The sequence below is a fragment of the Dipodomys merriami genome, unplaced genomic scaffold, assembly GCF_024711535.1.
Source record: "Dipodomys merriami isolate MVZ:Mamm:240054 unplaced genomic scaffold, mDipMer1.0.p SCAF_25, whole genome shotgun sequence".
NCBI lineage: Eukaryota > Metazoa > Chordata > Mammalia > Rodentia > Heteromyidae > Dipodomys > Dipodomys merriami.
In genome coordinates, this window is record NW_027203937.1 from 16,395,040 (window position 1) to 16,462,670 (window position 67,631).

General features: G+C 42.9%; 2 protein-coding genes and 1 pseudogene across 2 annotated transcripts; all 3 read left to right on the top strand.

Moving 5' to 3' along the window:
- Nucleotides 1-4,492: 4,492 nt before the first annotated feature.
- Lipt2 (lipoyl(octanoyl) transferase 2) lies at nucleotides 4,493-7,242 on the top strand. The gene is made up of 2 exons (XM_070034669.1): nucleotides 4,493-4,958; nucleotides 5,434-7,242. The coding sequence occupies exons 1-2, from the start codon at nucleotides 4,493-4,495 to the stop codon at nucleotides 5,658-5,660; spliced, it is 693 nt and encodes a 230-aa protein (XP_069890770.1). The 3' UTR covers nucleotides 5,661-7,242.
- Nucleotides 7,243-21,825: 14,583 nt separating this feature from the next.
- On the top strand, nucleotides 21,826-49,061 carry LOC138836405 (MICOS complex subunit MIC27 pseudogene; annotated as a pseudogene).
- On the top strand, nucleotides 21,827-32,857 carry Kcne3 (potassium voltage-gated channel subfamily E regulatory subunit 3). The gene is made up of 2 exons (XM_070035019.1): nucleotides 21,827-21,906; nucleotides 30,955-32,857. The coding sequence occupies exon 2, from the start codon at nucleotides 30,992-30,994 to the stop codon at nucleotides 31,313-31,315; it is 324 nt and encodes a 107-aa protein (XP_069891120.1). The 5' UTR covers nucleotides 21,827-21,906; nucleotides 30,955-30,991; the 3' UTR covers nucleotides 31,316-32,857.
- Nucleotides 49,062-67,631: the final 18,570 nt, after the last annotated feature.

Consider the following 67,631-nt stretch of genomic DNA (forward strand, 5'->3'; position numbering starts at 1 on the left):
AGGTGGGAGATAGAAGGCCAAAGCCAGCCTAAGCAAAAATGAGACCCTATCAAAACAAAACAAAAAACCTAAACCTCTAAGGGCCAGGGTTCTGGCTTAAGTGTGAAGCAAGTGGGTTCAATCAGTGCCACCAAAACAAAAGAATCAATACCATGTTTCAGACATGCTATACTTAGATCTCCATATAAACAAATGAGTTGCCGTGTGCTCATGCCTGTAATCCTTAGCTACTCAGGAGGCTGAGATCGGAAGATTATGGTTCAAAGCCAGCTGGGGCAGAAAAGTCTTTGAGACTCTTATCTCCAATTAACCACCAGAAAATGGAAAGTGATGCTGTAGCTCAAGTGGTAGAGTGCTCACCTTGAGCTGAAATGCTCAGGGACAGTGCCCAGGCCCAAGAGTTCAAGCCCTATGACCTATCCAAAAAAAAAAAAAAGTCATATGATATTATGTTGTTTAATATTGCAAAATATTTATTTGTTACCTTTGCAATTGATGTAAATATTGGGCAATTTTTAGGCTGTTTCTAGATCACAAATTGAAACACAAAAAGAAGGAAGAAAACAGATTCTTTGCTCTTCTTTTCTTTCTTTTTTCTTTTCTTTCTTTCTTTTTTTGTTTGTTTTGTCTTGTCAGTTGTAGGGCTTGAACTCTGGGCCTGGGCACTGTCTCTGAGCTCTTCAGCTCAAGGCAAGCACTCAACCCCTTGAGCCACAGCATCACTTCTGGTTTTCTGGTGGGTTTATTGGAGATAAGAGTCTCACAGATTTTCCTGCCCGGGCTGGCTTTAAACCATGATCCTCAGATCTCAGCCTCTTGAGTAGCTAGGGTTACAGGTGTAAGCCACCAGTGCCCGGCTTCTTTCTTTTCTTTTTGTGCTAGTCCTGGGGCTTGAATGCAAGGCCTCGGAACTGTCCTGAAGCTTTTTTTACTCAAAGCTAGAGCTCTATACTTGAACCACAGCTCTACTTCCAGCTTTTGTAGTGCTTAATTGGAGATAAGTCTTACAGACTTTTCTGCCTGGACTGACTTTGAATCAAGATCCTTAGATCTCAATTTCCTGAGTAGCTAGGATTATAGGCATGAGCCACAGATGCCTGGCTGATTCTCTGCTCTTCTGGGAGACAGCATCCTATTATGTATTCATGCTATCTGAGAGAAAAGATTTCCTGGTGCCCATTAATTAATGTGTCACTCTCCTTATCCAAGATCTGTTGCCACTGCACACTTACCACACTTTAGGTGGGCAGCAGAAAATCAACCCACAGGATATGGAAATAGTCTGTACCCATGAATGAGAGGGTGGTAATTGAACAGGTTAAATACATTTGTCCCAGCTGTTGGAATGAGGCACTACCTGGGGATTTACCTGTATTTATTTATTGTGTTTTAAGGACAACAAAGCAAGACATGGGAGAAGCATAAGCCCAAGGCCTGAGTGAAGGTAAGGCAGGAGGAGCTACGGGTCATGCACTGCCAGTGTTCAGGTTGTTGAAGCAAAAACTAATTACTTATTAAAATTTATGTGTAGGGGAAGGGGGTGTGGGTGTTGACAGACAGGCTTCTAAAGTACAGGGCCCAAGTAGTATGGTACCTTCTTCATGGCTAAGAAGGTAGTAAATACAGTGGTTGTTTTAAAGCTTTTAGAGTGGATTACTCTGTGTTCTCAGACTATAGGACTGAGGGGAGAAGGCAGGTGATGGCTACTGCTCAAAATAACCAAGACAGAATACTGCATTGGCACAGACAATGTGTTGCAGAAAGGGGTGGGGAGACATAGTAAAGGCATATTCTCATGACCTTTAGACTTAATTCAGCCTTCTATAGTATGAAGACTTCTTAGGGTGATAAGAGCCAAATAACGGTTTTCACATCCTGCAAATTTATAATTACTATGAACCTCTTCTAGTCACTCTGACTCCATGTTTATATGCTGTTTTTTTTAAATCATTGAAACCCCTGGTTCTAGACACACAAGAAATTATTTAACAAAGCATTCATTCATTCATTCTGCAAGCATTTACTAAGAACTTTCTGGGTGTCAGGCTCAAGGCTAGGTGAAATGCTGGAATAAAACTATGCATTTCTCATTCTGAAGTAGCTCACATTCTCAGATAAATAGTGAAGACACAGCACATGAACCCATATCTCTGGTATTCCTGCTTAAGACCTCCAGTTTATGTCAGGACATATCTTAAGTCAGGAACACTTGAGTTCATCTTCTAAGAAACAAATTATTTGAGTTATTTCCCACACCTTACACACATCTATTTATAAACTCTAGGTGCTCTGGATAGGGCCTTACATAATTCTATCTCTTTTACTTTCCCCTCAGAGCCTAGGGCTATTTAAATAATGTGTTTATTTTTTTTTTAACTAAAGCACTGCCATTGATGACTAACAATGACTTTTCTGATCTGCTCTCAAACCTGCCATTGTATATGTTTGCCCATACCACTTTATGTCCTTTTCTAATTTCTTGGCCCTGAGCCTGAGTTTGATTATTCTTTCATTCCCACTCTTCCCTACTTCCTGTCTCACCCCACTCTGGGACTGTTCCCTAACTATATGAGGATTAGTTAATACTTGTGCTGGAGGGATTACACCCTTAGCCCCACAAATTACAAACTGAATCACTCTAGGCACAGTGACTACCTCCCAGTCTAAAAGGGAAAGTAGGAGAGGAAAATTGCATTTATCCTCATTCCCTCTCTCCGATAGTGTCCTTTTCACCCAAGAAATCTTATATCCATTAGGCACAGCACCTGGTGGTGATAAGCTTTCCAAGGGCCTAGAAAAATGTATAAGAACAACCCCCCCTTGCCCCACCTTTAAAAATATCTTCGGAAACAACACTGACACCACAAACTGTTGTTAACTGCAACCTGAGGTATCGTGATGGGATACTGGGCTGAAGAAAAATAGAAAAATACAGAGATGTGGCAGATAGAAAAAGGGGAAGACCAGAGGTCCCAAGGCTTTCCTTCACTTGGGTGCTGAATCCCCACAAGCAAGCATATTTGAGTTCACACAGGGAAGGTTACCATGGATACATGCAAAACATAAAGCATCCATTTTAATATTGCAATCAGAGCTAAAACAGAGTTTGTGAGTGACACTGGTTCCCTTATTGAGACAGGAGACTGCTGCCCTGGGAAAGTCCAGAAATTATGTCTGCTTATCTAGTCCAAAGTTAAGCTGTAAAGGTCTTTTGTAAAGGTCCCCAATACAGCTGCCAGACAAAAGAAAGTGTGTGTGTGTGTGTGTGTGTGTGTGTGTGTGTGTGTGTGTGTGTGTGTGTGTGTGTGTGTGTGTGTGTAGAAACCCAGTCTCTTCACCCTCTCCAGAGTTATATGCTTTAACCCTTCCATGGCCAGCTCTCAGCGTTCTGAGTGCTGTGAAGGGAGCATTCCAACCTCTCAAGCTTTTCCCAGGTTTCACCGCTCAGCTTCAGAGTTCCATACAACAAACAGAATATGTTGTGGTAGACATCCCATCTGAGGATCTAGTCATCCCCCCAGCTTTTGGGAATGGATAGCTGTTAACTCACAACTGAGTTCCTCTTAGGGACGGGGCTTCACTAAAACTTATACAAGTGCCTTCATAGATTGTCTACAACTGATCCTATATATAAATTTTTGTCCCCTTGCTTTAATTTGGAATAACTCTAATGGGTCACACCACGCTCAGAGAATTCCTTGGGACTGGCTAAGGTCTCTGATGTTGGTCCCCCCCACCCCCACCCCCACCCCCCCGTTCAACTTCTCCCTTTGCCTAATCCTGCTTCTATTACTCTCTTATAGGTGCTGGTCTGCCCCATCCTACCCTACAGTAAATTTCTTGCACACTAATCTCCCTTCCAGTCTTCAAAAAACTAAACCCCACATATATTGCTATGTTTTACTTTACTTTTGCTAGCACTTATCACTGAGAAATTGCTTTAATACTTTTTTGATAATACTGAGGGTTTAACTCAGAGCCTGCTAGGCAGGTGTTCTATCACCTGGGCCCTTGTGGCTTTATTGATTTGGGGGCTAGGGTTTCTAATTTATGCCCAGGCCCACCTATGTCAAGCTTCCTACTGTAGCTGGGATGGCAGACTCCTGCCACCATACCACCACACACCACCATTCTATCCATTGAGATGAGGTCCGGAGAACTGGCTAGCCATAAACCGAAATTCTTCAGATCTCTGCTCTCTGGGTAGCAAAGACTGCAGGAGAAACCACCGTGCCCAGCTATTTAGTATTTCGATGCTTGCTTACTGCCTGCTCTAAGCACGTTAACTTAACAAGGTCAGATTTTTGTTTCTGGTCTTACTCTGCTGCATCACGAGCTTAACACTGAGGCCACAAACACACCACGTGCTACACAAGAGGACTGGGTCAGGCCCGTCCTGCTGGGACGGAGATTCCTGAACTCAGGCTCAGGGCGTGGCCTCAGTCCCTGCCCCGCGCGGAGGGCGGAGCCTGCAGACCGCGCAGCACGCGCGATGCCGCCGCCCGCCGTCAGGGTGGTGTGGCTGGGTCGGGCGCGCTACGCCGAGCTGCTGGCGCTGCAGGAGTCCTGGCTGCGGAGGCTACAGGCCGAGCCCGGCCCCGATGCCGGGTCGAGTCTCGAGGCGGGCGCGCTCCTGCTCTGCGAGCCAGCGGGGCCCGTGTATACATCCGGGCTACGCGGCGGCCTGACTCCCGAGGAAACGGCGCAGCTGAGGGCTCTGGGCGCCGAGGTGCGCACGACAGGCCGCGGCGGCCTGGCCACCTTCCATGGCCCGGGACAGCTGCTCTGCCACCCGGTGCTAGACCTGCGGCGCCTCGGCCTGCGCCTGCGCACCCACGTGGCGGCGCTGGAGAAGTGTGCGGTGCGCCTGTGCGAGCTCCGGGGCCTGCGGGACGCCCGCGCGCGGCCCCCGCCCTACACTGGAGTCTGGCTGGGTGAGCGCAAAATCTGCGCGATCGGTGAGCATCATAGGGCGGGGCCAGGCCTGGGTGGGCGGGGCCAGGCCTGAGGGGTGAAGGGAGAGCTCTAGCGGGAGAAGGTGTTTTTGGAGTCAGTTTTGAATTGCACCGGCGCCCCGCGTTATTGTTTTGTAGACTCATCGCAGCAATTTTATATTTGGAAACATAGGGGTCCCCAGAAGTCTTCTGATTCAATACTCATTATGACAGATGGAAGGACTAGAAGTGAATTGCTAGGTTGCTTCCTGTGTGTCAATTTTTAAAGTTTTAAAGCATCAGATTCTCAGTGTTTAAAGCAATTCCCTGTTATGAGGGCAGCGGATGTGGAACAACATTACTACCCCCTCCCGTCTCATTTGGCTGGAAACCCTCAGTCTGTGTACAGTACACGTGCCAGAAACAAAATGTGAAATCCAGCAATCAGCCCTAGAACGGGGAGGCTGTGGATTTTAAGACCATTTGCCTTGCTTTTCAGGTGTCCGCTGTGGAAGGCACATCACATCCCACGGCCTGGCGCTGAATTGCTCCACGGACCTTACATGGTTTGAACACATCGTGCCCTGTGGACTGGTTGGGACAGGTGTCACTTCCCTGAGTAAGGAGCTCCAGCGGCACGTCTCCGTGGATGAAGTAATGCCGCCTTTCCTTGAGGTCTTTAAGGAGACCTTTAAGTGCACTTTGGTCTCAGAGGACCCCAACTAAAAGGGATTCATACCGTCAGGGTAGTCTTGTCCTGGAAAGCAACCCAATCCAACTCCGGGTGTCAGAGTCCAGATTAAAGAACTGCTTGTCATTCTCTGACTATAAGACCAAAAGCAAGATTATGAGCCATGAGCTATTGTTTCCTTATGTGTACCCTGATTTATTTATATCATCTCCACCTACCTCAGAGACATTAGATATGGAAACACCATGAAAAGCAACATGCTATATAAAGCATTGGTATGACTATCAGCACTCATTTTTCAGCTTAGAGGAACTCAAATGTCACTTTCATTCTCCAGTTGCTTTTCTTTTTTGTCCAAGACCAGGACTCAAACTCAGTATCTAACACTTTTGCTCACTGGCCATTGTTCTACCATCCGAGCCATGCCTCCAACCTCTTACTTTTTCAGTGTTGTGTCTAATTGAGCAATTCTGGTCTCTAGTTCCTTTGACTTTGTGGGAATCAAATCTCTGAACTACCCAGTGAATGTGATATGATATGGTTTTTCATTATCAGGAGACCTGGGTGCATTTTGCAATAAAGGGAAAAGCCACTTCAAAGGTAGAATCTCTAAACTTGGTAATTTACCTAAATTTTCTTAGCATTACCAGGTAGATCAGAAGCTACAAGAAAAACAGGAATGATTTCTCACACTGGCCAAGCACTGAGGTTTTCTTAGATGAGATGTCTAAGGTTGTGTATAATCATTTGCTATTTAACAAAACCAAAGCTTATTGACAACAATAAACATTTATTGTTTGTATGGGTTGTGTAGCTTGGAATAATCTTCACTAGCTGTTTATAGATTGTGGTGTTGCCTGAGCTTACAATAAAAATATCAACTATCAATTGAAGGCTTGACTGAGGCTGGAGGACAGCTTCCAAAGTGCTTCACTGAATTGTCTGGTTGTTCTTTGTTATTGACAGGAGGGAAGCCTCAGTACCATATTGACCCCTCCAGACAGCTGCTCTAATGTTCTCTGGATTCCCAGAGGAAATTATGCCAGAGAGAGAAGGACAGGTCAGGAGTTACCATGGCTTTTATGATCCAGCCTTAGAAGTCACTATTCTTTCTGTAGTCCTCTAATGGATGAATCTAATTTCATGAAGAGGAGGTGATGATCTTTAGCGGTCATCTTGGAGACTGGTTCCAATAGCCCACTAAGAGTGAAGAGTATTGACTGAGAAGTGAGGGGATGCTGGTTCTAGTCTTGGCTCTGTAGAAAAGTTGTTTCCTGCTGGACACCAGTGGCTCACGCCTATAATGGGCTACTCAGGAGGCTGAGATCTGAGGATCACAGTTCAAAGCCAGCCTGGGCAGGAAAGACCATGAGACTCTTATCTCTAATAAACCACTAGAAAACTGGAAATGGCGCTGTAGCTCAAGTGGTAGAGTGCTCGCCTTGAGCTGAAGTGCTGAGGGACAGTGTCCAGGCCCAGAGTTCTCTCTAGGCTTCAATGTCCCCTTAGACCAGTGCTGGTCACTAGAATTATAATGGGAATCACATTATAAAATCACATTTCCTAGGAGCCTCATTAAGAAAAGAAAAATAAAAATGAGTGATGTTAAGTTTTAATATGTTTAACCCTATTTACTATTCATCTGTATAAAGTAATATAAGCATATTAATGAGATATTTTACAGTTCTTCATTCTAAGTCTAATACTTAATGTGAACTTCATTTGACCAGCCACATTTATAAGTGTCCTCACATTGGAGATCTGACTTGAATACAAATAATTTATGTGAGTTATTCAACACAAAATGGTGTGTAGGGGGGCGGGGGGTAGTGTGTGTGTGTGTGTGTGTGTGTGTGTGTGTGTGTGTGTGTGCGCGCGCGCGCACGCGTTTGAGAGAGAGCGAGAGCTGATATCTGGGCTTGAACTCAAAATCTTGTTCTCTCACTTAGCTTTTACACTTAAGGCCAGAGCTCTACCACTTGAGCCACACTTCCATTTCTGGCTTTTTGATCATTAAGTGGATGGAGCCTCATGCCTGAGCTTTGAACCACAATCTGAAGATCTCAGCCTTCTGAATAGCTAGGCTTATAGGCATGAGCCATGAGCCCCCAGCAAGCTGAAATGATTTTAGAGGTATATTCCCAACCTTTTGTCATACAGAAATGAAATTGAGGCTTAGGATAAAACACACAGTCACACGGTGAATTGATGACAGAGCTAACACTAGGTATCAGGTACAAGCCCTTTCCCATGCTTTTTTTTTTTTTTTTTTTCCTGGTGTACCCTTGAACAATATGTCTTTGGTCAGTCAATATTAGTTAATTAATGGTTTAGCTACCCATAATTTGGCCCTTATCCTAGGATTCTAGGTCTTTGTTTCCTATTCCTGTGTGCCAAATGCTGCATTTTAGGGGTCTAAGGGGAAGTGGTTGATAATTACCTTTCAGTATCACTGCCAAGATGGGAAATAATTATTCTGGGAAGAACTGTTCTGTTCTCATTTTTGGAATTCTTGTTTTGCCCATCTGATGATCAGCCTCCCTCTCTAGTTTCCCTAGTGTGTGACTATACAGCTTGTTCTTGAACTATTGCAGAGATGAGGAAAGAAACAAGTTATTCAGCACATATTCACAGTGCCAGATACTAGATTAATCTTCCTTAGTACTTTCTACAATAGTCTATTCTGTTCTTCTGGATCATAGCAGATCACTGCATGGGTAGTGACTGGTTTTACTTGGCCTTCCTGAGCAGTTTCTTTAGATGAAACAAGCATTGTTACAGCATCTGCCTCAGGGTATGAGAAAAATTAAGTGGCCTAATGACAGACTGGTAAAACATTGAAGTGTTGGCACAGAGTAAATGCTCAGATATTCTCATCATTGTTAGAATCTGTCCTCTATGAGGCTTTTGGGGGAAATGATCTCCAGATCCCTTCATTTCTCCCTCAAGTTGTTAAGGTCCTCAAGAGCAGAGCTGAGCCTTTCTTGTTACCTCACCTCTGCCATGTAACACTGGACCTGATGTAGGAGAGACTAGTTGCAAATAATGATTAAGTAAAATTGAACTGTTTAAAGTCTATCTTGCTTACCTGCCTATGTACTAGCTTTATCCATGCATGTCCCATTATGTATAGTGTCCATGGCTCAGCACCACACCCTTGGTGTGGACAGATCAGCACAGAACATGGCAATATGTCATTCTCTGACCTGGACTGGGGGTGGGAGAGACAAGACAGGATGCTGCTGGACTATAGGTGTGTTCATTGGCTTATGGGATTTATGACTATATGTATAGCTTTTTAAGTTAATAGTTAGAAGTATTTAAAAATGGGCCTTCTGCCTGACTGTTGGTGAGATGAGAAGTAGGTATATTAGATAGTGTGTTCTCTAGTTAGCTGTAGCAATACCCCCCTCTCTCCCAACCCCTGGAAGCATTTCAGTTGATGATCCATAATCTAGACATTCCCTAGTTTTGACATGCAGCAGTGTGGACTCATGTTAGCACCAGATGTGTACTGTAGTGAGAGGGAGGCCATAGCTTCTACTGGCTCTCTGAAAAACACTTAATATTACAAGTCACCAGGGAAATGCAAATCCAGATTATGAGAAACTGCATTACTCCCACCAAATAATTATTGAAAAGACAAAAGAGAACAAATGTTGGTTAGGAAGTGAAGAAAGGGGTGCCTGTTTATAGAAATATAGATTAGTACAGCCATTTTAGAAGACATTCAAAAAAATTAAAACAAGCCGGGCGCTGGTGGCTCACGCCTGTAATCCTAGCTTCTCAGGAGGCTGAGATCTGAGGATCGCGGTTCAAAGCCAGCCCGGGCAGGAGAGACCGTGAGACTCCTATCTCCAATAAACCACCAGAAAACCGGAAGTGGCGCTGTAGCTCAAGTGGTAGAGCGCTCGCCTTGAGCTGAAGAGCTGAGGGACAGCGCTCAGGCCCAGAGTTCAAGCCCCACGACCGACAAAAAAAAAAAAAAAAAAAAAAAAAAACAAAAACAAAAACAAAATTAAAACAGCATATAACCAAATAATCCTTCTACTGTTTATTAAAGAAAATTAGATTCGTAGGCTGAAGCGACATCTGTACTACCAGGTTCTCTGTACACTATTCACAATAGCCAAGAAATGGAAACAAGGTTAAGTGTTCATTCATTGATGAATTGATAAAAATGTGGTATGTATATGCAATATGGAATGTTATTCAGCCTTATAAAAAGAAATCCTAGATGGGGACTAGTGGCACATGCCTGTAATATGCAATATGGAATGTTATTACCTTATAAAAAGAAATCCTAGACTTTTTGCCCATGCCTGTAATCAAGGGGCTGAGATCTGAGGATTGCAGTTCAAAGCCAGCCTGGACAAAAAAGCCCATGAGATTCTTTTTTTTTTTTTTGGGGGTCCGGTCATGGGGTCTGAACTCTGGGCCTGGGCGCTGTCCCTCAGCTCTTCAGCTCAAGGCTAGCACTCTACCACTTGAGTCATAGCACCACTTCTGGCTTTTTTTTTTTCTGCTTGTGTGGTGCTGAGGAATCGAACCCAGGGCCTCATGCATGCAAGGCAAGTGCTCCACCACTGAGCTACCTTCTCAGCCCCCCATGAGATTCTTATTGCCAACAAACTACTCAGGAAAAGCCAGAAGTGTCACTATAGCTCAAGTGGTAGAGCATAGCCTTGAACAAAAGAACTTCTGGGACAGTGCTCAGGCCCACAGGTCAAGCCCAAGGACCAGGAAAAAAAAACACATAAAGAACATTCTGTTATTTGCAACAATATGAATGAACCTATTCAACCTTAAAAGAACAGGAAATTCTATCATTTTGCAACTGTATTAATGAACCTAAGTGCAATAATTCATACAGAACAGCATAGAATCTACAAGTTGATACTAAAATAATTATAAGAGGTTAGAGAGGATAGGATGAGGGAGGGTAAAGGACTGGTCAACAGGTACAATGCTATACTTAGATATTAATAGTAAGTTCCGAGGTTAATCTATTGCATAGTAGGGTAACATAGTTAATAATGTAGGATAGGGGCTGGGAAGGTGGCTCAGTGGTAGAGCGCTTGCCTTGCATGCCTGAGGCCCTGGGTTAGATTCCTCAGCACCACATAAGAAAAAAGCCGGAAGTGGCGCTGTGGCTCAAGTGGTAGAGCGCTAGCCTTGAGCTGAAGAGCTGAGGGACAGCACCCAGGCCCAGAGTTCAGGCCCCACGACTGGACCCAAAAAAAAAAAAAAATAATAATGTAGGATATATTTCAAAAATAGCCAACAGGTAAGATTTTAATGTTTTCACTAAAGGGAAATGATTAACAAAGTGATGAATATGTTTATTATCCTGATTTGATCAGTGCATAATGTGTACACACACTGAACTATCATACTGTATCCCATAAAGATGTACAGTTATTGTCAATCAAAAACAAATAAAGCTGCAGTGGGGTTGGCAGCTTACACTTGTAATCCTAACTACTCAGGAGGCTGAGATCTGAGGATCATGATTTGAAGCCAACCTGGGCAGGAAACTCCCATGAGACACTTAACTCCAATAAGCTACCAAAAAGCTGGAAGTAGAGCTGTGGCTCAAGTGTTAAGAGTGCTAGCCTTGAGCACAAAAAGCTCGAGGACAGTGCCTGGAACCTGAGTTCAAACCCTAGAACTGGCATAAAATAAATAACAAAGTAAATAAAGCTTAATTTTTTATAGATATTTATTTTTAAGTCATAAACACCTTTTAATCTTCACAATGATAGTTGTCATTATCTTAATCTACATTGCTTATGAACTCTATGACCTGTAGCAATAAAATATTTTTTTACAAATAAGGTGATATGTACGTTTCTTTCCTTTTGCTTAGTAGCAGCTGTTCCCTCTTTCTCTCTCTTTCTCTCCCTCTCATTCCCACCCTTGAGTTGCTCAGTTCACTTCCATCAATGTCCAGTATAGCTGATGGGCCCCTCAGCTGTATTTTTTCATCCGCTTTTCCTTGATTCTGTGCTCTGCCCCCCACCTCCCCTCAGATGTACACGTGTATGCACAATATATGAGGTAAAGAATACACCATCTAAAAATGATAGGAAAGATTAAGAAGTCCTTTGTTTCCTTATCTTTGAGGTTCTTATCAATATGCATAGGTTTTTATTTTTAAAATAAAAATAAAAAGGGAGCAATGACTCACTTGTTTTGGTGCCCCTGTCCTCTGACCGAGGGGTAGGCACAGAATGGACAGCCTGAAATGTTTGATGTGTTCACCAAAAACTTCTGGCCCTCTGCCTTCTAGACACAGGACAGGATTGTACTTCATGTTCTCTTCATGGTTGGGAGGGTCAGATGGCATGTTCTGGTTAATGAGTTAGGAATGGAGGCGGCACAAAACTTCTCAGCTGGGGCATGGCATAATTAGTGCCAGATCCTCCAGAGGTTCCCTTTTCTTCCTTAACCAATTAAAGACAGCGGCTGCTTCCAGAAGGACTGCAACAAGCAAAACTTCCTGCTGCTTGACACAGGCAAGAGTTAACTCACTAAAATGGGAAATTGTCAATCCACAGCATAACCTAGCCTGATTGCTACAATATATTTATATTAATCAGGACACTTGCATTTGGAAATGAGGAAACCCAACTCTGAGATAAGCAAAGCAAAAAGCAAAAACAAAAGACAAGGGTGAAGTTTATTGGAAGAGGTTCTGAAGTCTCATTGGGGTCCAATGGTAAGACAGCAGCTGACTCAAGAACAAGACAAGAAGCTGGGCACCAGTGGCTCACACCTGTAATCTTAGCTACTAAGGTGGCTGAGATCTGAAGATCTTGGTTTGAAGCCAACATGGGCAGGAAAGTCCGTGAGACTTTTTTTTTTTTTTTTTGGTCGGTGGTGGGGCTTGAACTCTGGGCCCCGACACTGTCCCTTATCTCTTCAGCTCAAGGCTAGAGCTCTGCCACTTGAGCCACAGTGCCATTTCTGGTTTTCTGGTGGTTAATTTGAGATAAGAGTCTCACAGACTTTATTGCCCGGCTGGCTTTGAACCACAATCCTCAGATCTCAGCCACCTGAGTAGCTAGGATTATAGGCATGAACCACTGGTGCCTGGCAATGAAACTCTTATCTCCAATTAACCACCAAAAAAAAAAAAGCCAGAAGTAGAGCTATGGTTCAAGTGGTAGAGTGGCAGTTTTGAGTGATAAAGGCAAAGAGATAGCACCCAGGCTCTAAGTTCAAATCTCAATACTAGCGCACGCGTGCGCACACACACACACACACACACACCTTAAAAACAAAAATAACAGGACTGGACACTGAAGTCCTGTAGTGACCCCCCCCCCTTGTTCTCTCTCTCTGTTTCTGTCTCTGTCTCTCTGTCTCTCTCTCTGTATCTCTCTCTCTCCCTCTCTTGCCATTCTTCATGGTGCATGTTGCCTTCATTCTGCTGTACTTCAGTCTAGCTTTCTGTTTCCCATGCCATACAGTAGGGAATGCTGCCATCATGAATATTGGGGCAGAGTTAAAGAAAACCCCAGGTTTCTGACCTGAGTGAGTAGGTAGATAGATGCCAAAGATATTGCTGAGATGGAGAACACTGGATGAAGACCAAGTCTGGAAAAGAAGATGATGAGGTTCATTTTTGACAAATCAAGTTTGAGACACTTGTAGGAGATCCAAACAGAAAAAGCCAACAAACAGCTGAATGAAGCATGGGGGGCGGGGGTAGGGCAGTGATGGCTTAGAAATGGAGCAGGAGGAGAGATGAGGGCTGAGAACTGACAAATGTGACACTTAGGGTAAGGAGGAGGAGCAGGTGGTACAAAAGTGGCACAGAGACCCAGAAAGAGATAAAATAGCTATCTCATTCATTAACCCAGCAAGACAGGTAGGGGTATTTGATGAATGAAAAACACCAAGACTTCTAGAGAAGTCATGTGGTTGGTAAGGGACAAAATCAGCCCCAGATTCCCAGCCTGGGGTTGACAGAGGCTGGCATCCTGGAGAAGAGCCTCTAACATCAGGTGGACAGAGCCAGAGAGGATGCAGAGCTTGAAGGCTACAGTCTGACAGGGGTTGGGCCTACGGCATTAGGTCAGGCCACTATGGTGGATTCCTGACTCTCCTTCCTGCCAGTCTGCTTTCTACCTCCCTTTCCCACCCCCAGGGCCCTTGCTCAAGGAAGGAAACTGAGCATACAAAGGAGGATATTCAATACCCTGGCTCTCCCTTCCCTGCCCCCCAACAACAACAACAAAAAAGCAAACCTTCTTGTTTGCTCAGAGTGTTTTCCTCAGAAACAGATTGTCCATGGTCCAGGGAAAGAGTGCTGAGAGTGAGGATGTGACCAGGGACAGTTGCTTGTCCCACATGGAGTTCCTTCAGGGAGGCTGGCAGGAAACTACACAGGTATTAGAACCAGCTCCTACAGGATGACTAAGTAGCCCTTGCTTTGAACCAAAAGCCTTTCTCTCTGGACACTCCTATGAAAACCTTATTTCTTGCAATTTAAATCAAAATCTATATCTGATTTTGTAACTTGACAATCACTACATCATACTATAATACCTAAAGTAATAATCAAACTTTTGCACACATAATCTAGTAATCCTTTTCATTTTTGTTTCCTTTTAGGGGGGAGTAGTACTTATGATGTAGATAACAAGTATATATGTATTCTCCCACCTGCTAGGCTTCTGAGCCATGCCTTCAGCCACACTTTTCATTAGTTACTTTTTAAGATAAGGCCTTGCTTTCCAGGTGCAAACCTAAGCCTCCGTTCACCTACTGTGTAGGCTTTCCATTGCCCCTGGGATCACAGGCATGTGCTGCTGCAGCCAGCTTCCCTTCCATGGAGATGAAATCTTGAGGATTTTTCTGCCCAAGCTGATCTGTCCTCACCTTCCTCCCAATCTCAGCCTCCCAATGTAGCTTGGTACATCATCACAAAGACCACTAAAATCAGGGGCTGGGAAGGTGGCTCAATGGTAGAGTGTTTGCCTAGCATGCATGAGGCCCTGGGTTCAATTCCTCAACATCACATAAACAGAAAAGTCCAGAAGTGGCACTGTGGCTCAAGTGATAGAGTGCTAGCCTTGAGCTGAAGAACTCAGGGACAGCGCCCAGGCCTAGAGTTCAAGCCCCATGACTGGCAATAAAAACTAACAAAGACCACTAAAATGGTTTTAAAAGGATGGAGAGGTGCTAGTGACACACGCCTGTAACCCTATCTACTCAGGAGGCTGAGATCTGAGGATCACAATTCAATGCCAGTTTAAAGTGCTAGCCTTGTGCACAAAAGCTTAGGGGTAGCACCTGAGCCTGGGGCTCAAGCTCCAGGACTGGCATAGATACACACAAAAATAGTTTCTGGATCCACATCATAGACTTCTTTTTAATGGACTTCCATTGACTAATGTGTCTCCAAGCTGTGTTGCTTAGGATTGAAGACAGTATTCCTGGTATTATCTAGTATAAGGTATGTCAATATGTCTTGGGCTTGAAGACAGTTATGGGTCAGAACAGGTCCATGTTTTACAAAGATCACACAGCCTGGGGAAGGAGATATACTGGTAAACAGGTGTGTATAATAAAATACACATGGACTGAGAGCAGTGTTCATCGGGAACAAAAAGATGCAATAAACTTAAAGGGGAGGAAGAGGCAGTCATGGCTGAAGGTGGCACTGAGTTGGGTAGAACTCTAGATTGTAAGCAACAGAAAACTCAGCCCACACTAACTTAAATGAAAAAAAGAATATTTCAGAGTGGAGGATGTAGTTCAGTGGTAAAGCATTTGCCTAGCATGTACAAGGACATGGTTTCAATCTCAGCACTATGAAAAGAAGGACAAGAATCTTTAGATCTTATAACTGAAAAATCTTGGGATAAGTCTTGAGACAGGAATAATTCTTGAGTCTCAAACATGACTTCAAGACTTAGTCTTTCTTTTTCTTTTTTTGTGTGTCAGTCATGAGGCTTGAACTCTGGGCCTGGACACTGTCCCTCAGCTCTCCAGCTCAAGGCTAGTGTTCTACCACTTGAGCCACGGCGCTACTTCCAGCTTTTTCTGTTTATGTGGTGCTAAGGACTCAAACCCAGAGCCTCACGCATGCAAATCAACCACAGAGCCACATTCCCAGCCCAGTCTTTCTTGCTCTATCAGTTAACTCTGCTTACCTTAGAATTGACTTTATTCTGTCCTGTGTGGTAACAGAGAAAACTTCTGGTACTACCATAGCTAGATTCTGCAGCTTAGCCACACCTACTTTTATATACATTCAGCCTAAGGCCCTAGAAGGAACTGGACAAATTCCTATGCTAAGAAGGGCTGGTCACAACCCCTTGGGAACAAGCATTTAGGGCTCAGCCTCACCTGAACCACATGGGCTAGAAAAAGGGAGATAGGAAAGGGTAACTCCCCACAAAGAAGAGAGAGATTCTATTCTCTAGAGAAGGCCAAGATATTCCAGGTCCACTAATGGCCTCAGAAGAGAGGTCAGGAGGGGCTGGGAAGGTGGCCCAGTGGTAGAGTGCTTGCCTTGCATGCATGAGGCCCTGGGTTTGATTCCTCAGCACCACATAAGCAAAAAGCCGGAAGTGGCACTGTGGCTCAAGTGGTAGAGCGCTAGCCTTGAGCTGAAGAGCTGAGGGACAGCGCCCAGGCCCAGAGTTCAGGCCCCACAACCGGACCCAAAAAAAAAAAAAAAAAAAGAAGAGAGGTCAGGAGAAACATGCAAATCTCTGTGGTGAGAAGTGGCTGGGCAGCTTGAGTGCATGTCCTGCTCCAGATGATAGCAGGTGCTCTGACTTTTCCATTTCTGTTCCACAAATCGACTTCTAAACTGCCTGTCTTTTGTCTGAGGATTTTTGGATGGGCAACAGATATCAACCCATGTACCAGTCTGTATAAACTGGACACTTAACATGCCCCCCCCCAGAGTTCAATCCCCAAGACAGACAAAAACAAAACACAAATAAAATAAAATAAAATGTGCTCCCCCTCCCCCTGTAGAAGCAGTTCTCAGCCAATGACCAACTCTGCTAGCCTCTCCCCCAGGGGTCTCCTCCCCTAGCCTCTCCTCTAGGGGTCTCTAGAAGACCCTAAAAGAACTAAACTTGCTTAAAGGACACAATTTTTGTCAGTCATGAGGCTTGAACTCGGGGCCTGAGTGCTGTCCTTGAGCTCTTTTTGCTCAAGGCTAGTGCTGTGCCAGTTTGAGCTACAGTGCCACTTCTGGTTTTCTGGTGGTTAATTGGAGATAAGAGTCTCTTGTACTTTCTCCTGAGTAGTAAGATTATAGATATGAGCCATAGGCATACAGCTAAGGGACATTTTATTGTAAGTCCCACACCTCTACCTCACTACCTAATTTCCTAATGGTAGTTTCTGGGATCCCTTCAGATCTGAACCACTTGTGCTTAGATCCTGGTCTACAGCCTGCTAAAATCCATTCTTCTAAAAGGGAAAACCTAAGTCAATGCCAATAATTTTTTGTTATTGTTCTGCTGCCACATAATCCTTTGACTCCTGTGAGTTTACAAGTATCTAAAACCTTTGAAACATTGTCCTTCCTTCCAGAAGCTGGTAGGAAAGCCAATAATAATTCCTCCATAGCTTTCAAAATGCTTCCTCTGAACACTATGAGGTTTGCATGACCTAGATTCCTGTTTAACGGCAAGGAACTTGAGACTGAACATGGGTACAGTGATATGGTCCAGGACTCAGAGATGTGCTCAGCTGACTACTCCCTCAACTTGTGTGGCTTGAGGAGCTATAGGAACACCAAAAATGAGTCTCTTTATCAATCAAGTTCCTTCAGGAAGCAGTTTGAGAAGACTTTACTCAGAGATGTGCAGGGAGTGGGTACCCTGGAGCTTGAAACATTGGCATCATTGCCACTCCTTGGCCTAAAGGGAAAGAGGAAAGAAGGACCCACAAGTCAGGGAAAGCTCTGAGAGGGCTGATGGGCAGATGGAGATCAACTGAGGGCACAGCAAGGATACCACCAACAGACCAAAAAAGAATAGTGAATGACTGGGCACTGGTAGCCATTCCTGTAATCCTAGCTACTCAACAGGCTGAGATGAGGATTGCTGTCTAGGTAGAAAAGTCTATATATAGACTCTTATCTCCAATTTAAAAAAAAGGCAGCAGTGGAAGTGTGGCTCAAGTGACAGAGTGTCGTCTCTGAATGAAAAAGCTAAAGGATATCACTCTGGTCCTGAGTGCAAGCCCCAGTATAGGCAGACAGAGAGACAGAGAAAGACATGGGGTGGGGGAGAAATAGTAAGTGAAATATATCACAACCACCTGGATGAGAATAAGGCAGGGGAGGGGATAAAGAAGGAGAGAAGGGCATGAGAATTTGGACATATGATGGTAAAAGAAGGCCTCCCTTTTTAAACAGACTCAAAGGAGGTGTATCTCTAATGTTTCCCTCCTCCCTTCAGTCAGCTTACCCTGCCTCAGCCTCCCCCCACTTCCTTTGCCTTCCTCTGCCCCTATGTCAGGACCTTGTGTCCCTCTGCATGAAGGAGTTCCTCCTGTGGGCTACTCAGGGAAAGAACTGGGTTTCTTCCCTTTCTCATCCAATACCAATTCAGCACAGGCCTCATGCTAAGCCCAGCTCTGTGCGTATTATATACTGTATTTCATCTAAGTCTCATTGCAAGCCTGCAAGCCATAATTGGGGAAAATGAGGGGAGCTCAGACCATTTTCCAACAGTACAATGGCCAACTTCCTTTCCTAATAGATGGAGGAGAGAACTTAAAGAGTGTGTGTGTGTGTGTGTGTGTGTGTGTGTGTGTGTGTGTGTGTGTGTGTGTATGTGTGTGTGTGTGTGTGTGTGTCTGTGTGTGTGTACCTGCCAGTACTGGGGCTTGAACTCAGGTCCTGGATCCTGACTCTTAGCTTTTTTGCTCAAGGATGGTACTCTACTACTTGAGCCATGCCTCCACTTACAGCCTTTTGTGGGTTATTTGAAGATAGAGTCACATGCACCTTTCTGCTCAAACTGGCTTTGAACCATGGTCCTCAGATTTCAGCTTCCTGAGTAGATAGGATTACAGGTGTGAGCCACCAGTGCCCAGAAGACCTTAAATCTTGAAGGACTGAAAAAGGCAACAAAGATCAGGCTTTTACTTTATATCTCCAACAGATCAAGTACCAAAGGGTAGAAGTAAAAGGTAGTAGGTTTTTTTGTGGGGTTATTTTGTGAATTTTTTGTTTTGTTTCAGGGTTTTGGGTGTGTGTGGGGGGATTTTTTTTTTTTTTTTGTCAACCATGGGGCTTGAACTCAGAGCCTGGGCACAGTTCCCGGGCTTTTTTTTTTTATTTTTGCCAGTCCTGAGGCTTGAACTCAGGGCCTGGGTGCTGTCTCTCAAGATTAGCAGCCTACCACCTGAGCCACAATGCAACTTCCAGCTTTTTCTATTTATGTGGTACTGAGGCACTAAACCCAGGGCTTTATGCATGCTAGGCAAGCACTCTACCACAAAGCCACATTCCCAGCCCTCCCTGGGCTCTTCTGCTCAAGGCTAGCACTCTACCACGTTGAGCCATAGCACCACTTCTGGTTTTCTGGTGGTTAATTGGAGATAAGAGTCTCATGGACTTTCCTGCCAAGGCTGGTTTTGAACCGAGATCCTCAGGTCTTAGCCTCCTGAGTAGCTAGGATTACAGGTGTAAGCCACCAATGCCCAGCTGGTGGTAGTTTTTTTTTTAATTGTTATTATAAAGGTGATGTACAAAGTGGTTACAGTTTTATAAGTCAGGTGAAGAGTACGTTTCTTTCCAAAGATAGTAGATTGTTTGGTTTTGCTTTTGGTTTTCAAAATGTGAGAATACTGTTATAATCCAAGCTGCCCACTGCAATGAAAGCAATGAGCTCTCTGTCTCTATAAGTGTGCAATTCATGAAGATAGAAACTGCACTGGGTAAGGGAGTTAACTAGAAAACCAAGTCCTCTGAACTTATTTTCTCTCGTTTAATGATGCTAGATCTCTAAGATGGCATGGTTCCACATGCCATTAGAATTGGAGATAATCTCTGTCTTCCAAGAATGAATAGCTATTAGCTGAAGTGGGCAGATAGCTACTTTTGTCATGGATACTTGTCATTGTAATGGAGTGAAAGCAAGGCCTGGCAGGATCTGGGAGGAAACCCTGATGGAGCCAAGGCTGTTTCCTTTAGCACCATTTCCATCTGAACATTTACAAATCAGAAATGCTGATTTCTGGGCACTGTTCCAGATCTCCTGAATGAAGACCTTTGGAATAGAGCCTGAAAGTCTACTTTGTTAAATCATGCTTCCCCAACAGTTTGTAGGAAGGCTGAAAACTGAGACTATATGGCTCAGGATGACTTCTGAGAGCAGTGAGCCCCAGTCCCACAAAGAAGAACAGGTGGACCACAGGAACAACACAGAAATAATGTTTTTGATGGAGATTAGCAATATTGTACAAACTGCTTAAGCCAGCCACCAGTGGCTCACTGTAATCCTAGCTACTCAGGAGGCTGAACTATAAAGACCACAAAACCAAACTCTAATTAACTATCAAAAAAGCTGGAATGGGGCTGGGAATGTGGCTTACTGTAGAGTGCTTGCCTAGCATGCATGAAGCCCTGGGTTTGATTCCTCAGTACCACAGAAACAGAAAAAGCCAGAAGTGGTACTGTGACTGAAGTGATAGAGTGCTAGCCTTGAGCAAAAAAGAAGCTCAAGGACAGTGCCCAGGCCCTGTGTTCAAGCCCTAGGACTGGCCAAACAAACAAACAAACAAAAAAGCTGGACTGGCGGTGAGGCTCAAGTGTTAGCACACCAACCATGAGCCAAAATATCAAAGGAGAGCTCAAGCCTGATTATCTGCGCGCGCGCACGCGCGCGCGTGCACACACACACACACACACACACACACACAGAGCAACAACAAACAAAATCTGCCTACCATGTGGTAGATCTTTTTATTTTAATGATGGCACTTCTTAGATACTGCATCCTGAAACTCTGTGATTAAAATTATATCTCAGACATCTCAGAGGACCCTTTTGTTTGCAAGAGGATGGGGTAATTGGCCTGAGTATACTAATTATTATGTGGTTGGGCAAAGGGCTCCCCAAGGAGGTTGCCAAGTTTCTCTAATTTCAGGACTGCTAGCCTCCTCATTTTCACTTCAGAAGCTCCCTGGAACCTGCAATGTCACCGGCAATCATCTGTGTGAGGCCCAGGCTGCTGGAAAATGGAGTACTCTGGGACAGAGACCAGTTAGGATGTGAGCCAGGTTAAGTTGATCAGGCAGGAGAGGGAGGCCAAAGGAGACACCTGTTCCCTACATAGAGAGAGGGATGTGCCAGATTCTGAGTCTCAACTCGGCCACTGACTTGCTTGGGATGGGCAAGCCCCCTCCCCAATTTGAGCATCTACATCTGGTCTTGATAACAGAGTTTATGTTTGATTTTTCTCTGGTATCCTTTCTGTTTTTGTTTGTTTGGTTTTGTGCTGGTCCTGGAGCTTGAACTCAGGGCCTGGGTGCTTTCCCTGAGGCCCTATTGCTCAAGGCTAGCACTCTACCATTTGAGCCACAGTTCCACGTGTGTGTTTGTGTGTGTGTGTGTGTGAGATTTATTGGAGGAAAAAAAAAAGCCTCACAGATTTTCCTGCCAGAGCTGGCTTCTAACCTTGATGCTCAGATCTCAACCTCCTGAATAACTAGGACTACAGGGGTGAGCTAAGGGTGGCAGGCCGTCTTCCAGTTTTAAGATTTCGGATTCTGATAACTCAATCGATACCACCATAAGCTTGTGAAGAATGCACACAGGAAAGACACCCATTTTGCTGCGAGGAAGTCAAGGCCCAGGGAGGAGCAATGCCCTGCCCGCCACCACCACACCGTCATTTCGGAGCCAGGCCTGATTGCGGCAGCACCCGAGCTTTGCTTGCTTTCCCAATCAGGATCAGCCTCAGGCTAGGCTGAGCCGAAGCCACGTGGAGCAAGAAAGAGGTCCCGGAAGCCGTCGGTCCTGGGACCCGAAAGCCAGTGCGCACAGGCGGCCGGGCCGAGGATCTGGACTGGGGTGCCTGAAACCTGCGTGGGGAGGAGAGGGCGTGCAGGGGCGGGGCGGGAGGAGGGGCCGGGGGAAGACCAGAGGAGGGCGCCGCGCGCGAGGGGAGCGCGCAGAGCCCCGAGGGCGCAGGGCGGTGCGGGACGTCCGTTCGGAACCCGGGCCAGCTCGGAGCACAGGGCGCGGCATCCACGTGCGGACGGTCGTCCTGGAGCCTGCGGGAGCGGCGGGTAAGGCGCACGGCGGGGGCCGGGCACGCGACGCCGCAGGCGGGCTGGCACCGTGGGTGTGCGCGCCGGAGAGCCACGGCCCTTCTCCAGGGGAACGCGGATCCGACGTGGGGGGCAGTTCAACCCCCGAGGGGTCCCGCGGCTGCACGCGGGAAGCGGCGCTTGGGTGCTCCGCCTAGAGGCCGCGCGGGGTTGCACAGTGCTCCCGCGCGCCCGCCGGCCGCCGACACTCCTCCATCGCCAGAAACGCGCGCGCCGGCCCGGTCCGCGCCCGCCCGCGGGAAGCGACGGCAGGGACTCGCGGTCAGCTGCGGGCTGGGTAGGGCCCGGGTCCACGGGCTCGCCGAGGCTCATCCACTCTCACCCCACCCGACCCCCTCCGACGCCGGCACTCCGCGGCGGCTTCTGATTCTTCCTTTTGCTGGTCCCAGGGCTTGAAGCCTGTCCTGGGCCATGCCCCTGCTGCTGCTGCTGCTGCTGCTGCTGCTTTTCTCCTCCTCCCCCTCCTCCCTCCTTCTCCTCCCCCACCTCCCCCTCCTCCTCCCCCTCCTCCTCCCCCTCCCCCTCCCCCTCCTCCTCCTCCTCCATTTCTTCCTTTTCTTTTTCACTGGTCTTGGGGCTTGAACTCAAGACCTGGGTGTTGTCCCTGAGCTTTTTCACTCCAGGGTGGTGCTCTACCAGGAAAATCATGCTTGAGGCATAAAAACTGCTTTCAGATTCTTTGAACTCCTTAGGATTAAAACCAACAAGATTCTCCATCCCTTTCACTTCACACTTGCCAAAGCACATTCTATGCAAAGTGTGTTCTTGCTTATGATACTTTCTAAGAGGGTGATGAGACAAGAAACTCCATCTTATTGATGGGAAAAGAAGCTTGGAGTGGGGAAGGGACTTAACTAAGACAAAGGCTACACCTGGGGGCTGGGAAGGTGGCTCAGTGGTAGAGCACTTGCCTTGCATGCCTGAGGCCCTGGGTTCGATTCCTCAGCACCACATAAGCAAAAAGAAAAAAGCTGGAAGTGGTGCTGTGTCTCAAGTAGTAGAGCGCTAGTCTTTTTTTTTTTTTTTTTTTTTGGGTCCGGTCGTGGGGCCTGAACTCTGGGCCTGGACACTGTCCCTCAGCTCTTCAGCTCAAGGCTAGCGTTCTACCAACTGAGCCACAGCGCCACTTCCGGCTTTTTGCTTATGTGGTGCTGAGGAATCGAACCCAGGGCCTCATGCATGCAAGGCAAGCGCTCTACCACTGAGCCACCTTCCCAGCCCTTTTTTTTTTTTAATTCTTTTTTTTTTTGTCTTTTCTTTTTTGGTACTGGGGATCGAACCCAGGACGTTGCACTTGCTAGGCAAGCGCTTTGCCACTGAGCTACATCCCAGCCCTAGAGCGCTAGTCTTGAGCTGAGGGACAGCGCCCAGGCCCAGAGTTCAGGCCCCATGACTGGACCCCCCCAAAAAAAAAACAAACAAAGGCTACACCTGCTGGTCAAAGTGGGCAGAAACCCAGGTCTCTTGATAACCAGGACACAACTGATATTTATGAATGATAAGGACTCCAGAGATCATCAGAGAAGGTGAGGAACAAGGAAGGGTTTTGAAGAAGGAAAGCATTTATGAGAACAAGATGTGAGCACTAAGAACCCCCCTGGGTTCTGCTGAGCCAATAGGTAGAGGGGGTATCTGATCTTGGCAATATCTCTAGAGAGATATAGAGACAGAAATAAGAACAGTGTGGCCAGGCTGTGCAATCATTTTCTCTGGTGTTTGCAGTCTCTACAACACTTTCCCACCTATTGTCTCCTTCATTCCTTGTGTGAGGTAAGCAGGTCAGGGATAATTGCCTCCATCCTGCAGATGTGGTTCAGAGGAAACAAATACAGCACTCAAGGTCACACAGGGCAACATATAGAAAAGAATGGAGTCATGAAAAGTACTCTTGCAAAGCAAGATCACAGGCCAAGACTGGGACTTGGACTGTGTGTCTGTGCGCAGTGTGTGGGTGTGGATGGCCACACCCTACCTGAGTACATAGGGAAGAGACTTGCAAAGCCGGTGCCTTGTTTGGGGGCCAAGAATGTTTGCCCTTTGGATTAAGTGGGGTTCAAGTGCAAGGAGTGTCTTGGTTTCCAGAAGAGGCTCAGAATTCATCTTCCCCTAACTCATGCCAGCTGATCCGGTGGCTTCTTTGCTTTCAGCCTTTCTTTCCCAGTCTAGAGGGAACCTTTTGTCCTGCCCTTGAAGTTGCTTTTTTTTTTTTTTAAGTACAGAAAACTGTCTTCATAATTCAGTGGGAGTGTGTATTAAAGAGAGAGGGATGCTCTCATAGAAGACATTCCACACACAATTACAACATCATGTTCTAATAAAGCTTTGTGCAGTACACATTGGGCATAGACAAAAGGGAGAGCACTAATAGGCTAGAGAATAGGGAAAGTGTTGTCTCTGGGAAGATTTAAACAAGTGACACTAGAGATGGGTCTTGAAGGATGAGTAGAAGTTTGCTGAACAGATAGAAAGGAAAAAGGAGCAGAGTGCTATTGGCTCAGGGCTGTAACCCTAGCTACTCAGGAGACTGAGATCTGAGGATCATAGTGCAAAGCCAGCCTGGGCAGGACAGTCCATGAGACTCTTATTTCCAGTGAACCAGCAGAAAGCTGGAAGTAGAGATGTGGCTCAAATGATAGAGTGCTAGCCTTAAGCAAGATAATTAAATAAATAATAACCCTCAAGGATCGTGCCCAGGACATGAGTTCAAGCCCGTGAACTGGTACCAAAAACACAGAAAGGAGAAGGTAATTCTTGGCTAAGGAAACAGAGTAAGCAAGTGCAAAAGTTATCTAAAGGCAGAGATGTTTGGAGAATGGCATGTGGCTCAGCGTCAGCCATGGGCACTGTGGAGAACCATAAGGAGATGGGGCCATTGGCAGGGTTACATCCTAAGGAGTTTGAATGACAGAAGACTTTCAGTTCCACCTGGCAGGAAGCAGGGAACTTAGAGTGGAAAGATCTGTGGAAGGAGAGTCAGGACATCTGGTTTCTGGTGCCAGCTCCAGCTCAACTAGGTTGTAAGACCTTGAGCAAGTGATTTCCTTTGGGGGCTGTTTTTTCTGCTGGTTGAATACAGGGGTTATACACCAATAGTGTGATCCTCAAGATCCCTTCCCTAGTCTGTTCCTGTGTCTCCTTCCAATGACATATTAAAGCCTATACCTTCAGCTCCTCTCCCACACTACGGCCCTCCAGTTCATAGTAGTGACAAAGATCACCCTGAGGACAGTGGCAACACTCAACATCCCGCGACTTGCTTTTGGACCCCTTCCTTGCTTTCTGTGGCTTTCTACCTGCCTGTTTCTTCCTTAACTCCAGACTCTTAAGATACTCATCCAGAAAGAATAGCTGAACACAGCAATGAGGAACTAAAAACAGCCAATGATGGAGTTTCACTTTTTCCCTAGAGAGAAACTTCAAGAAAAATTGCACCAAGATATTCAGTTCATCCATCACATCACATGACAAGTTTTAGACTGATAGAGACTGGCTGAGTTTGAAGTGTAGTACATTTAATGAGAACTTGTTTATGTGAGGGAAATAGGAGTTTGGCATTCAATGAGCATAGAAGAGCCTTGGGAAACAAGACAATAGAGGAACATTAACTTCCCTTCCAAACTTCCCAATATCTCCCCTATTGGATCCTGGACTAAGATTGGCAGGGCCTGTAGGGCAGGAAAAGAGTGTCTGGAGAAGAAAGGATGCCCCATAACGTGAGGAGGCTGCATTTGGTATGATACGTAGCTCAGTGAGGGGAACACTGCTGTTAGTTGTGGAAAAACATCTAGACAGAGCACAACAAACCAGGTTCTCATTCAAGCTCTGCCATTTACTGACTGGGCTATTTTAGACTAGTTACTTCTCCTACTGGAGCATCAGTTTCCCCAACTACAGAACAGAGGTGGGGCCTAGAATCCAAACTGCAGATGATTTTTTGGTGTGTGTGTGTATGTGTGTATGTGTGTACCAGTCTTGGGGTTTGAGCTCATGGCCTGAGTGCTATTCCTAAGCATTTTGCTTAAGGCTAGGGCTCTACCAATTGATCCACAGCTCCATTTCTGGCTTTTTGGGGAGTCTATTGGTGATAAGAGTCTGATGGACTTTCCTGTCTGGGTTAGCTTCAAACTAAGATCCTCAAATCTCATTCTCCTGAGCAGCTATGATTATAGGCGTAAGCCACTGGCATTCAGCAATGATCTTTAAAGTTCTTTTCAGCTTGCTCAGTAACTGTTCACAATTTCAAAGAAAGAACTTGTCTCTTTTGTATTTCAAATAGAAGCCTTGCCAGAAAGGGAGCTCTGTCTTCTCTTTCAAGGTCATCAGTGACTATCCCGAAGAAGGAAGCCAAAAAACTCAAGAGGAGCAGCATTGCCACTGTTATTGATTATCAGTCCCCAGCCAGGGTCCCAGAGGCAAGGTAGAGAGAACCAACCAGTCCTTTCATCAGCTCTCTTGCTTCTATCAACCCAAACAGAATGTCCTCTTACCCAGCTCCATCCCTATCCAAACTTAGCACCAAAAGATGGGTAACTATAGCTTCCTCCATTTAAAACCACAAACATCCAGAAAGGCATTGGCAGAAGAGTCCGATGGATGAAAGGTTTTGTGATTCTTTACTCCCCTTAGTGAACCCCACCTCAGAACTCCACCTGTCTTCCACACTGTCTCCTACTTCTACTTCATCACAATCTGTTTTCTCCTTCCTCAAAATAGAGCACCTTGGCAGGAATTGCAAAGAGGGAAAACTGGCAAGTCAACCACCTTGGGCCTTGGTGTATCATTTGAGCCACATCGGCAGCCTCAATCCTTCAGTTTATCAAAGCTGGTATATGTAGCATAAATCAGCCCCAGGGTTCAGGAATGTCTAAATATCTACAGAAATATCTAAATACCTCAACAATACCCAAATATCTGAGGAAAAACTCTTCAGCTTTCTCTGTCTTGGGATTTGAGGAGATCTACATGTCCCCAGAATATTCCTCCCACCATTCTATCCACCCAAGATCTCACAGCACTGTATTGTGATTCAGACTGTCATAGGACCTAAGAACTGACCATGACTCCTTCCTTTTTTGGGTGTAGATAGAGAGAAGCTGCGGGCCAGAAAAGGGAAGTCACTTATGCCCCCCAGCAGAAGTTTCCCCAAGATAGCTGCCTGTATTTCAATTTCTCATGGTAAAACGAGAGCACTCAGACTCAATGAATTCTGAAGACCCTTTATGACCTCTGTTCTACAAAAGTAAAGCTGCCTCCACCATCTGGATTGTCTAGCATCAAGCACTGCCTGTGTTCCTTTGATTTTTACAGCAAAGTTACACTATAGTGTTAATGGTGGGAAGTGTGTTTATTTTTTTTTTGTCTGTCCAAACACATTGATTGGTAATACAGCAATTTGCTCCTACATAACTACTGACTTCCATTCTACCACTCCCATCTCTCCCTTGGGATTCTACAAGTCTCCTACTAAGGTATCAGTACCCTTGGGTAGGGGAAGATTTTTAACTGCCTCCTGGGCTGCTCCCTGGGCATATGTTAAACAGAGGTTACTCACCCAGTGAAGACATGGGGAGACAGTAATCAGATGTTTCTTGGCCTCTGAATAGTTCCTATAACTTCAGCGCTGGTCTGGTCTGACCAAGCTGCTACAGGAAAGAGAAAGCCTTATTACACAACCCTTAGGCACAGACCTTGAGTGAGCCATTGTGTTTCTGAAGTTTGTTCTGTGTATCTAGGTTTTTTTTTTTCTCTCTTTCTTCTTCTGCCTCTTCCTCATTTTGCAGCTCTGAGCAGGCCATTGTCTCTTAGATTTTTTTTTTCTCAGGGTTGGTGCTGTACCATTTGAGTCGCAGCTTTACTTCCAGTTTTTTAATTTGTGGTTAGTTGGAGATAAGATTCTCACAGAGAGCAGGGTACCGGTGGCTCGTGTCTGTCATCCTAGCCACTCAGGAGGCTGATATCTGAGGATTGCAGTTCAAAGCCAGCCCTTGGCAGGAAAGTCTTTATCCCCAATTAACCACCAGAAAACTAGAAGTGGTGCTGTGGCGCAAGTGATAGAGTGCTTGCCTAGAGCTGAAGAGCTCAGGAACAGTGCCCATGTCCAGAGTGCAAGCCCCACAAACTCCCTCCCCCCAAAAAAGTCTCACAGACTTTCTTGCCCCACTTGGCTTTGAACCTCAATCTTCGGATCTTCAGCCTCCTGAGTAGCTAGGATGACAGGCATGAGCCGTATTGATAGATAAGGAAATGATGGCAACAGTTTTATTCTTTTATTTTCTTCAAAGTGAGCAGACACATGCTGTCTTTCTTCAACCCTCAAGGTAGCCATTCTGTCACCCAGATACCTCTCACCTCACATCTGTCCCAGCTCCCGCCTTGTCATCCCCTCTGCTCTGTGCCAGGACTCAGCCTTTTGCTCCTAAACCATTTCAGGATCCTTGTCACCAGGACCTTCCTCAGCTGTTGTCCCCTCCAGTCTACAAGGAAGCTAGAAGATTCTGTCTCTTTTAGGTGCTATTATTAAGGAGTTGTACAAAGGGGTTACAATTCTGTAAGACAAGTGATGAGTACAATGCTTCTTGGACAATGTCACCCCCTCCTTCATTTTCCTACTCCTGTCCCTGCCCATAAATTGCATCTTTTACTTTTTGTATAGTATATATTAAATACCATGACTGCTTTTGTTTACTTCTCCTCCCTCCATTTCTATGCCCCCTTTTGCCACTCTTCCCCCAAAAGACATACCTGTAGGCCTAGTTACTCAGGAGCCTGAAATCTAATGATGCCGGTTCAAAGCCAGCCTGGGCAGGAAAGTACGTGAGACTCATATCTCCAATAAACCACCAACAAACCTGGAAGTGGAGTTATGGCTCAAGTGGTAGAATGCCAACACTGAGCAAAAGCGGCTCAGGGATAGCAACTAGGCCTTGAGTTCAAACCCTAGGACTGGCACATATACACACAAAACCCAACAAAAACAATGAACATCTACAATAACAACCACCACCCATGTTTTCATTTTCTGGAATTTGTTTTTTAAGTAGTACTTTAGATACTGAGGAGTTTCTCCCCTAAGCGTATCCTCCTTTAGTCTCATTGTGTGTCAAAGTATAGAGCCCTTAGGCTTTTTGCCTAGAGCTGTTCTTGATCTGTGATCCTCCTATTCCTATCTGTCTCATTCATAACTGAGGTTACAGCCATGTGCCATCATGCCCAGCTTGCTTGCTTTTATTCTTTGTTTCTTTCTCTTCTTTCTTCCTTCCTCTTTTCTCATCCTTCCTTCCTTTTATCTTTCTTTGTTTCTTTCTTTTTCTTCCAGTTTTTTCTTTTGAGATAGGGTCTCACTAAGTTTTGCCTAGACCACAGTATTCTTATCTCTGTCTCCCATGTCACTGGGATTGCATGAGTTACCATACCTGGCTCATGGTTGTTGTTTTTTTTTTTTCCACCTAAAGGATAAAGTTCTAATTCTGCAGCGTAGCATTCAATGGCCTCCAGGATCTGGCTTCCATCAGTTTTTCCCACATCCTAACTTATCCTTCTACATACCTTATGCTCTATTCTCTTTGTGCTGCCTTCTGTTCTTTGTTGTTTTTTTTTTTGGGTCCGGTCGTGGGGCCTGAACTCTGGGCCTGGACACTGTCCCTCAGCTCTTCAGCTCAAGGCTAGCGCTCTACCACTTGAGCCACAGCGCCACTTCCGGCTTTTTTCTTTTTGCTTATGTGGTGCTGAGGAATCGAACCCGGGCCTCAGGCATGCAAGGCAAGCGCTCTACCACTGAGCCACCTTCCCAGCCCTGCCTTCTGTTCTTGTAAACATGTTTGTACTTTCTCGTTGATGCACCCTTGCTTATTCTTCCTTTGCCTTCTCTATCTCCTAAAAACCGATCAAGGTCTGGTTCAAATGTCTCCAACCCTGTGAATGTAAGCCTTGAGCAGAACTCATCATTTCTGCCTCTAAGCTGAAGTAGCTCCTAGCTTGCTGCTTCATCCTATTCGACTGGCACTGAGCCCTGGAGTGCAGACTCTGGGTTCAAGCCTCCCCAGTCTCTCAGCCCATGCCTGGGTTAGCTCAGTCCTGACTAGGGTAAGGGATTCATTGAACCATTCGTTTCATTGTGCTGCTGTGAGCCTTTGGTATTTTCCTCTCCTTCATTCAGATGAGACAGCCAAGTCCTAGATGACAGTGGGCCCCGCAGGCCTTGTATGAAATGTGGGCTAGCCCCGGGACTGCTGTATGATTCAGATGCTGCTCCCCAACTTACACATAGAGCCACCTGCGAATGTTTAGCATGGTCAGGACTATTATATTTTCTGTGGAAGAGACTGGATAATGATCATGTTATCATTGTTTTAATAGTTCTACCTAAATGAAGGAGGGCTTTAGGATCTGTGAACTGTGTGTGTTTGGCATGTAGAGAAGTCCTGAAAGTAAGACACATTGGCTCTACCATTGATATGCTGAGATCATGGGCTAGTTACTTACTCACGTGGGTCTCACTTTCCCATGGAAGACGCTAGATTAAATCATTCCTAATGATCTGGCACTGGTGGCTCATACTTATAATCCTAGCTATTCAGAAGGCTGTGATCTGGATCTCAGTTTCATAGATCTCTAGTTAACCAGCAAAAAGCCAGAACTAGAGGTGTAACTTGATAATAATAATAATAATAATAATAATAATAATAATACCTAAGGGCTTTCTAGCCTGAAGTTCAGTGACTTACATAATCCAAAGAAAGGAGAGATTGATATGGTGTACAGAGATCAGGAAGACTTCATTTACAAGTTTTTATTGAGCATCTGTGGTGTGCCATCACAGAATTTTTATATAGCAGTGAGGAAAGCTACCTTCATTGGGCCTGTGGGATAGTGGAAAAGAGAGCCAAGTAAACACATAATGACAGGAAACCATGATGTTGGGATTTGGGCTCGGGTCTGATGAGTGGGGCCTGATCAAGCTGCGAGTAACCGAAGCCATCTCTTCCCTTTTTTCTCTCACCATCATAGCATTCACAGATCTTCCCTTACCTCAATTTCCATTGCTATGGAGACTACCAATGGGACTGTTACCTTGTATGAGAGCCTACATGCTGTGCTGAAGGCTCTAAATGCTTCTCTTCAAAACAACTTGCTGTGCCGGCCAGGACAAGGGCAAGGGTCTGGACCAGAACCCAACAAGCAGACTGAGGCACTGCAGACCGGCCTCCCTGGCCGCAATGACAACTCCTACATGTACATTCTCTTTGTCATGTTCCTTTTTGCAGTCACTGTTGGCAGCCTCATCCTGGGATATACCCGTTCCCGCAAAGTGGACAAGCGCAGTGATCCTTATCATGTGTACATCAAGAACCGTGTGTCTATGATCTGATGTGAAGTGTCCGGGCATGATGGGAAAGTCAAAACACCTGAGGGTTGTTTTCTTCAGCCTCCAGAACTCAGTGATGGACCACATAGGGCCCCATGTCTCCATCCATAAGATCCACAAAAGAGAGGTCATCACTGGGGCTTAGTAGAACTGAGCCTTGTGCATAAGACTTTCTTCAGGCAGAGACAGACACTATAAATAGTGGAAGCCCATGAACAAAGAAGTACTAAAAGGGCCTGGTGTGGTCAGGAATGCCTGTAATACCAGCTACTCAGGAGGTAGATTAGAAATAGTTCAAGGGAGTTCAAGAAAAATTAGTGAAACCCAACCCTAAAAACAAAATTAAAGAGGTGACATTTCACTCATTAACTGACAAGTTGAAACTTTTGTACAACTACTGAAAGATAATAAAGAAATGTTTAAACAGGCTGAAACTGGTAGCTCACACCTCTAATCCTAACCATTAGGAAGGCTGAGATCTGAGTATGAAGGTTCATGAAGAAAATCCTGAAATTCTTATCTCCAATTAAACACCAAAATGCCATAAGTGGAACTGTGACTCAAGTGGTAGAGTGCTAGCCTTGAGCAAAAAAGCTCAAGGACAATACCAGGCCCTCAGTTCAAATCTCAGCACGCTCACACACACACACACACACACACACACACACACACACACACACACACACACACACTATAAAATCAGAAGGACAGGAATGTAGTTCAAGTGGCAAAGTGCTTGCATGTTAGGCTCTGGGTTCAATCTCTAGTACTGGGAAAAAAATATGAAAAGATATTGACTATAACCTGACTGGTGGAATTGAAATCTTTTTTTTATAAACTACCTAATAATAATAAATATTTTTAAAAGACAATGACTATGACAGGTGGCTACAGTATTGGAAGAGGAAGTATGGCAGAGGGACATGAAACAGGAAAATGCTCTGGGGGGCACATTTTCATTTTTTTTTTGTTGGTCATGGGGCTTGAACTCTGGGCTTGGGCTCTGTCCCTCAGCTCTTGGGGAGTGCTGTACCGCTTGAGCTACCATGCCACTTCTGGTTTTCTGGTGGTTTATTGGAGACAAGAGTCTCATGGACTTTCCTGCCTGGGCTGGCTTTGAACCATGATCTTCATATCTCAGCCTCTTGAGTAGCTAGGATTACAGGCGTGAGCCACCAGTGCCCAGCTACACATTTTCTTTTTTTTTTTTTTAAGTATAATCTTTAACAACCATGAGAAGCAGCAATAATTATCACAGATAAGAACTCTTGCATTGTGTTTCTTCTTCATATAAATTCACATTTCATGCTTTTAAACACATTTAACATTTATGATTTTACTTGTCCACAAAGGAGGGTGAATGCTGTGATTGGTACTCAGGAACTTTGGTCTGGCCTTTTCAAAACACATTGCCACGTGCGGGAGATCTGGGCATGAAAGATTTTGTGGCCATACATGGTAGTGAATGTCTTCCAACCCAACACTAGGGGAGCTAAGGTGGGCGAAGGAAGCATGCCTAGTATGGTTTTTCTTGTGACTTCAATGTCCTATCTGTGGAGGCTTTCTGCATATTTGTACTCACAAGGCTTTCTAAAATAATTCAAATCTTTTCATTTGCAATTAACAGAAACATAACATATATTAATGTAATCCCCAAGGGGCAGTTGTGAGTGGCATGAACTCAAGAGTTCAACAGAGATGCTTTACGTACTTGGACAATTCTAGGAAACGGGACCTGTAACAACTTCTCTGTCTGAATTCACCAAGTAGGAGTTCCGTGTATCTTGTTACTGAGGGTTAGCCTACATAAAAGCGTAGAATGGTCTATTTAACCACTCTAGTATTCTAAGACCTAGGCTTTCTTCTCAGCCCTCACTCCTCCCCCACATCTGTCCTGTTCCACTGACCAGTAATTCCAAACCAGTCTGGGAGCTCTGTCCCACTCACTCAGCTCAGCAGATCTTTGTCTGAACAGGTTCTGCCCTCTGCTGGCCAAATCCCAGCACATCACCTCAAGCCCTGCTCGAAACTTCAAGAATTATGAAATCCACAGCTCAAAGAGCTTAAAGATTACCTACCCTAAACTCCCAGATAAAATATAGAGCATGGTGAAGAGTAAGAATTAGTATTCAGGTAATAAGTGTATACCATGTACCAAGAAATCATCTGGACCTACATGGGATATATGAGTAAACATAACAAGTCCCCGCTCATATACTTAAGAACATTTGCTACATGCAAGGCGCTGGTCTAGGCTTTTTATACATCCTTAATTCACCATATTTTTTGAGACAATCTTGCTGTGTAGCCCAAGCTGACCTGGCTTGGTATATGGTTCATGCTGGCCTCTAACTCCAATCATCTTGCCTCAACTTTCAAATTACTCGGATCACAGGTGTATACCTCTATGCTCATGAACTCACTGGTGGCTCAGACCTACTTAGGAGACTCCCATCTGAGGATCAAGGTTCGAAGCCAGCCTGGATAGAAGAGTCTGTGAGACTCTATCTCATTAACCAGCTAAAGAGCCAGACTGGAGGCATGGCTCAAGGTAGAACACCATCTGTGAGAGAAAAAGCCAAGCATGATTTGAGGGCCTGAGTTCAATGTCTGGTACCAACACACACCCACTCCTCATAGTAACATTATATAGCTGATATTGCTTACAAGATTTGAATTATGAGTACAAATATGCAGAGAGCCTCCACAGATGGAACATTAAAGTCACAAGAACAGCCATACTAGGCCTGCTTCCTTCTTTACCTCAGATTCCCAAGTGCAGGGAGTTTCTCAGGAGAGGGAGAATCTGGAGAAGGGTGGCAGCCGTAAGCTATTTATTATAGTATAGGACAGTAAAATCAGTCAAGGAAGTGCTCTTGGTTGGAGATTAGCACTAATAGTCTGGTTCCCAGAGAAAGTTCTATAGCCACTACAGAATTGGTTCCACCTTTCATGATTGTCATTTTCTACCCTGTGTAGGGCTGCTGGCTGCTAAAGAGTACTTACCCTCCTAGGAATGGTCACATTTACTTGAGACCAAGGCTCTGAGATAGAGGGTAGTGCTAGGCTAACAGGAGCCAACATGCCCTATAGCCTGGGGAAGAGGTCTGGGGTTGGGGGTTTCATCAGCAACCCCCATGGCTATGTTGTTGAGGAAGAAGAGTAGAAACCAAAAGTCTCATCTTAGAATTTCTTTCTAGTTGTGTGTGTGTGTGTGTGTGTGTGTGTGTGTGTGTGTGTGTGTGTGTGTGTGTGTGTGTGTGTGTGTGTGTGTGTGTGTGTGTGTGTTGGTGTCAATCCTGGGGCTTGAACTCAGGGCCTGGGCAGTATTGTCCCTGAGCTTTTCTGCTCTAGGCTAGTGCTCTACCATTTGAGCCATAGCTCCAATTCCAGCTTTTTGGTAGTTAAGTGGAAATAAGAGTCTCACAGACTTTTCTGCCTGGGCTGGCTCTGAACCTTGATCCTCAGATCTCAATCTCCTGAGTAGCTAGGATTACAGGTGGGAACCACCTGTTGAAGAGGTGAGGACATTCCAAACAAAACCAAAAGAACAGCAAATAACAAAAAGCAGAGAACAGTATAAGATAAGAAAATGTGAGGGACAGACACTAATGTGTCAAGAAGAAAAGGAAATATTCATGGATGTTTCTCAGAGGAATAGAGGTTTCAGTTCACTCAGTCAGGGTCCTAGGACAGTGACTGCCACTTTCATGGCAACCCAAATTCATTTTGGTTGGAGAATTTCTGGTTAGTGAGGAGAGACAAATGTAAGGCAAAAAAAATAAGCATGGTAAAAGTTGCATATGTCTTTTCTGCTCAGATCCACTGATGAGGGCTTAGGCCACAACTAGCTGCAAGGGAAGCTAGCAAATGAGCTGTCTACCTGAGTAATCATGTTCCAGCCAATCATTTGTTAATATAGAAGGTGGAGAGAACGCAGCCTGGATCTCCACCTTATTGTTTTCTCCTCAGGGCTAGTCAAGATCAAAGTATTTACAACTCTGCCAAGAAGGAAGAAGTGTTGCTGCCCTGACTAGATCATGTTCTCAGGGGAGTGAGGATGAGAACTTGATGTGTATAAACTTCTCTTGTGAATGTGACTTTTGCTTGTTTTATTCTTTCCTAGAACCATTGAGTCATGTCTCTCATTTTACTGGAATTGTTATATTCAGCTATTTATTTAAGCATAGGGCATATAGATAAATATTAGGGGGAAAGAATCCTCAAGCCTTAAGAATCCCTCAAGCCTAGCTACTTGGGAGGCAGAGATTGGGGGAATCGAGTTGGAGGCCAGCCAGACATAAGAAATTGCAAGATTCCATTTCAAATGATGGCTAGTTGTGGTGGCATATTATCACAGTTATAGAGGAAAGCACAGTGGCTTGATGCTGTGATGCACACCTGTCATTCCAGCAACAGGCAGAAGGATTCCAGCCTAGGCCAGCCCTGGGAATAAAGGGAGATCCTACCTCAAAAATATACAAAGTGCTGTTTGCTGGCTGCTGAGTAGCTGTAATCCTAGCTACTCAGAAGGCAGAGATCTTAGGATCAAAGTTTGAAGCCAACCTGGGCATGAAATCCGTGAGACTCTCATCTCCAATTAAACACAAAAAAACTGAAAGTGGAGCCCTAGCCTTTAACAAAAAAGCTCAGGGACAGTAACCAGGCCCTGAGTTCAAGCCCCAGGACAGGTGTTCATATGTGCCTGCATGCATGCATGCGTGTGCGTGCTCTCTCTCTCTCTCTCTCTCTCTCTCTCTCTCTCTCTCTCTCTCTCTCTCTCTCTCTCTCTCTCTCTCTCTCCCTCTCTCTCCCTCTCTCTCTCTCTCTCTCTCTCTCTCTCTCTCTCTCTCTCTCTCTCTCTCTCTCTCTCTCTCTCACACACACACACACACACACACAGAGCAAAAGGGAGCTGAAGGTAAAGTGGTAAAATGACTGCAACAAGCAAGGCCTTGAATTCAATCTCTAGTGCTGAGGAAGGAAGGAAGGGTAGGAGGGAGGCAGGGAGGCAGGGAGGGAGGAAGAAATTTTTTTCAAGTGCTACTAAGAAACCTGGACATGATCTGCCTGAGAGAACACATCTTTGGCTATGGTTAAATTGTTATAAAGAATAAGCTCCTGGGAGTAGGGAGTCATAAACTAGTGAACACGGAAGAAAAACTAACATTTTCTGAACAACTCTGCATTCCTCACTGTACAGTTCCCTAAACACGGGGAACTGTCTCACTTTGGTGAGTTACACCTCAATCTGGGACAGCTCTAGGGGCGATCTTAGCTCCAGAATACTCCAGAGAATCAACTGAAGCATCAGTTGCAACCACATTGTGAGTTAGGTTCTTCCCCTGCTTTCCTGCTCCCTCATATCCTTACCCACATACCTTCCAAGAGCATTCCTCTGAAACTTCTGCATGTAACCTTCTCCATCTTAGTCAGTTTCCAAGGGAATCAACATGTCTCTCAATAATTGAGTCCTAACACTGATCTTGTTCCAAAGTTGGTGTCTATAATGACTGAGGAATGAAATGATAGTCTATAGATGAAGGCAGTTTTTAGTTCTCCCACCAGTAATGTCCTATAGTCATGGAATAAAAAGAACAAGCCACTAGAGTGCGCACCATGACAGTGCTATAGCTTTTCTGCTAATTCAGCAATAGAGAACTTTGTCTGGGCTTAGCAGACAGCCAGCATAATTGTCCATACTAGGGAAACCATCATTTCCTGTTCTCTTACATATTATAGAGACACCAGTGTTATAGGCTGAGAGTTTATCCAATCTAGAAAACCCGAGAACTCTCTTTAATGATGAGGGTCCAATACCCTAGTCCCAAGCCCTCTGTGCCTTTACATATACTAAATTTAGTCCCACACACCCAAGCCTCCAAAGCCTGTTTTTTGGTTTTGTTCTGTTTGCCTACTGACTACTGTTGTGCCCACCACTCTGCTTCTCCAGTTTTCAGTGAAGATGAAACATATGAGCTTAGATGTGAAGGAAGAAAAGAGTCATGAGAGCCTTCACTAAAGATGAAAAGTTTGAGAACACTGTGCAATGGGCTGAATTTGAATACTTAAGGAAATATTTCTATGCCCTATTTGGAAGGATCTTTAGTCCTTTGTAGGTTGTAGGGGGCACTCCTTCCCTTGGAGAAAACTCTTGGAAATCTCATTTCAATGTATACATTTCTGAAGGGACAGTTAGATTGCCTAGGAGGGAGAAGGCAGGGTGAAGTAGAGGGAGCAGAGCTGGATTGTTACAAAACTCTAAGGAGAGAGGGGCAGTGGGGACCTCTTGGTCCTCTCCCAGAACCCTCCCAGTGTTTCTGGTGGTAATGACTGCGTGGGCATCTGGGAAATGGACATCAAACCAACATCTTGGTGGCCAGATTTATAATGGAAAGAGCCAATGGATACCTTGAGCCACTGGGCCAGATACCTCTGACTGATTCGCATCTGCTTGGACAATGACCATCATCACAACAACTATGAGGGACAGGTTTTTCTAGATTGGGTATACCCTGGGCTTTTTGCATCCCAACAAAAGCTCTAAAATTGGATAGTGTAACAACCAGGCAAATAAAGATAAGGTAAATATAATTTAATTAAACTAGAAAAATAAAATTTATGCCAGGTGCTGGTGGCTCACCCCTGTAATCCTAGCTACTCAGGAGGCCAGCTAAGATCTGAGGATCACAGTTTGAAGCCACCCAGGCTTCAGTTGGAGGTTAATCTCCAATTAACCACCAAAAAGCCAAAAATGGAGCTGTGGTTCAAGTGGTAGAGTGCTAGCCTTGAGTGAACAAGCTCAGGGACAGTACCTAGGCCCTGAGTTCAAGCTCCAGGACCAGCACAAAAAAAGCTTTTCTTAAAATTTGACTTTTAAAAACTAAAGAAACATAATGCTCTTGAATTTGTTACTGCACAAAGCAAGCATGTTATAGTATTTAGAGTTCTAATATCATGATACAAGTCTCATCTGGCTAAGTCAATAAAAGGATAATAAAACTATGAAGGGATTATCATGTGTTAAGCAAAGCATTTGCCTTGTTTAACCCTCAAAACATACCTGTGAGGTGAACTGAAAGTCAGAGACATTAAGTGGGCTGTCTAAGGTCACATGATTAGTGAATGGCAGAACAAAGTTTGTTGGACTCCAGGTCCAACTTCTAGAACCATCAATCCCCTGCCATTTAGGCCATTCCTCAGTTATTGAATTAGCCAAACCTGCACTCTGGCAGTGAATGGATTAATACAATTATTTGTAGAAGAGGTTTAAAGAATGAAAGAATCTTAGAATTAGAACATTTGTACTGGGAAGACCAAAGGCTTTAGAGATGGATGGACTAGACTGGAATCCTGGCTCTGCTATTTACTCCCTACATGATCTGGAGTAATTTATTTAACTCAATTCTCAGCTTCCTTGTCTACTAATCATAAATAATATAACACATTCTCATTATACTGACCTGAGGGTTAGAAATAATGGTAGAATAATGGTTAGAAATAATGGTACCCAGAACCAGCTACGTAACTTTCAAGACCCCTCAAAAAGAAAGAAAATTTCAGTGCAAAATGAATATGTGGGACCCTTTGTTCAGGTGTGGTGGTGTATGCCAGTAATCTCAGCATTTGAGAAGTTGAGCCAGGCAGATGCCAAATTTGAGGCCAACAATGTTGGCCTCAACAGCAAGACACTATCTTAAAAAAAAAAAAAAAAAGAATTTTGGGGACAAGAGGGAAAAACTGGGAGAAGGGAAGGGAAGGGGTGACATTGTCCAAAAAGAAATGCACTCATAATTTGGCCTATGTAACTGTAATCCCTCTGTACATCACCTTTATAATAACAAAAATAAACATTGAAAAACATAAGCATTTCAAGATGATGGCAGCTGAGTATTAAACCAAGGGAAGGGCTCTTCTAAGTGTAAGACCTGACAGAATGTTCAGTGTCTGGCACCGAGTAAGTGCAATCAATTGTAGTCTTTTTTCCTTCTTTCTAGATCATTGATTCTTACCCTCTCCTTTTGCAGAATGAGGAAGCTGAAGTACACAGATGAAGTAAAAAAAAAATTGCAAGTTAATGGCACAGCCAGGATTGCAACCTAGACCCATTTTGTTCCCAGAACTTCCCAGAGTGTTTTATATGGTGGTTACAAGATATTCCATGAACAAAAGTTTCCATCAACAAGCAAGTTTGTAAAAGATTGGGTAAGATTAAGTCCACACCATTCACAGATCTCTTCAGGGACTTTTCTCTCTGCAACATGCATCTCTAAAATAGGGATATAATATGGAACATTGCCCCCAAAGTATTTGACATAGCATTCTTTGTCAGGAGCATATTAAAACTCTTTTAGAAATGCTTCTCTTTACACTGCTTGAGGGCAGTGGAAATTTCCACGGGGTTTGATCTCTGGGGTGCATTGTTCTTATTCTAAATTAGAAGCAAACATCTTCCTTCCATTAGGCCTTTCTGTCGACATCCGTGTCCTGGCTGACTTGGGAGCCTTCGGATATAAAAATAATGAAAGCCAGATTCCAAGAAAAGCAAACTTGTTTAGAGTCACCCAGTTGCATCTACAAGGCATAACTAATATAACTGCTCTCCCTGGAATAGGAATACAGAGACAGAACCTACATCATGACCACCAAATTCTTTCCATTCTGGGAAACTTTCTCATAGTCACCCTATCACAAATGTAATAGATGAAGCTCCATATGAAGTCACAGAAGAAGCCAGAGAATCAGGATTCTCAGGTCAGTTCCTTCATTTATTAGTCATTTGACCTACATCGATTAATCTATCTGCCTATCTGTTTCCTTGTATCAAATCCTTCCTTTGTATCACATGAAAGAAACCCTGCTCTTTTTTGAACTACCATGCATTTAATTTCATATATGCAGCTAGCTGTCTTACCCCTACTCAGGCCCTTGAAACTCTCTAAGGACCATAGTATAGAAACCAGCAGACTGGATGACCTCTATAGTCCCTTTTAGCTCCAAAGATCTGTGATTGAAAAAAAATTTTGGTGGGAAGAGGTAGGTGTGAGAAACTGGAGAAAAGCAAAGAAAGGAGTTGGCATTGTCCAAGAAGAATTGAACTCATTACCTGACTCAGGGAACTGTAGCCCCCCCCCCCGTCCAACTCCCTAATAATAATAATAGAATCCTATTTTAAGCATTTTGTTTGGTTTTGAGTTTTTGACATACAGTCTTACTGTATAGCCTAGACTGGTCTGGAACTCACCATTCTCCTACCTCAGCCTCTGGAGCACAAGGACTACAGGCATGCACTACCACATCTAGCTTGCGAATCGGACCTATAGGTAATTGATAACCTCTTGTCTCTCCCTGTTATTAGAAGGCCTTGAGAAATGCACCTCTTAATTTCTGGGACACTCAGAAAGTGGTTCTCTCATGCTGCATTGATGAGATGCCAGGCAGACACACACCATTTCGGAGTTGTTAGTGCATGATCTCCATTGAATGAAATGGACAGAGGGGACAAGAGTTGGCTTCTTCCCCATCATGCTGTGCATTGTCATATGAACTTCTAACTGTTATTACTTTGTCTCTTCAACTCACAGACACTTCAGGAAAACAGCTATTCTATATTTTGCTAATTCCTCCCTGACCTGCATTTCTCCTCCACAAATTACTAAACAGAAGTCACTAATAGGATTACCATGGGGCCACAGTGAAGCCAGGAGACATGTTTTCATGATAAACATAATGCTGAATTGGGACTTGCTTATGTTTGATTTTGAAGACTGTTTCTGGACCCATCACTGCTTAGCCCCTTGCTTTCCTTAGAGTGAGTTTGTTCCCATGGAGAAGCTTAAAGCCTTTGCGAACTTTTGGTGACTTGGGTTTACTAGGTTACAGTTCCTGCTTGGATCCTCCAGGAAGCAGACATCTAAATGGTAAGAGGTACAAAGAATTTATTGTGGGAAACATCAATAAGGTAGCCAGAGTAAGTGGGAGAGTCTCAGGGGGTGACACGGGTCTAAGAGCAGTTTATTTTATATTTTTATATAATTTTTTAGTTATCCTTGTTGTTGTGTGAAGAGGTTTCAATTCAACATGTCAGTTTCTGAGTACATCCAAGTCAGTGTCACCCCTTTCATCATTCTTTCCCATCTCTCGCAACCCCACTCATCCCCTCAAGTTACTTGTTCCATTTTCTCATACACAGACTGAATATTATGGTGGTATTTGCCCACCACACCTCTCTCCAGCCATTTGTCCTCCCTCCTCTTGACTTCTTGCCCCTTCTGACAGCATGTGTTTCAGCTTCCTGGTATTCATTTTGTTAAACTGTGAGTTGCTTAAAGGAGTTACACCCCTCAGTGGCCTCCCCTGTAGATACCATACTTTAGTCAATACATTTGGAATACCAGCTTAAAAAGAGGGAGAAGGGAGGAGGATTCCGAAAAAGGAGATTCAGACTTTGATGTAGCTCTGAGGAAGTCTGAGGTACGCTGATGGGGACCAGAGATTGCCCATTGGAGGAGTCCCATGCCAGGCATAAACAACTTGGTTTTCGTGAGTTTGCTGGGCCAAATCAGGCAGAGAAAAAGCCAGAGCAAGTACAATTGCCTGGGTGCAAGTGGCATAAACACTGCAGAGATCCTGGAAGATGTTGCAAGTAGAGGGCAACAGCTAACTATACTCTTCCCAGCAGGCTCTGGGGGACCTGAATAGCACAGTCTTCACATCTACCCCACTGTACATGCATGCAGTGTGTGAATTCCAAAAGTGGGCACAATCTAAAAGTAAACCGAGGACTAGTCAGGTACCAGTGGCTCACACCTAAATCCTAGCTACTCAGGAGGCTGAGATTAAGGATCAAGGTTCCAAGCCAGCCTGGGCAAGAAAGTCTGAAACTCTTATCTCCAAATTAACCACCAAAATCTGGAAGTGAAGCTGTGGCTCAAGTAGTAAAGTTCTTGCCTTGAGCAAAAGAAGCTCAAGGATAACACTCAGGCCCTGAGTTCAAGGCCCTGCACTGGAAAAACAAAATAAAACAAACTGTGCCTACTGTGCATATTTATTACAAATGTTCATTGGGTGCACTGGCACTAGGCATTGTCCAAAAAGAAATGTACGCTTTACCTGCCTTATGTAACCTCTGTGTACCACCTTTATGATAGCAATAAAAACAATTTAAAAACCTAAACAGGCTCCCTTTTAAATGAACTCCAGCCTCAGGTAGTTTTGTTAAATAATTTTAAAAATGGGCTAATAATTTTTCAAAAAATAGAAAAGGTATTGCACTAGGCACTATAGCATCCACTCCCAATGGAAGCTAAAAAGGGCTAGTCTGGGACCTAGTGAGTTTTTGTACTATTACCTTCAACAATAGCATGTCTTAACCTCCACTATATTAGCTTTACACCGTGTTAAGCTTAGTAAGAAAGTAAATAATCCTTAGGGAGCCCAATGTACATTTGTAATAAAATACCCCTCATCTTTGGATTGCTCAGAGCAGACTTTCTTCCTAACCAACATTGGATGCTCCAAGAAGGAAGAAGACTTAGTAGACTTGGCCCTGGAGGTTATCAGAGAGACCTTGAAAATGATCAGGCAGCCAAATGACGTACAAGGCATGCTCCACCCCTACGATGCTGCAGCCAAAATTCAGGATTTGCTGAGCAGTAAGTCCAACACCTGTTGTCTCTTGGATAAGATTCAAAATGTAAGAGGCAACATGGAAGGAAGAGGAAGGAAATGGAAAGGAAGGCTTTGTAGCTATATGAGTCAAAACAGCAGGCTTTTCAGAACCATGCCCAAATTCATCCCAGTCTGATTATCTGGCAAAAAAAGAAAATGTCTGTGGTAGAAAGGACACTGGATATGATATCAAAACTCTGCCTTTTACTCCCTGGCTGACCTTTGTCACTCAATGCCCTGCTGGGCCTGTGCTTCTTGGCTATAACCTGCAGAGCTCAGCCAGATACAGGTCTTTCTTTTGAACAGTGCAGGATTCTGTTAGCTTCCTTAAAATAATATTGGAAGAGCCTATAGAGAGACATCTGAAACAGGGAATAGGATGAAAAGAATGTCCAGGGAACCCAGGAATAATACCATATATCATAACATAATGTTACCATAACAACTCACATCCTACCCTAACCTAAAAGGCATTACAATAGGTGGTGGAATCTATGAATGGAGGACCAGTGACATCTTTAAAGTAGAACTAATTTCATGATCAAGTCATCCACAGCACCGAAATATGACTCTGTTCTATCTTTATACAAGATAGATGGTCAGGGAAGGAAAATAATTCCATCTGTCAGCTGGTTCTAAAAGAGCTGAAACTCACAAGCATTTCATCAACACATGAATCTCAAAAGGGACTGAAGGCAATGAAATTGCCTTCTTCCTTCACCAAATACATTTCCAGTTTTCCCTTGTAAAAAAATAACCATTCCTACTCTTTATTTATTTTTTGGTTAGCATACATTAGCTATATATTGTAACATTTCCATGCATGTACACAAGGTATTCCAATCAATTTCCCCTTCTATCACACTCTTTTATTCCTCACTCCTTCCTAACACAATTTCAAGAGGTTTCATTCTTCTGTTTTCATACTTGCAACAATCTATTTCTTCCTCTTTCTTTATCCCCTTTAGATCTGCATTTACAGTTGATTTTCACTTGGATTAGAATGTTGGGGTGGGGAGGACCAGTATACCATGGTTTCTCCCCAGCTCCTATTTTAGGATTCTAAAAACAACAGGGGAACACACTCCCTTTTTTAAAATATAGGTTTATTGTTATTATTAAGGTGTCATACATAGGAGTTGCCATTTCATAAGTCAAGAAATGAGTACATTTCTTTTTTTGGACAATGTCACCTCTTCCTTCTCTTCCCCCCATTTCCCCACTCTGTCCTGCCTATAAGCTGCATAATTCAGTTCCACATCTTGTATACTGAATACCACGACTACATTTGTAATATTATTATTATTATTATTATTATTTTGCCAGTCCTGGGGCTTGAACTCAAGGCCTGGGCACTGTCTCTGAGCTCAAGGCTAATACTCTACTTGAGCCACAGCAATTGTGAAGCCTCTGATTCCAAGCCCTAGTACCATTACTAAATAAATACATAAATACTACTTAAAAAAAGAAAACACAAGAAAATGCCCACCGATAAAAGCAGGAGGTATCACTTAGTGGTAAAATGTTTGCCTAGAATGCAAAGAGGCCCTGGTTCAATCCCCAGCATTGAAACAAAATAAAACAAAACAAAAACCCTAACACAAAACAACACAAAGCAAAAAAGTACAATCAAGGGGGGGGGGAGGTGACATAATTAGCAGCCAATCAAAAAGAGGCTACAAAATCCCCAGACTTCAGACACTTGCACTTCTAACACTTGCACTAGGTCTTCCCTCAGAGGATTGAATTTTCCCTTAGGGTTTCTTTCATTTTGAATTAAGCACCCCTGAGCGCTACAGTCCCCAAACACCAACTCTTTAACCTAGTTTCTGGGAGACAGACAGGTCTCAGGAGATTGAATACCCTGCAGGAAAAGAGTATTCTTAGCTCCTAGGGAGACCAGACTGAAGAGGGAGCAGGGATTGTGACATCAGTGAGGATACCAGAGCAGCCACTGAGGGCCATGCTGCCTCAATAAATAATGGCATGTTTGGCAGCTGACCCAGTTCTCCACAGAAAGGACGCCTGCAGGTATGTTGCACAATAACAGTCTAAAACGTTAACACCTGGGGTGTGCGGAACACAGCACTGTTCTACAGATTCGTAACTTTTTAAGACAATTTTTTGGCAGTTGGAAGCCAAAGGCTTTCAGGAAAGAGCAGACACCTTTTTATCTCATTCCCAGAAAGGTACTATATGGTGTTGTATTGGTGATGTTCCCACAAAGAATCCTTTCCTAACTCTTGTCAGAATAGTTTAGTACTCCTCTATCTGCTTCTACCACTGCCTATGTCAAACTTCGCATTAATTGCCTGTTTACTTATCTATACCTATGCTAGATTATCAGTTCTGGGAAGGCAAAAGTTGTGTCTGTTCAATAGTGCACTGTGGGCCCTAAAATGGTGCTTAGTCCGAGCACAGACTCAATAGTATTTAAACCGAGCAACCTATTCTAATTCACTCTAATACCTGTTTCTAAGTGGCTTGGCATTGTGGAAAGAGTGGATTCAAGGCCTTGCTTTATCTCCACGTGGCTTTGGGAAAATCACGTCACCCAGTATTCTTGAGGCGAAATAGGCATAACTCTTATTAGAAAGTAAGGGCACCTCCAGGAAAGCTAGACTATATATTTAGGCCCCAACATCCCCACTGCCAAAAAAAAGGGGGGGAATGAAAGGTTCTGGTTAGGGATTTGTGTAAGGGGAGAGTGATAGAGAGGGGGGGTGGATTTTGAATTCAGGACCTTGAGCTTGCTAGGCAAACGCTTGATTACTTCAGCCATACCTCCCAGCTTTTTTTTTTTTTTTTTTTTTTTTTTTGCTTTAGTTTATTTTTCAGATAGGGTCTCAAGCTTTTTCCAGGGCTCACCTCAGACTACAATCCTCCTATTTCTGCCTCCTGAGTATCTGGAACTACAGGTATATACATCCCACTACACTATATCCAGCTTGTTTTTTGAGACCCTTGTTAACTTTATTTGCTCAGCTGGCCTTGAATTGTAATCCACCCATCTCCACTAATAGCTGGGATTACAGAAGTGTTCTGCCACATTGGCCATATATTCTTCTTCTCTTCTCCTTCCTATTCTTCCAGGCCTATGCCGTCCTATCTTCTCTTCTTTAGGTATCAGCCTATGACTAGACACTGTTTGCTCCACACAGCAAAGGACATGGCTACTACTAGCTTTGACTCCATCTCCCATTTTTTGTCATTTGAGAAGGATTAAGCCCTTGACCAAACTTCCAATTGACAAAATGTATCTTTGTTCTGGCTTGAAGTGACATATTCATCCTTGTGAAAGCTACAGCCCCTATTAGAACTATGTGATCTGAATAGGGAAACAGGGGTTGAAAATTAGGTGGGGGAGGATTACTGTTCCAAGAAAAAGAACAAGTACTAGGTGTATAAAACAACTGATGAGAAAACTTGGGATGTGAGGGTTATAGACATGGCATTCTTCAGATGTTTCTCAATATTAGGTTCAAGAACATACTGGCTGTTATGCACCATTGAAAATGGTATTTCGGATGTGGACAACAGAGCAGAGAAATGGAAGAACCTGAGTTGTTGATAAGCCTCTCAATCAACCAGTCTTAAGATGGGAAAACTGACAACAATGCCTGAAAGTCTGCTATCTGCATCTATAAGTGTGCATGCAGCTAAAGAAGAGGAATCCAAAAAGCATCTAGTAAGACCAGAGCAGCTCCCCATATATACTGCACCACCTCTTCAGTCTAAATATGTTCATGAACAGCCTAGTTATTTACAAATGGGCTTTGCATCCATCCGCACTACAACACTTTTTTACTTTGGCTGGTGCAAGGGTGTTTATGCCTTCCTGAAAAATGGAATAATGGATACAGTACAATTTGGGAAGGATGCCTATATCTACTTGAAAAATCCTCCTCGAGATTTTCTTCCCAAAATGGGTGTGATTACAGCTTCAGGATTGGTGGGTTTGATTTCAGCAAGAAAAGGTTCTAGGTTTAAGAAAATTACCTATCCACTAGGACTGGCTACATTAGGAGCAACTGGTTGCTACCCAGCTCAGTCATTAATCATTGCAAAGATTACTGGGAAAAAAGCATATGTGACCAGCCAGCACATTTATGAAGCTGTTAAATCACTGTGGACAACAAGCAACAAAAACAAATCACTGTCTAAACCTAAAGAAAAAACTAAGCTAGGAAGCCCCAATGAAACAGAAATGCCTGCAAAAACAACTCAAGTCCTGCAACATTCAGTGCCTTTACCAAAAGAACTCCACTCTGAAACAAAGACCAACTCAGCATTAACCTCAGATTCTAAACAGTTTATATCTGACCCAAAGCTTATGGATCATGGGCAGTCTCATCCAGAAGATGTAGATATGTACAGCACTAGAAGCTGAAATAGACTGTACAGAGTGACTGCATAGAGAACCACAAGATGTTGTGAAGTTGTAAATGATGGTTTAAAAAAATCATGTACTGGGTAACTGATACTTAGAGTGTCCTTGAAGTGATTCCCTAACCTCTTCAAATGTATAGTCAAGTAAGTGATGAAAACATGAAGTGTGAATGCAATCCAGACACTATGAAAGGACTGAAGAGACTGCAGAAGTAGAAATAGTATGGTGTATTTGATGACTTGTAAGGGAACTTACTAAAAAACAAATGAGAATGAAGATGTGAACATCAATGAGACTAAAATCTGAAAATATGTATGTGCATATATACATATGTATCTGCTTTGGGTTTCCAAATGTCAGTTGGATTAGAATGGTGTATAGAAGGATGGATGTGTTCTCTGTTGTTTTTTGTTGTTGTTGTTGTTTTTCATTTCTCTGGGTTGCAATAAAATACCCATATTTTATCCACCCCCCAAACAACTGATGTACACTACAGTATTCTAAAGGCCATTCCCACATGGAGACTTGAAAAGTCATTATTTGCTATTAGTTATCTTTGGTCCAAGCCCTGCTCCTCTGAGATTTTTTTTCATATGCCTACTGTAACAGAAGGAGGAGAGCAGAAGGGTGCCAAAAACAAACAAACAAACAAACAAACAGCAGGGCTGGGAAGGTGGCTCAGTGGTAGAGCGCTTGCCTTGCATGCCTGAGGCCCTGGGTTTGATTCCTCAGCACTACATAAGCAAAAAGAAAAAAGCCGGAAGTGGCGCTATGGCTTAAGTGGTAGAGTGCTAGCCTTGAGCTGAAGAGCTGAGGGACAGAGCCCAGGCCCAGAGTACAGGCCCCATGACCGGACCCCCCAAAAAAACAAAAAAAAAACAGCAGAAATACAGACTAAGTAAAAGCACAGTGTGCTTTCTCTGCAAAACATCAGTAATAGGCCGGGTACTGGTGGCACATACCTGTAATCCTACCTACTCAGGAGGCTGAGATCTGAGGATTGCAGTTCAAAGCCAGCTCGGGCAGGAAAGTCTGTGAAACTCTTATCTCCAGAAAATTGGAAGTGGTGCTGTGGCTCAAGTGGTAGTATGCTTGCCTTGAGCTGAAGAGCTCAGGGACAGTGCCCAGACATAGAGTTCAAGCCCCATAATGGAAAAAAGAAAAAAAAAATCAGTAATCAGAGAAAGAAGCCCTCAGTCTAGAAAGGTTAGTTTTCTTTCTCAAATTGGTAGCTAGTGATTGCACCTGCTCAAAATCAGACTCCTCCATTCCTCTATACTTTGGCCAGTTTGTGGCTCCAGTGTCAATGCTGCTAAGTCACAGTGACTAAGCTTTTTAGTACTGTGTACTTGACTGCCTTCCCTCCATTCTGTAGCATTCAGGTCTCCTTTCAAATGGTTCAATCCACATAGCTTGTAGATGGAGAGAACGCTCTCCGAGAGGAAAAGTTATTATTCAAGCTCACAGGATAAAGAGAACTCTTTGCTAACCCAAGATCAGATGCTAAGTTATTTGATGCTTGATTTCCTCATTATATTTTCCTTTGTTTTTCTGCATGTTTATGATCTGAGAGATGAATGATCTCTCAATCTCATTTGCTTCCTATTCTTTAGTCTCTGTAGGTCACCTTGTGAGATGCTTTCTCTAAGTCAGTTTCAATATATTGCTGTTTAGTTACTTTGGGGTTCTTGTTAACTAGCTTTTGTCCTATTCTCAGTTGTCAGGAATAAATTCCAATGTTAAAGGCTTTATCCAATGTAGGAGTGTTCATTCTCTTTACTACTTTCCTATGTGCCTTACTACTTGAGTTAGCTAGACTTGACTTGTGGTAAAAATTTCAGGTATCACTCTGGCTAACTCTCCTACTTGGCTCTCTCAGCTATCCATTTATATTTTATTTGGTCTGCCTTCCCAATCTAGGTCACAAATATTGCCTATGTTTTCCTTATGGTACCACATACTTTCCTTAACAAAACAGTTTTTTGTGTGCACTACACTCATCACTGGCTTGCTTTTTCTTTTTTTCTCCACTATATTGTAATTTCTGTAATAACAAAGACCATTCCTGTTTATTATTACCTTACCATTATTTCCTCCAAGGCCCAGCAAAACCACATAACAAATGCTATGTAACTATTTATTGACTCTGTGACTTCTAATTGTTTTCACAGTGGTAATTAAATGACAAAAAATATAAAAATATTTTATAGGTGAATCCACAAGGACTTGCTACACCAGCTATCACTATAACATAAACTCTGCTTGTCATAAAGATGTAAAACCAATTCATTGGTCTATCAGAAAGGTTTGTCATACTCTTCAATGTCCATGCTACTCACACAAGAAAACATCATCAGAATTATTGCCTTGAGCATCCTCTGTAACTCAGCTCCTGTTGTAAGTTTTCATTTGTGTTACCTCATTTACAAGTCTTTAATGGAGTTCTTTTTGTGGGTATGTGTGCAATTCCTGGGGCTTGAACTCAGGGCCTGGGCACTGTCCCTGAGCTTTTTTACTCAAGGTTAGTGCTGTACCACTTGAGCCACAGCTTTACTTCCAGCTTTTGGGGTAATTAATTGAAGATAACAGTCTCATAGATTTTCTTGTCTGGTCTGGCTTTGAATCTTGATCCTCAGATCTCAGCCTCTCGAGTAGCTAGGAATTACACGTGTGAGCTGCTGGCCCCTCGCTCAAGGAGGTTCTATTCTTATTTCTTTTCAACAGATGACAATGCCAAAGCACAGGGAGGTTCTGTGTCTTACTTGAAGTCACAAAGCTATTGAGCAGTGGAGCTAGGAATCAAACCTGGTAAAGGAGCTTTACAGATGATCTTATCAAGACTTTTGTTATAGGTAACAATGTGATAATATATGTTATAAAAAGAATGTCAGCGGGCTGGGAAAGTAGCTCAGTGGTAGAGCGCTTGCCTTGCATGCATGAGGCCCTGGGTTCGATTCCTCAGCACCACATAAGCAAAAAGAAAAAAGCCAGAAGTGGCATTGTGGCTCAAGTGGTAGAGTGCTAGCCTTGAGCTGAAGAGCTGAGGGACAGTGCCCAGGCCCAGAGTTCAGGCCCCACGACCGGACCCAAAAAAAAAAAAAAAGAATGTCAGCCTCAGAATAAAGAGAATCTAAAGACAAGGCCTGGTTGTTTCAGTTATATATGCCTCATAGTAAGTCACTCTTCCTTGCTTTTATTTCTTTTTTGGTTCTAGTCTGGGACTTGAACTTGGTACCTGCTGCTTTTGCTCATTGGCTCTACCAACTGAGCTAAGCTTCCAAGTCCACAAGCCATTCTTCCAACTCTATTTCTCACAATTTTGCAAATTGGCTGAGGCAATTCCTTTACTTGAGCTCACTCACACAACTGTATTGGCCAAGCTAGAAGTTTCCATATCATCTCACCTATCTAGCTTAACAAGACTGCCTTCTAAAGGCTTCTTGTCCTCCTGGTTTTGAAAGCTACACCAGCTTTCACAGACGGTAGTCCTGTTGAGAGCTACCAAAAAGAACTTATGCTCATTTTTAATTTACTTCTTTTCCTACATGGCTGATGTTGGGCAATTTGCTTTTTCTTTCCTGAATTCAGTTTCCGTATCTGCAAAGTTAGGAATGTAATCCCAGGAATGTGGTCCCAGGTTCTTATATGCGTGAAAATGAGTTAACATGTTAGATATGTAGTAAATTAACAACCATCACTCATCCAATGTTAGTTCCCCTTGTTCTAAAGTCACTGTGTTACTTGTTTCTAGAGTTTAGACTTAAATCTTTCTCTCTTTCCCAATACTAAAATCTTATACTTCATGGTGTAACTCTACACTCATGTCCTCTACATAAATTTCCAAACATATCAGCTCCTGATAATATTCTATTTTAAGCTGGATGTTGGTGGATCAGGTCTGTAAGATCTGGGGATCACAGATTAATGCCATATGGGGCAGAAAAATCTGTGAGACCTTTGTCTTCAATTAATCAGCAAAAAGCTGGTTAAAAAAGTAGACAGGTGGCCCAAGTGGTAAAGCACCATCCTTGAGCAAAGTAGCCAACCAAAGCAAGAGGCCCTGAGTTCAAGCCCAAGTACCCACATTCACACAGAAAAAAGTGAAAACCTTGTCTATTTTAGGAAATTCTAAAACTTGTGTTAACTATTCTTAGGCTTTTCCCCAGTCTCATAGAAAAAAAAACTACTTTAATGGATTCACTTTATATGAAAGTATTATTTTGTGCAATTTAAAATTTCTATTTAGTATAATAATGCCACTCCTTTCTCTCAGATTTAAGATAGTGAAACTGAAATGCCAATGATGTCCTATTGTCCTTATAATTGTAGGCAAATCATTTAAAATTTACTAATTGTTGTTAAAACAGGGATACAGGAGGACCCATTGCAACAATGAGATGTACAAGTCGTTATGTCGAAAAATGAACTTTACAACTTTGGTGGGGGGGACGGGGGGGGATATGAAGGGATGGGAAGGGGAAACAAAGCAGGAGGCTACAATGCTTGATAAGAAATGTGCTCATTATCTTACCCATGTAATTGTAAGCCCTCTGTACAGTATTTTCACAATAAAAATATATTTTAAAAAATTTGCTAATTGTTAGCAGCAAACTACTTGCCATACTTCATTGGTTTTAATCACTTATTTAGTGGCATATGCTCCTTTTAAAACTCCTTTTATGGATATGTACTATTTCCTAACTAGATTAAAATTACTAATAAAACCAAGTTCCCTGATATGTATATATACATATGTGTATACATATATATATATATATATATAATACTAGTGTATAAGGCACAGAGTATAACTACCTTATAGTTCTGCTATTGTGTCCAAACATAACAGACATAGTTCTCAAACAAGTAAGTGCCCAAGGACTTATTTACTTATCCCTTGAGCTCCTCTGATATTATAGGAGAAAACATTGGATGAAAAGAATAGGAGCACTTGGATATTCCGAACACATTGTCTTAAATCAACAGGTTTACAGGGTTTGTGTGTTACTTTTCATTTAAATACATAGGCCCCATCCCTCCTGTACTGATTGGTTAACCCCAGGATAGGACAGGGCAAAGAGAGAAATATTTGGAAAATATTTGCCCAAATAAGAATCACAACAACCTTAGAGGCCTGAATTATTAGGTCTAATTATTAGCTTTACTCAGTTTTAAGGAAGAAGCATCTTTTTTGTTGTTGTTTGTTTTTTTGTTTTTTTGGGTCCAGTAGTGGGGCCTGAACTTTGGGCCTGGGTGCTGTCTCTCAGCTCTTCAGCTCAAGGCTAGTGCTCTACCACTTGAGCCACAGCGCCACTTCTGGCTTTTTTCTTTTTGCTTATGTGGTGCTGAACCCAGGGCCTCATGCATGCAAGGCAAGCGCTCTACCACTGAGCCACCTTCCCAGCCCATGGAAGAAGCATCTTTATACATATGTCCATATTAGGAAAATTATTACTGAAAATTATTTACAGTAAACTGAAACCAGTCACTGTTTCTCTAAAGTATTCATCTTTGGGGAATTAGAAAGGGAAACACACAGATTCATAGGTGTCCTAAACTCTCTACATTCTATTCTTAAAACTTACTTTGCCAGATTCCCTAACCATATACTCACTTCTTTAGCACCTTTCTCTTTATCATATACAACTCATAAAAGTCCTTACATTGATGGAAGCATGTATGATTTCTTGAAGATAAGACAATAAATGTTTGTTGCTTGACTAATCTCCAGTTGGCTAGAAGTCTACTTTCCCTGTGACAATCCACACTAATTATTTGTTATGGTTATACTATACAGCACAAGTAAGTATTAATAAGTACTTTTAGACTGACTTAAATAGGATGACTGTACATTTTGGTTCTTTGCCAGACAGTAGAGAAACCCTCTAGCTCTCAGTTGCTCAGAGAGAAATCCCTTAAGAAAAGGGAAGAAGATAAAACCTTAGGGGAGGTTGTTAATAATCTGGCATTTTCAAGTCAAGGAGTAATTAATTTGTTCACTAAAGAGTACAACATGATCTCTAGGGTAAGGTGAGAACAATGCTACTATCATTATAGAGAACAAGAGCCGGAGGTATGGCTCAACTGGAAGAATACCTGCCTAGCACATACAAGGCCAAGAGGTTAGCTCCTCTCACAAAAGACTAATGATAATACTATATTGCATACTTAAACTTCTGTTAGGAGAATAGATCTCATGTTAAATGCTGTTACTAAAATAAAATAGTACTCACTTTTGTGTAATTCTTTATTCATCAGAAAGTGTTTTCTTATCTCTCATCTCACTCTAAAGAGCTGTTATTAATCTTAATTTTACAGAAGCAGAAGCTAAGATGAAGATGGCTTGAATCTATGCCCAAAGTCACATAGCTAGTCAATGGAAGAGCTAGGACTAGTACTAAAATCTTCCTTTTTTTTTTTTTTTTTTGTCAGTTGTGGGGCTTGAACTCAGGTCCTGGGCAGTGTCCCTACGCTCTATTTTGCTCAACAGGGCCACTTCCAGCTTTCTGGTAGTTAACTGGAGATAAGACTTTCCTGCCCAGGCTAACTTTGAACTTCAATCCTCAGATCTTAGCCTCCTGAGTAGCTAGGATTACAGGTGTGAGCTACCAGTGCCCAGCTGTGAAATCTTTCTAGATGAGAAGGAAACTAGTAAAAATAGTTTAAGCAGGGGATACTATTGGCTTATATAGCTAGTAATATGTATAAGATATTGTGATTATCTTAGTAGTTCTCTTAATTGTGGTTCATTATCAATCGCCCTCTTCTTCCCTACCATGGAGTTCAAATGCTTTTGGAGAAATTGACCTCACCCTTGATTGAAGGGCCAGAACAGAAGTGGAGCTTAAGTGGTAGAGAACTAGGCTTGAGTGGAAAAAAGCTAAGGGACCATGCCCAGGCTGTGAGCTCAAGCCCTACAAAACACCACCACCACCACCACCAAAATACTGGCACACACATATACACACAAATATGATTAGAACAATTTCATCTCCTGGTTTTAACTACTAAGCCTCAAGGAAGAGAACATGAACTGACTATAGCAGTGAAAAGCAAGAAAAAGTTGGATGAGGGTTTCTGGGAAATAGTTTTCTGGATTTTTTTTTTTTTTTGGAGAGAGTATCTGGAAGAAACTATTTTCCACCAAATGTAAATGAGTAGAAGCAACTCTCTTTTTACAAGTCTATAGAAAACCAGACTTATATAGAAAACCAGACTTAGGATACCACTGGATGGCCAACAAGGTCTTTAATGATATTGTCAACCGAGCAGGTCACCTAATTCTGAAGCACAACCTATCTCTGGATTTTGCAGTTTCATAACCCATGAACTACACAAGGACACTTCATGAAAAGTAACAGAAAACCCAACTCAAACATTAATGGGCCTCCTGTTACAGGCCTACATGCCATAGAGTATGCAGTTAACAGTAGTAAAATTAATGCTATAATCTAATAATAACTCCATGAGGTAATTTATGGGATGGAAGGAAGAGCTGCAGAAACTAAGTCCTTGGTCTCTGAAGATACACATTACCCACTCTCTGCCAGGGATATGATCATCCGCCACTTCAGTATATAGCGATGGGTCCCAAAAGGAACCACTTGAGAAGACTTTCAGATTGATAATCTGAGAATAGTCTAATAAAGAGACTATTTACAAAGATATGGGCAAAAATCGCACAAAGAATAATGCAGTGTCACAGAGCTGGAAACAGCCTGGTTGGGAAGATGCTATCAGTTATGAGCCTGAAGGGATGAGCAGACAGAGCAGTTACTAGAACCACAGATGGATAAGCCCATGTAGAGAGGGCCATCTGACAAGGCATAAAATCAGATTGTATTCCAGCTTCCACCTTCTCCTCCCCCCCCCTTTCCGCCCCCCCAGTTATATGTCGGTATTCTCTGTAGCTCAGCCCTACTGATAGGCTATGGATGGTTCTATGTAGATCAACCTCCTGAGGCATTGAAGGCTGGGGAGGAGTTGGAGGGTCAATGGTAAGGTGGAAGAAGGGGGAGACATCCAGTAGCGACCTCTGCAGAATGAGAGCATTTCTTTTTCACAGCAACTGAATGTTAGCACCTAAAAGGATTTGGGACAATGGCTGCCTTTTTAGACCAACCATAAATATATAAACAATTCCTTAATTCCTCTCAACAAATATTCTACATAGAGAGTTGATCTGAAGAAGAGTTGATGGCAGAAAGTTATTTTGAAAGATACATATCACCATAAATGTGCTGAATGTTTTGATCTTGCCTGGTTTTCCACTGACCTATTTAATTTACAAAGTTAAAGGAATGCCTAGAGCTATTAGAAAGCATCTCAGGTTGGTGTAGCAGTGTTATGATGCACTTCATTCATTCATTCACTTATTTATTCATTTTGGCTGCACTGGGGTTTTTTAGATCAGAACCTCATGTTTGCTAGGCAGGAAACCATTTGAGTCATATCTCTAGTCCTTTTTTTTATTGTTTTACTTATCTTTTTTGGCAGGGAGTGGGGATGGAGGGAGGGGAGGCTGGACTCATACCACTATCCTTTTATGTCTTAGCTGGCACCACAAGTGTAAACCACCATGCTTTGTTCCTTGATTGAGGTGAGATGTCTCACTTTTTTTCCCCTAGACTGGCCTCAAATCATGATCCTCATAATCTTCACTTCCTCAGTAACTACAGTTACATGTGTGAGCCACCATGCCTGATCACATATATTTTTTAAGAAATAAATTATAAGTACATTATTATTTTATGAGGTTATATAATCATTTTGTTACTGTTCAAGGAATTATGAATATTATTACTGCTGCTAATATCCAACTATAGTTTAATGGAAAACAGTAGCATCTTTGTATTTTTAACAATTTATGTTCAAGTCTCAATTCCACCACTTTCAAAATCTATGAAATTGAGCAAGTAACTTATCTTCTCTAGGCATCATCTATAAAATAAGGATAATAGTTAGGGTCTCACAAAGTTGTTATAAGACCTAAATAAGGTATGTATATAAAACAACTAACACTATCATTAATGGCATCTAGTAATCAAAGAGAGGAATGGTAGAATATATATGAGATAGAACACACACTGGCTAAGAGAATTAGGTTCAAATTTCAGATTGGCTTCTAGAAACTGTTGAGATTTGGTGGGTGTCCTATTATCTTTGCCTCTTCAGCTCAGTGCTGAAATACTTTAGAAATATTCTTTAAAGTCAGATAGAAAAGAAAACACAGTATCTATTCCTGGTAAACTGGATTACAGAACATGTGTTGGATATCTCAAAGGACTATGTTTTAGGCCTGCCCGTGGAGAGCAGACTTACCCAATCAGGCATGTGTAGAACCAAAGTCAGCTTCATTCAGCACTGACTAGTGCAAGGGATTCAAGCAGGTAACATCCGAAAGTGGGCAGAAGAGGTAAGAAAAATGTAAGAAGCTTAGGAACTCATTCCTCTACCCTTTTACCAGAAAGAGCATCAACAGCAGGAAATGTCTAAAAGAAACTCAGGAGATAGCCTGTATTCTAGTTACAAAGAAAGAGGCACATGGGTTAGTAACAAACAATAAGTACAGGTGTGGTTCAAGAACTGCTGGGCTAAATACTGTCAACAGCAGGTGGCAGCAGCAATAGCAACTACTGAGGAACCCAAGCAGAACAGAAACATGCAGCCAAGAGGGAGCCTGCACATCACTCAGAGCCTCTGCCCATCCCGTTGAGTGTGTGTGTGTGTGTGTGTGTGTGTGTGTGTGTGTGTGTGTGTGTGTATGTGTGTGTGTGTGTATGTCACATACTAGGGGGTCCTCAGATTTCTAAGTATTTCCTCCACCCAAACCTTGGGAAATTCTGACAGCAGCAGAATTTACTGCCTCCTATAGGGCACACACATTTTGCCATGAGCTTTGCCAAAGTCCAGAATAGAGTACCCTCCATCTCTAAACCCCTTTAGTATCTATTTGACTATCTCTCTCTCTCAATATACTTTGGTTCCAAGATGGGGCTGATTCTTCAGAATAGAATGATCATATGTTAGAAATTAATAATAGTATTAATCATTCATCTGAATTTAGAGAATAGTCTAGCTACTAAAATGACCAGCAGATCTCATAGAGAAACCACAGCTATATAGGCAACTCCAGTAAGCTCTTTTTCAGATGCTGAAACTGTATAAAGCTATAATAAGCAAAGTGGTATTATTGCAGAAATAGCTAAATAGCCCAATGGAATAACATAGAAAGCCTAGAAAAAGACCAAAACTTGTTAAAACTAGACATATGAAAAGGTAGTGTTGCAAATAAATAAAACTGGGTTAATAAATGACACTAGAAAAAATAGGCAAGCCTTATGAAAAAAAATCAATGAAACAATGTAAAAAGTTGATCACTTACACTATGTAACAACCTCAAAAGCAAGAATCACCACCATTTTATTTGTTTTCATTTTTGTGGTCAGAAATTTGAGTGGTGCTTATGGCCGTCTCTGCTGGGTTATTCCTGTGTTTGTAATCATTGGGAAAATCAGTTGTGCCAAGGCAGTTTAACTTAGACTCATTTACATGATTGGCAATTGGTCTGGCCATTCATTAGGCCATAAGTCTCTAGGAGGAAAGCCTTCATTGGTGGCCGTATTCCAAGACACAAATCCCAATGCACAAGTACTTCCAAGCCTCTGTTTGTACCACATTTGCTGTTCATTTATCAAAAGGAAGTCATAAAATCCATTCAGCCAAGAATCAATGTGGAAGGGATCTACATAAGAGTAGGCATACAGGAAATTTCAATTCACTGGACCATTAGTATAAAAATATAGAAGAATGTCTTAATGGCATCAACAGGAGAGGATTTATTCAGCAATATACAGGCACAAACCACAAAAGAAAAAAATGGCTAGGGGCTAGGAAGGTGGCTCAGTGGTAGAGCGCTTGCCTTGCATGCATGAGGCCTTGGGTTCGATTCCTCAGCACCACATAAGCAGAAAAAAGAAAAAAGCTGGAAGTGGCACTGTGGTTCAAGTGGTAGAGTGCTAGCCTTGAGCTGAAGAACTGAGGGACAGCACCCAGGCCCAGAGTTCAGGCCCCATGACTGGACCACCCCCCCCCAAAAAAGGAAAAAAGAAAAAAATGGCTAAGTCTGATGACAATAAAAGGAAATCTTTTGTCGTCTTTGACTACAAAACCCAGTTCTTGTCAAATTATTTTGTTCTTTTGAGTGGTCCTGCTCTGTATTTTTATGTGCTTTGTGAGTCTTTTTGATAAAAGCTGAATACTTGAATAAGTGCAGTAACTTTGAAATTCAGTTTTTGTTGCCCTGCCCTGAAGATTGCTCTAGTGATTGTTAAACTTTTATTAGCTGTTCATTTTGTGATATTGTCAAACTATTTTTGCAAAGACCAAATTCATTGTCATGTAAGGTCATCAAAGTCTGCTTCATTCCTTCAATTCTTGGTGACCTGACAAGTTCCTTAAATGCCTGGAGCTAAAAGAAAGAAAGAAAAACAACATGATCCTCCTGCTCTAACCAAAAAAGATGGCTGCAAATCATGATGTACAATTTACACAAATGTGTGACATTCATGCAATCTCATGGGTTTTTAATTGTTTTCGAAACAAGATCTTGCTATGTTGTTCAGGTTAGCCTTAAACTTACAATTCTCCTGCCACAGCCCCCCAAGTTCTACAATCATTGGTTTATGCCACTGCCTTACATCACTCAGATTCTAAAAATATAAAGTTTATTTTTTTAAGTCTGCTAACAAATTGTTATGAGCTAATCATCAGAAACATCGACACCCCAGTCCTTAGAGGTAATTATCATTTCACACTCATTCTATAACTCATAAAACTTGGTGCAAGGGAGGGAAGATGGGAAGGGAAAAACTGGGAGAGAATGAGGGAGGGGATGACACCATTCAAAAGGAAATGTACTCACTACCTGACTTATGTAACTGTAATCCCTCTGTACATCACCTTTACAATTAGATTTTTAAAATTAAAAAAAAAGTTTGGTGGGCATTTCTAATGTTCCAGGCATTACAGATGCTGAGTGCAACACTGAACAAAATAGATTTAAAACCTTCATCCTGTGAAGCTCATATTGATTTAGGTAATTGAGGATATATGGTAGGATATGGATGAAGAGAGATTAAGATGGAGAAACAAGGATGAAATTTACCTGTTACACATATCCATCTATGAATCTCCTCCTTCTAATTGTCAGACAGTATCCTATTCAGCTACTTTAGAATTCATTGTCAATAAACCTTTTCTTCTGACTACTTCCCTCCCCCCTGCACATTATAAAACATTTTAATGATAAAATGTTACAAAATGTAATGTTTCAATTTTTTTCCACAATGTTTGGCAAATGAGTGAAATATTTTTATTTGGTGCTTGAATGCAGGGCTTAGGTGCTGTCCCTGAGCTTTTTTGTTCAAGACTAGCACTCTACTATTGAGCCACAGCTCCACTTCTAGCTTGTGTGTGTGTGTGTGCGCGCGTGCGTGCGCGCGCTAAGCATTTCAAAGACTTTCCCAACTTGGCTGGCTTCAAACCACAATCCTCAGATTTCAGCCTCCTAAGGAGCTAGGATTACAAGACACCGACGACTGGCAATTGCTGTTCTAATACGTAAAACATTTGAATATTAACTGTGCATTAAGAAAACTAATCAATACTTTGTCAGCAATATGGCATAATTTACAATAGTCCATCATGTAGTTTAAAAATATAAAAGCAGTCTAACATGCACATCCTTGTTTGTTTGACTAATTGAAACTCAATCAACAGTAGGTGAAGCCATAACACAATGAAAATATAACTAATTAATAACTACATGAAAATAGTATATGACCAAAGAATTACGTTAGGTTTCTTCAATTCAATTTAATTACATGAAACTCTTTTGAAGTAGAATTCATTTAGTGTTTTTTGAAAGAAAATATTTTCCCCAGTGTTATTAAAAGCTGGAACACAACATCCCTTTCTTACCATGTAATAAGAACTGCTTCTTTGTGTACCTTTGTAATTTGAGCATTATAAAGAGACTGCAGAACACTCAAACACAAAAACTGAGAACAAGAAGAATTAAAAAGCTAGCACTACAACGTTCAAATTACATGGTGTTGAGAGCTGCATAATGAAAGCACTTTGCAAAGGTTATGCATCACTAAATTCCCTTTTCACCAGTATGAGGTCAGGGAAATGGAGGAAATAACACAAAGGGACAGACTTAGAATAAATAAGTGACATAATTCAAGTCAGTGATTCATTAGAAAGCAGTTCCTGAGGGTCAAATGAGTCATCATCTGTTTTGAGTAACAAAAGTTTCCAATTCTTATTTGGAAGAACGGGCAGCAAGTCCATGGCTTTGGCTTTATTCCTGCCTCAAGTCAGTATTACAACCACTAAAAGATTTTTTTAAATTACATTAAAAATACTTTTCCAAAAGTAAAATATGTATATAGAGAGAGCTGGGAATGTGGCTTACTGGTAAGAGTGCTTGCCTAACATGCATAAAGCCCTGGGTTCCATTCTTCAGTACCACATAAACAGAAAAAGCCAGAAGTGGCACTGTGACTCAAGTGGTACTGAGTGCTAGCTTTGAGCAAAAGAAGCTTGGGGACATTGTCTGGGCCCAGAGTTCAAGCCCCAGAACTGGCAGGAAAACAAAAATGAAACAAAAAATGGCCCTTCTTCCATGATGGATAAAAGCCAGAATCAATTCTAAAATGGTACTGGTGGCAGTTGGATCACAATTGGTGGCGGGGCCCAAGGCAGCACTGGACAGAGTCGACTGTTAACAGGGCATCTGGTGTGAGCCCAGTTTCTACCAATGAATTTCCAAAACTAGGCCAGTTACAAGTTAGGCAGCAACAACTTTCTTCTTTGACAGCTCCAGCTTGCGAGTTGTTAGGATCTATCTCAAGGCTAACTGTGGGAGCTGATGGACCCTCACACCACTGTAGCTTCCATGTGGGGTGGGGACTCAAAGCCTCACCTCATTGTAGATCACACAGGTCAAACTGCTAAAGCAGTTGTGTTTGTCTACTCAATAAATTCTGATAATAGGGATCTAGGTCCAATGAAGCTGAAGTGTTATTGCCTGGCTGATGCATTGGGTGGAGCCAGCACTGAGATTCTGCGGACTAGAGCACAGAAAGTGATGGAGAAAGCCAGGAACACTGTAGCTATACAAAACATCCCTGCCCCATTGGTCATTAGATTCTCCAAGCCTTTACTTTGTGCTCTGCATTTATTACCTGTATTTATTATCATGCCTGGCTTCTCAACAAAATAACCTGAAGTGCTCAGCATACACACATCTACAAAGCCCCTAGTTCTCATCACTTACCTGAATTGAATACCCCCTCTATGTTTCTACACCTGTACCAAATCTTCCATCTGTTCTCAGCCCAGTAGTCAAAATAATCTCTTCGCCTTGTTGCCATGGTAACAAAAAAAAGCATGAACAAGGGGGAAAACCATATAGCAATGCTAGACACAGAATCTGAGCTCTCCTCGGTTGACTTGGCGAGACTACTTCCTTTCTTTCATCTTGAATATATGAAATAAATAAATTACAACCTTTGTGGTTAGTTTTAACTATTTAACATGCTTAGATAAAAGAAGGGGAAAGAAACTGGCTCGACCTGTTTACAAGAGGCTTATTGCCAACCTTTAGGGCTATTTGCTTTTATTGCCTCAACTTTGTAAAGACCTCATGAAAAAAATACTTCAAAAAGATGAAATCCTTTGTGACTCACAAAGGACTTAAAGGAAATTCCATTCACTGTAGAAAATAATATCACATTTCTTGATCATAGGAAATACTTAAAGAAGGTAGTTCTGCAGAGCTCCATCCTTGCTTACTTTGCCCTGACTGAGATCAAACAGAGAAACAATTTCTCCAAGTGTTCAATGGATACATAGCATAGAAACAATGACAATTCATGGGACAGAGTTTGTACCAATACTTGAGCTGGTATTTCATGAGGGCAAATTACTCTCTCCTCCAATGTAAAGGTTCATGCGTGCAAACCGAAGAAGTAAACACTTATAACTGTTTTTGACCTCCAGTGTCTTTCTTGAGGCGCCTAAGGATTGGTGTATGATGTTTCTATGCTCTTCCAGGACTCTTTTTGTTGTTGTTGTTCTTGTTGCAGTACTGGGGATAGAATGCACCGACTCACACATTCTAAGAAGGTGCTTTACCACTGAGCTACATCCCTAGTCCTTGATATAGATGTAGAGTCTCACTAAGTTGCCTAGGCTGGCCTTGAACTTGGGATCCTCCTGCTTCAGTCTCTCAAGTAGCTAGGATTACAGGTATATACCACCAAGCACAGATTTCCCATGGTACTTTGATGTCACTGTTTATACAAAAGCTTAAGCCAGTATGGCCCCTCTGTCTCACCTTCTTCCTTTGGTGTGCTGCTCTCTGCCTCTCTCTCTTTTCCACTCATCATTTTTCTTGTCTTTCCCTATTTTTAGCAGATATCACTGAGGCTTCTCCATCTGTCACTTCCTTTTCCCACGTTGGCAGAGCTCCATTTTGAGTACCTTCCATTTTGCTGCCCACAGTTCTCTAGCTCCAACCTTTCAAGGGAGAATTTTGAGTAACAATGCTCATTCACTTTACCAGGGATTAATGAGGCAGGTGCTTGATTTGGGCAATTGGACTGGGACAGAACTTTTCCAAGGACATTTGAAAAACATGTGTCAAGTTCATACAAAAAGATGCCTAGGGCATCCCCTTGGGTTCAGATATAATGTCTGAGACTACTGTAGTCTTTTGCTGCAATAAGGACAAAAGTGACACCAACTTGCGAGCTATTGAATAAATCAGTCTTGGAGTGGCCTCAATACAGAACTTCTTGTTATTGGAAACAATGTTTTCCCATGGTGGCGGCAATCAATTGAGTTAGGGTCTGCTATTATTTGCAAGCTAACTATCTTCATAAATTTTCTTACAAGTTTCTTACAGACAGATAAGGAAGTGAAAACATATGATTATATCTGTTTTGTAACTGGTAGAAAAAATACCATAATAAAACTAACAATGACTAAAATTGTACATGGTAAAATTTGTCGTTTTTGTAGAATGATATTTTTACTCTTTATTTATGTATCTTTTTTTTTTTTTGGTTGTGGGGCTTAAACTCAGGGCCTGGTGATGTCCCTGAGCTTTTTCACAAAGCTAGCACTCTACCACTTTTAGCCACAGCTTCCCTTTGGGTTTTCTGGTGGTTTTTTGGAGATAAGAGTCTCACTGACTTTCTTGCCCAGGCTGGCTTCAAACTGTGATCCTCAGTTCTTAGCCTCCTGAGTAGCTGGGATTATAGACATGAGCCACCAGCGCTATTTATATATCATTTGCTTTGGAAAAGCTCAAAATAATCAAAAGTAGCAAAACATCTATATGATGCAGCCATGCAGCCTGTCCTGTATGGCTCAGCTTGCTGAGTTCCCTGAAAAGCAGCTGTGTGCAGCCATTAACCATTTTCCTGTAGCAGCTAGCAGCTAACCAACTAGACAGTCCATTCTCAGAAATTCAGCTTGCAGAGGCCCTACAAAGCAGACAGATGACTCCACCTACCCACTCACCCTTCCCCCAGTAAATAGTGGGGCAACTTTCTCTGACGTATGGGGCCCCATGCCTATGCAACTTCACCAACACAAACACTCCATAAGTCACTTACACTCACTATGCCCAGAGCTGCAAGCAAACTCATCCCACCAAAAAGAACTACATCCCAGATGGTAGCCAAATCACACAACCCCTGCAGCTTAGGCCAGGGGACAGACACTTCTTATGCTGACTACAGATGAAGAAGAGGCAGACCATCAGGGTGTTAGGAGTGTGGGGGAGGAGGTGCCTGCTCACCTCCTGGCAGCCAGTAGGAAGAGAGAGACAGAGACACAGAGACAGAGACAGAGAGAAAAGAAAGAGAAAGAGAGAGAGAGAGGCAGGCAGATAGGCAGACAAACAGAGATGGGGGGTGCAAGAGAGAGACACACAGGGGCTGGGAAGGTGGCTCAGTGGTAGAGTGTTTGCCTTGCATTTATGAGGCCCTGGGTTCGATTCCTCAGCACCACATAAGCAGAAAAAGCCAGAAGTGGCGCTGTGGCTCAAGTGGTAGAGCACTAGCCTTGAGCTGAAGAGCTGAGGGACAGCGCCCTGGCCCAGAGTTCAGGCCCCATAACGGACAAATAAGAGAGAGAGAGACAGACAGACAAAGACAAAGATAACAGCACAGAAATAATGTCTGTCCATGCTGGATTCCTCCTTCCACTTTTGTTAATGGGCCCTTGGCCTATTGGATCTTCCCATATTAAGGGAAGCTCTTTAACCCCCTTATTTACTTGTCCCATGAAATACCTTCACAGATCCCCCTGTGCTTTATTAAAAAAAAAAAAAACTCCGCTGGGCACCAGTGGCTCATGCTTATAATCCTAGCTACTCAGGAGGCTGAGATCTGAGGATCGTAGCTCAAAGCCAGCTGTAGCAGGAAAGTCCGTTGAGACTTCTATCTCCAATTAACCACCACAAACCAGAAGTGGTGCTGTGGCTCAAGTGGTAGAGTGCTGGCCTTGAGCTGAAGAGCTGAGGGACAGGGTCCAAGCCCAGAGTTCAAGCCCCACTACCAACAACAAAAAAAAATCTCCTAGATGTCTCTATACCCAATCAAATTCACAATCAAGATTAACCACCACATATATGGAAACAAAAAGCTGATCTCACAGAAATTGAGAGTAGATTAGTGGTTACCAAAGCCGGAAAAGAATGTAAGGGAGGAGGTGGAGAAAGGATGCCTAATAGATACAGGGTGCAGTTGGACAGGAAGAATGACTTCTGATGTCCTATAACACTGTAAAATAACAGTGGCTGCCCTGGGTAAGGTGCTATATATCTGTAATTGCAGCATATTACAGGCCAAAAAAAAGTTTGAGACCAGCCTGGACTACACAGAAAGACCTTGTCCCCCCAAAAAAATCAAGAGGGGCTGGGAAGGTGGCTTAGTAGTAGAGTGCTTGCCTTGCATGCATGAGGCCCTGAGTTCATTTCTCAGCACCACATAAGCAGAAAAAGATGGAAGTGGTGCTGTGACTCAAGTGTAGAGTGCTAGCCTTGAGCTGAAGAGCTGAGGGACAGCGCCAGTCCCAGAGCTCAGGCCCCACGACTGACCAAAAAAAAAAAAAAAAAAATCAAAAAGAACAATGGTTAACAATTGGTAATTTCAAAATAGCTAGTAGGGATATTTAATTATTTTAAATAAATAATTGATGTCTGGTGTGCTACATATATGCCAATTACCTTGATTTGACCAATATATATTGTATATACATACTGGCATGTCATGGTGTACCCCATAAATATGTACAACTACCACATTTCTATTAAAATAAAATACATTTTAAAAAAGAAAAATTGTTTGGAGTTGGGAATATGGCTTAGTAGCAGAGTGCTTGCCTAGCATGCATGAAGCCCTGAATTCAATTCCTCAGTACTACATACACAGAAAAACCAGGAGTGGTGCTGTGGTTCAAGTGGTAAGAGTGCTACCTTGAGCTAAAGAAGCTCAGGAACAGTGCCCAGGCCCTGAGTTCAAGACCCAGTATTGGCACACACAAAAAAAATAAAAATTGTGACAGCAGCTAAAATATATACAGGATAGCTGCTAAGTGTTAGGAAAAGAATATGCCTGTGTCAATGCACTTTATAATAGATACTATTAGTAACCCATTTTATAGATGACAAAAACCATAATATAGAAAGGCAATGCTCTCTCAAAGCTACTGAGTTAGAAAGTAGCAAAACAAGCTAGACACAGTAGTGGATACTTATAAACCCAGCTATCCAGGAGACAGTAATTTGAGGCCAGCTTAGGCAAAAGGTTAGTGAGATCCCAGGTGGGAGTAGGGACTCATGTCTATAAGCCCAGCTATGTAGGAGGCTATGTAGAGGTGAGGATTTTGATCCAAGCCAGCCCCAAGCAAAAATGTAAGACCCTATCTGAAAAATAACCTAAAGCAAAAAGGGAATGTGAAAGCACAAGGCCCTGAGTTCAAAGTGCATTAGTCCCCCCCACACACACCAAAAAAAAGGTAGTAGAACCAGAATTTGAACTCAAAGCCCAATTTTCTAACTCAAATGAGGAAGAATGTTTGGGGGACAAGACTTATAAAAGGAGTGTAGGCTCCACTCTTCTCTAGGCTGGACATGGCTTACCTTGGGGGAAAAAAAAGAGAACCAGACAAAGGTACTGCAAATAAAAGCTCACATATACCCCAAAAGACACTATAAGACACTACAAATAATTTATGGATTAGAAGGAAAAGGCCCAAGTTATTTTTGGCCAGCTTTATAATAGTAAATCCTTAAAGGGAATTATATATCAGCTTGTGGCTTTCAAAGGCCTGGCCCTCTTCTGGTTTGTTTCTTCTGAAGATTGCTCATACATGGGTCATGTGTTTGGGGTTTTTTTGTTTTGTTTTATTTTGTCTGTTTTTGTCGGTCGTGGGGCTTGAACTCTGGGCTTATATGCTGTCCCTGAGCTCTTCAGCTCAAAGCAAGCACTCTGCCACTTGAGCCACAGTGCCATGTGTTTTGTCCTCAGGTCATTAAGTTGAATTCTACATTCCCTATCATTTCATTTTCACTTTTTTTTTTGGGGGGGGGTCCGGTCATGGGGCCTGAACTCTGGGCCTGGGGGCTGTCCCTCAGCTCTTCAGTTCAAGGCTAGTGCTCTACCACTTGAACCACAGCACCACTTCCGGCTTTTTTCTTTTTGCTTATGTGGTGCTGAGGAATTGAACCCAGGGCCTCATGCATGCAAGGCAAGCGCTCTACCACTGAACCACCTTCCCAGCTCCTTCATTTTCACTTTTATACCTCTATTTCCAGATGTGAGAAGACCAAATTACTTGTACAGAATTGAAGTTTTACTCAACAGGTTTTTACTAGGAAGAAACCTTCTCTTCTCAGGGCCTTGAACTTGTTTAAACGTAATGCCTTGTGCTTGTTTGCTAGGCAAGAGCTCTTCCCCTTGAGCTACACATCTAGCCCTCGTTTTTCTTTTCTAATGGATATTTAATTGCTTCAATAGAAAGAATAAACTGTAAATAACATAAAAACTTATACAATGAAGTTTCATGTTCCTGTCACTTAGCTTTGCTTGATCTATACTCTACTCACTTTTCTTATCTCTAGTTCCTATCTTGAATGCTTTGGGGGAAAATCCAAGTTTTCATATTATTGTACTAGAA

What these genes read in the sequence shown, in the direction of transcription:
- Lipt2 (XM_070034669.1), top strand. Translation starts at nt 4,493, where the DNA reads ATGCCGCCGCCCGCCGTCAGGGTGGTGTGGCTGGGTCGGGCGCGCTAC. An exon ending in GCGCAAAATCTGCGCGATCG is followed by an intron (nt 4,959 to 5,433) that starts GTGAGCATCATA and finishes CTTGCTTTTCAG; the next exon opens with GTGTCCGCTGTGGAAGGCAC.
- Kcne3 (XM_070035019.1), top strand. Translation starts at nt 30,992, where the DNA reads ATGGAGACTACCAATGGGACTGTTACCTTGTATGAGAGCCTACATGCT.